General features: G+C 44.8%; 1 protein-coding gene across 2 annotated transcripts; it reads left to right on the forward strand.

Moving 5' to 3' along the window:
* The first annotated feature begins 7,601 nt into the window (after positions 1–7,601).
* On the forward strand, positions 7,602–53,279 carry TMEM154 (transmembrane protein 154). 2 transcript variants are annotated; one of them, XM_054717685.1, is made up of 7 exons: positions 7,602–7,781; positions 24,503–24,775; positions 24,866–24,907; positions 30,993–31,020; positions 32,238–32,320; positions 34,072–34,129; positions 53,036–53,279. In XM_054717685.1, the coding sequence occupies exons 1-7, from the start codon at positions 7,712–7,714 to the stop codon at positions 53,079–53,081; spliced, it is 600 nt and encodes a 199-aa protein (XP_054573660.1). In that variant the 5' UTR covers positions 7,602–7,711; the 3' UTR covers positions 53,082–53,279. The 2 variants fall into 2 exon arrangements, with proteins under 2 accessions (XP_054573660.1, XP_054573661.1); XM_054717686.1 differs by lacking the exon at positions 53,036–53,279 and adding an exon at positions 44,184–47,675.
* The last annotated feature ends 18,810 nt before the right edge of the window (positions 53,280–72,089 follow it).

Here is a 72,089-nt window from a genome sequence, read left to right on the forward strand (position 1 = left end):
AAGATCATGAGTACAGCTACAATGATGCAGATGCTACTGGATACTTCCTCCCCAATAAACACTGCCATGGACGTGGGTTCTAGCAACCATCCAGGGACTCAGAGGTCCAGGAATGCCAGGGGTCATTCCACAGCATGACTCAGACACATACCTCTGCTGGTTCTGGACTGAGCAGTGGTCCCTGCGGCAGGAGGGAAGAAGATGGCAGTAGTGAGTTAGGGGTGAACAGCCCTGTCTTTACAAGTCCTATCTTTATGTCTACAGAAAGGTGTGATCGCCATATTTCTCAGTGCCTCAACGCTTTGCCAAAAGCAGCTCTTATTTTCTTATCTGACTCCATTCAGGTTTACAACTTGTGAATGAAGAATCTTAAGAGATATATTAGTAACAAACAATCTTAAATCTCTGCATAGCTTACAATCATGGGTCCCTAGTGTAGATCTGTGTTAGGCTGGAATCAGGTTTGTGATCTCACTGAGGTTTGCTGAGGAGTTGGTGGGCCAGGATACCATCAACTATGAATCTGGAAAGTCAAATTAAACAGAAAAACAGGAAAAAGCATTGAGACCACTAATCTGCATTTATCACTCTGAAGTGAACTTTGGTATAGATAACTATATACTTATTAGTGACATATTTCCTACTTCAAAAATACTTGAAGAGACTTTGAAAAAAAAAGTTATAAAGACAGGATTTGATCAAAAATGAAACAGCAGTGGAAGGAAGTTTGGTTCCTTTGAACAGGAGTGGAAGGCCCACCGATGAGTAAGACTGGGGCAGTCAGTCCCGGGGGACGTAACCAGAGACCTGGTATATTCTGATGGGCACCTGGGGGTAAGGAGGAGGACGGACACTTAATCCAGCCCAAGGACAGGGAAGGCTCTGGAAAGGCCGGGGCTCCCTGGTGGAGATGGCTCCTGATCGAAGTCTTGAAGGATGAGTCAGAGTTTGCCAGGGAAAGAAATGTTCTTAGAAGTGGTAAGGAAACCTGGGCTTCCTGGCAAAAGGGAGAACTACTGTGTTATTTATGTCTTACTGTCTCTGAGAAAAGGGACATGCCTTTCTAAGTGCTAAAAATGAAACTCTAGAATAATGATTCTCAAGTATTTTTTTTGTGTAAAAAAATCCCCCAAACATCATGGGATCTCAGCTCTAGAGTGTCTAAGTCAATAGTTCTAGGGTGGGGTCCAGGATTTTGAATTTTAACAAGCTCCCCCAAATAATTCTGATGGAGGTGGCCCTCTCCAGCCCACTTAAGAATATACTACTGTAAAAGGAATTTTTAAAAATACATTTTTATTGATTTCAGAGAGGAAGAGAGAGGGAGAAAGAGATAGAAACATCAATGATGAGAGAGAATCATGGATCAGCTGCCTCCTTCCAACCACACACTGGGGATTGAGCCTGCAAGCCGGACATGTGCCCTGACTGGGAATAAAATGGTAACCTCCTGGTTCATAGGTCAACACTCAACCACTGAGCCACTCTAAAAGGAATATTTTAATTCAGTTATTCATTCAGCACTGTCCTAAATGTAGGGATAGACCAGAGAACAAGACAGAGAAACCCCTTGCACTCAGAGACACTCTGGTCAGTTAGGGGAGAACCACAGAATTGAAGGCTCTGCCCCTGCCCCTCAGGTGCCCCCCAAAAGGGCCTCCAAACCGGAGTGCTGCACCTTGTTCCACAGGATTTCAGCTCCTACCCACAATCCTTCTGTTTCACTTTCGGTCACCAGGCTATGTGCCTAGGCCCTGGGACTCTGTCCTGGAGGCGGTCCAGGCTGATGCCTAGGGTGGAAGCCCCCAGGAGTCTCCAAACCCTGTAGCAGCTGCTTCGAGTGACTAGCTGACGAGTGTGTGACCAGGGTCAGCAGTCAGAATGCAAGGACAGAGGCCACTGAGGGTTCTGACAAGTGCAGAGGGGCAGGTTCGGGGGAACGTGGGTGTGTAGGCTCCCAGCTTCAAAGGTGCTGTGCTATGGGCTGAGCTGTGTCCTCTCCACCCCTAAGAAATTCAGATGTTGAAGTCTCTAACCCCCAGTGTGATGATATTTGGAGATGGGGCCTGTGGGAAATAATTGGATTAGATGGGTCACTAGGGCCAGGCCCTCATGCTGAGATTGGTACCGTGTAAGAAGAGGCACCAGAGAGCTTGTGCTCCCTCTCTCTGCCGGTGGAGGATGCCGTGAGAAGGTGGCCAGGCAGGGAGAGGGCTCTCACTGAAACCTGACCGTGCTGGCTCCCCAGTCTCTGACTTCCAGCCTTCCCGATCGATGAGAAAATAAATGTCTGTTGTGTCAGCCGAGCTGACTAGGACACAGGAGAATTGCTACCAGCCTCTCTCCTAGCTGCAGCTTTTCTGCTCACTCTGGGGTTCCGTTTAATCCTTCTGCCCCAGCCCTGCCCATGGATCTCTCTGGCAACTCCTTCAGAGCCTGGAACCTTAAACCTGCCCCCTGTGCCCTCCTCACTGGCTTCAGAGTGAGCGACAGGCACACCTATCACTCTTACCATAGCCGAGTCCTGGCCACCTTGTGACGCAAACACTGCAGAGCCATCAGCTGCCACCGGTCAGCGTTCAGACAGAACAAGAAGCCCCAGAAAGCGTATGCCCGTGTGTCAGTGTGTGTGTGTGTGTGTGTGTGTGTGTGTGTGTGTGTGATGTGTGTATATTTCTGAGTGAATGTGCATGTGGTAGGTGTTGAGAGACTGAGTACAGTCGGACAATGACCACACCCACCATCTGCAACACACAACCCAGGAAGCCTGCCTGCTGTAAGCCAACGTGCAGGAAGTCAGACCCTACCTCTAGTAACCACAGTATCCGTAACTATTGGCCCCAATTTCCCCCTCCCACTTTCAATTCAGGAGGAGAAATATGTGCCTCCGAAGCAATAACTCAATCTCCCTTCTAGTTCCCCATGCCAACAGCATCCACCAGGGCACACCGAAGCCTCGCCTTTTCCCACTGTGAAGGGCTCCGCTCCTCTGCCTGCCTGGCAGGCTCAGCCGAAGCTCGAGGGGTGGTGGTGGGCTCCCTCGCAAGCCCGGAATAAACAGCCTTTGCTTCTTCTCATTTGGTTGATCTCCATGGATTTCCACAGTGTGCGTGCATGTGAGAGGGAGTGCTGTGTACATGCGTGAGCGTGTCTGAGTGTGTGTGTGTGTGTGTGGATGTGTGTATGAGTCTGTCTATGTCTATTTTTGGGGGTAAAATGGCAATGTTGGGGGTAAGAGGGAATGTAGGGGTAGCCTGCACTGACTACAAATCTTACCATTTCTGGGTTTGTTCCCTTAGCGTCTGTCCCTTCTGTTTTGGAGCTGCCGGGAGGGAGGGGAGATAAGGAGACAGGAGGGAAGGGAGGAGGGATTGGATGAGAGTCTCTTCTGTAACACAGAGAGGTGGTTGTAAAAGCCGGATTTGTTGGGGTAAAGTAATAAAGAGTCCCCAGAACCAGCAAGCGCTTTCTGTTCGTGCCCTCCTGCGTGTGAGGCGGTCTCAGGCGTCATTACCCCTGCTGTGTGCCCTCGGTCCCTGCAGAGGCTCCCTGTGCCTCCCCGTTGAGACTGGGGCCCTGACTTCCTGCCACGAGTGTATCAGGATTTAACCTGAGGCTGGACGGCCACTTGCCAAAATTAAAGGTTGGTAAAATTAGAACAAACAGGGGTAAATAGCCCATTACCTACCACACAGTCTCCCTGTGATTTTAACTGCAGTAAAGAGATCACCAGGTGCTGCCATTTTCTGATCAATGATGGTAATTTTCTTCCCCCTAAGATCAGTTTAATCACGGCAAGGGTCTCAGGGAGCACAGAGGTCAAAAGAAAATGATATGGTTGTGCAGGATGTCTCCGCGGCCTCAGTTTATTCTGCACACCATTCTAACTGATGGAGGGCTGCGCTTGCTCAGAAGTAACGCACGGCGCACTGGTAGCAGCTCTGAGGAACTGCCTGGCCAGGCCGCGGGCTCTGCAGAGGGCTGCAGAATAAGACCGCCTGTGGTCCAGCCACAGATACCCGACTCTGCAAAGCCTCCTGCCAGCTGTAGTTTTAAAATCAAAGAAACCAAGGCTGACACCTCGCCCTTGCCAAACACGTGCCTTGAGCCTGGGATCCAACAATGGTTTTAACAGGGGGGATGTGGCGAAGTGAAGAGAGCTCCAAGCCCTGGGCCTCCTCTGTTGCACGTGTGTGGCAGCTGGAGAAATGCATGCGAGTATAGGAATAACTGCCAACCAAACTCAGCGCTGGAGGGTCTCAGAGCCAGTGGCCTATTCACTTGCGCAGCAAGCGTTTGATGAATAGTTCTTTCCCTGTTGCTTTCCAATCAATCATCCAGTTTTGATCGCGTCTATTTTCTTCCACCATTTGTTCTGTGTTGTCACCTAAAGGGCAAAGGCATATTAAATCAGGAGTTGACTTAATTGCCAGTTTAAAACAATAAAATCCATACTGTAAGCCCATTAGCAAACTGCTCATTACACGAATCACCAACCTACTTCTTGTGCATATGAACTGAGACAAACAGTGACTAATGACATTAAAAAGCAGCAATGCACTGAACCAAAAACTAATGGCTGTGTCAGGGGCAGAGACATTCCAGTCACCTCGAGTGTTTACACCAACCAGATCACTGCAGATGAAACCTACTGGAAAGTGGTGACTCATGGTAACCTGCAGGAAAGGGTTAGAGATAGGTATCTGATGCCCCTCTCTGTCTGCCCAGTCTCTCTTAGCACCATAACAACCATGATTATGAAATTGCATTCTCTAGTGCTTAGGTCCTGACCCTAACCAATGGAAGTACTTCAGTTAGAACACAAAAACCTAACACTCTAATCTCCCTGCACACTAGCCTAAAGATACCTCCTTCCTGCATTGATTTAATTGGGTAGAATTTCCACCCCATTCTAATCCAACTCAGTCCTATTTTGCTTGTTGTTAACAACCTCGGAGGAATTTATTGTCATGCAAAGAGGAAGAAAGGTAAAATGCAACCCCCCCCCCCCGCCCCAACCCCCAACAGACTCTGCTTTAGAAATACACTCTTTAAAAGATCATTTCTCTCTTACCATATGGTCCAGCAATCAGGCCCCTTGGTAATTTTCCAAAGGATTTGAAAACTTACATACACACAAATATCTGCACAGGGATGTTTATAGCAGCTTATTTTTAACTAGAGGCCTAGTGCACAAAATTCATGCACTGGGGAAGGGGTGTCCTTCAGCTCAGCCTGCACCCTCTACAATCTGGGACCCCTTGGGTGAAGTCCGACTGCCAGTTTAGGCCCGATCCCACAGACATCCCTCTCACAATCCAGGACTGCTGGCTCCCAACCACTCTCCTGCCTGCCTGCCTGATCACCCCCTAACCACTCCCCTGCCAGCCTGATCGATGCCTAACTGCTCCCCTGCTGGCCCAATCGCCCCCAACTGCTCTCCCCTGCCGGCCCAGTCACGCCCAACTGCCCTCCCCTGCAGGCCTGGTCGCCCCTAACTGCCCTCCCCTGCAGGCCTGGTTGCCCCTAACTGCCCTCTCCTGCTGGCCTGATCACCCACAATTACCCTCCCCTGCCAGCCATCTTGTGGCAGCCATATTTGACCACATGCGGGCAGCCATCTTGTGCAATGGCATGAGTGTCAATTTGCATATTACCTCTTTATTATATAGGATTGACAAAATTTTGAAGCAACCAAGATGTTCTCAGTAGGTGAATGGATAAATCACTGTGGTACATGCAGAATATTATCCAGAGCTAAAAAGAAATGAGGTATCAAGGAGGAACCTTAAATGCATATTGCTAAGTGAAAGAAGCCAATCTGAAAAGGCTACATACTGTATGAGTCCAGCATATGACATTCTGGAAAAGGCAAAACTACAGAAACAGTAAAAAGATCAGTGGTTGTCATGATGGGGAAAATAAGACATTTTTGGGGGGCTAGCAATCTGAATCTGTGCCAGTAACCTAATGTACATTCTTGATAGCCTATAATTAAGTCACTGCCCCTTTCTCTACAATTTGGTCTTGTAAGACCTGTTACATAAATACTCCCATTTTACAGAGGCCATAAACCATGAACAATATACAACCCCCGGAGGGGGTTATCAGTGCTGGCACCAGGCCAGGCCTTTAGGTGTGGTCTCACGGCCTCCATCCCAACACACAGGGTTTTTGGCAAAGCCCGAGAAAGATCTGGAAGTCCCATCCATATTTGGGGGACAAAGAAACCAAAGGGGATAAAAGAAGAGCTTCCACCATATTAGTTTGCTCAGGATTTGGAGAGGAACAGTCTCCATTGAGTCACTGTACTAGTACATGTAAAACATCTGAAAAACAATGTTTTGTTTTTGTATCTCTGATACTCCTGCATATTTTTCGGTCTCCTGGTAAATTCTGTAACAGTCAGGGTTTGGGGGAGGGTGCTGAGTGGAACACTGAGGATTTTTAGGCCAGTAAATCTACTCCGTACGATACTGCAATGAAAATACATGTCATTATTACTACACATTTGTCCAAACCCATAGAACAGGCATCCTCAAACTACGGCCCGCAGGCCACATGCGGGTGTTTTTGCCATTTTGTTTTTTTACTTCAAAATAAGATATGTGCAGTGTGCATAGGAATTTGTTCATATTTTTTTTAAACTATAGTCCAGTCCTCCAACGGTCCGAGGGACAGTGAACTGGCCCCCTGTTTAAAAAGTTTGAGGACCCCTGCCATAGAAGGTACAACACCAAGAGTGAACTTTGGGTGATTATGACGTGTTCATCAGTTGTAACAAATGTACCAGCCTATAGGGGATGGTCACAATAGGGAAGATTATGCATGTGTGGGGGCAGGGGCTATAGGTGAAATCTCTGCACCTTCTTAATTTTTCTGTGAACCTAAAACTAAAGACTTAAAAAAAAAATAAAGTCTTTATAAAGAAAGAAAGGAAAAAACAAAATGAACAGAAAATAACTCCCCCAAACCAACATAAAAAGATCATTTCTCTCCAGGGAAGCAGAGCACACCTTCCAGGCTTGGGTGTGGCATGGTCCCCTCCCTCTCCCTGAGCCTTGAGGGCGGGGCATTCCTCCAGGGCCCAGGAAGGAGGCTGGGCCTGGCTGGAGAGAAGTGGCCTGGCCATGGTCTCACGGTGCTGATGCTCCTGCGCTGTCCACCGAGACAGGACTAGCTACACGGAGTTACTTAGACTTAAATGAATAAAGCAGGAAGCTAAATATGCAGTTCGCACTAGCCTCATTTCAAGTGCTAATGGCTACTGTCCTGGACAGCACCGGTCTGGAACAGTTCCATCATCTCAGGAAGTCCTACCGCTGGCTAACGCTGCTCTAGACTCAGCCACAGAGACTCACCTGCCGGTTGAGTAAAATCACAAATCAAGAAGGCATGTGGTTCAGGACCCCCACTCTCAGGTTCCGAATGACACCTGAGCAACGGACGTGGCTGGGCGGGGGCTGGAAAGGGCTTGGGAGGCGTGCTAACTGCATCAGCGATTGAAGAGCAACTTCTCTTTTGCAATCCTTGCTGGTCTGACAGGCTCCTGCAGAAATTACATCACTTCCTAAAAAAACAGGCAAACACTTCTCCTTCAAGTTAGCACCTACCCAAACAAGCAGGAAACAGGAAATGTTCACGTTTCAAGGAGGCTGGAGCCAGCGCAGCAGCATCGTGCGTGCGGGAGGCAGCGCCCAGGCCAGCTGACATGAAGGCTCCTCGCGCTGCCCTCCTCTGCGCCCTGACAATCGCGCTCTTCCTCACTGGCCGGGCTCAGGGTAAGCTACCTCCACTGCAGGGAGGAGGATAATGAAGCCTTGTTTGGTGCCCGAGGCTATAGAACTCTGCCGGGGAGGCTAACACCCAGAAAAATGTAATCCTTTTTTGTGGAAGAAGTGCAGGAAATTCGAACTGTCTTTTTAAGGTAGTGGGGTGGGAGGGTGAACTTGCCTTCCCCTGCAGCTATCAAATCGTGCTCTAGCTCGATCGCTTACTGTGACCTCCCTGCAATCCTTTTGTCTTCTAAGATATGTGGGTCCCTGTAATTTACCAGCTTTAATGGGCATATTAAGGAAACCATAAAGTCTTTGGCAGTTCATGGAAAAGAACGTTTCATTCAGCTGAAACAGAGAAATAATAATACATTTGATTTTAACCGTGTGGGTTGAGAAGTCTGCTGGTTTCAAAAACGCCTCGAGAAATTGTGGTATGGAGATTTACCACTGGAAAGTCTACGAAAGAAAAACATAAGTTTAGAAAAAATGCAAACAGGAAATTATCTGAGGCGTTCCCAGGCTTCCACTCTTAACTTTTCAAGAAAGGCCTTTCATTTGTTTTTATTTGATCTTGTTACTATGGGGGAGTAACAAAATTGACAATTGAAAGTTTCTTTGAGTTGATTGTTACTGATGCTTTGTTTAAAAAAAGTGATATGATAATAATTGCAAACAATGCTATTGAAAAGGGCAAAATGTTAAATCTAATTCTTTTGCGCTAAGAGCAGCTATTGGTTTATACCCTTGACAGTTGTTACAGCAAGCATGGTCACCCTCAAATGCCTCTAGGGTTGTGTTGACTCGCCTTTGGGTAAATAAACTTGCTGCCCATGGTTTCTCCAGGGCATGCTACCTGCTTCTGGTGTAGGGCAGAACTTCAAGCAACAGGAGAGTTCTCAAGCTGCAGATCTTTAAATAGGATGGGGCATTAGGCACTGATGATTTAACAGATGTCACAACTTCCTGGAGATTAGCAGTCAGCATCCAACCACCCCCACCCCTCCAATTTCTCTTTCCGTGTGAGTGCTCTCCACATGGTCCCTCCAGACTTTTGAGGTGGGAAATGAAAGGTGAAAGGCAAACCATTCCAACGGAAAAGGTGTTTGGTTGAAATTGAGGTTAGCGTTTAAAATAAGTTTGGGGGACAATGTTTTATGCACAAAGTTTTGGAGCTGGAAGGGAGCCTAAAGATTATGCAGCTCGAGCTGCACTGGGGGGTCCAGGGGAAGAAACTGAGGCAGAGGAAGTTGAGACACCTGAATCCCTGCTAGTCAGCTTTTCTGTCGTGGACTCCAGGGTTCTCTCCCCTCACCGAGGGGACCAACCACGCCCCCTGCCAAGACCACTGAACCAGACTCCTTTTTCCTCAGGCCACCCCTCAGCACACCCAAGGAAGTGGAGCCTAGCCATCCCATTTCCACCTCTTGTAACCCTTATGACTGCCACAAACACCCCTCCCCTCCCCCTAGAGCAATATTAACCTTGCCTGAGGATTTTCTTGAGCTTCTTAAAAATGAATAGAAGTATTTGCAATTGGGGAGATGCAGAAGGAAAATCTGAAGAGACTCAATCCTTAAAACTTCTCTTTCTGAGACCCTACCTGATCATGTGACTCTTCCACTTAAAGACCTCCAGTGGCTCCTCATTTATGCTCCTTGGACTCACACCTATCTCCTTCCCAGTGGCACCTCCTTCCATGTGTCCTCCCACTCCCTAGCCACACCCTTCTAGTCACACTGAGCTGTAGTGTTATAACAGGTAGTGTTAGCATGTCAGAAGTCAAAGACGAAAAGCTGCATTTAAATCACAGATGATAATCTGCATTGTAGTCAAGCACAGGGCTTATCTAGCTAATCCAACACATTTATTGGGCCCTTCCTGGATTCCCCAGGTCTGAAAATACAAAATTGCCACTTGCAAAATGCATGTATAATCAAAGGGTATTACTTTGAGATTAGTCGAGGAAAAGGCTATTCTAAATTAAAGACGGAATATATATTTTTTAAATTAATGTATATCCTTTTGATCTGATGGTGCCTAAGACTTGAGGATGTGAGTTGGTTTATAGGTGTCACACTTGTATTTCCTTGGAGCTGTCTGGAGGGAGAATCCAATCTCCTGAACAGCCCAATGTTCCCTTGTGAGCATATTAAGGGATATGTCTCAAATGAGGCCTTTAGTAACCACAATCAGGCAACATTATCTAATACCTGCAGTTCCTTGAGGCCTGCCTCGTTACCTCTGAGTCAGCATCTTTCTCTTTGTGTAGATTGAGAGCCTGATGAAGAATTGATTACTATCCCAAGTGAATAATCCACTTAGAAGTCACCAGGAGGCAAATGAGAAAACAGCTTTTCTGGGATTTGGATCAAACAGAAGAGCGTAGTTAAAGGAACGCTCTGGGCCCAGGTATCTTGGCCAGTGTCAGATGCTAAGAAAGTTCAGCTTCAAGGGGTGACATTCTGCCCCCGGAGTGAAAGGAGACATGCCTACCTCATGCCTTACCCTGGGCCCTGTCAATGTCAGCTGAACACTATCAGCAAGCTAAAAGCAACTTCTCAGATACCAAAGGCATGGGATTTATTAGCTGCTGCAGGCAGGATGGTTTGTAGAAAGAAAGTCAAGGGCAGAAGGCAGAAACAAGGTGGCTGCCCCTGTTTGGGTGGCCAGAGTCAAACACCGGATTTGACAGAGAGGACTGGGAGATAGTCTGGGCTGTTTCAGAAGAGTAAGAACCATGTAATTACTGATTAGTGAACCTTGAGAAGAAGATAAAGAACAGGAGAAAATGCCAGTTGCGTAAACCAAGTGGCACTTTCTGGCACTGTCCTCGTTTCAATGAGTGTGACTGCCACCTGCGATTTTCTAGGACAGTCCCAGTGAAGGAGTAATGATGACGATAGGGAACATACGCAGTGCTCATTACATGCCCGGCACTATTCTAAACACTTCCCATTAACTAATTCATTCAGTTCTCATCACAGCCTTATACAATGGGTCCTAGTATCCCTGTTTTACATATGAGAAAACTGAGGCACAGAGAGGTTAAATGATTGGCCCAAGGTCACACAGCTAAGCAGTAGATCTAAGTAAGATTCAGCTTCAGGAGTCTATGCTCTAACAGTTAGGGGTCGGCAAACTCATTAGTCAACAGAGCCAAATATCAACAGTACAACGATTGAAATTTCTTTTGAGAGCCAAATTTTTTAAACTTAAACTTCTTCTAACGCCACTTCTTCAAAATAGACTCGCCCCGGCCATGGTATTTTGTGGAAGAGCCACACTCAAGGGGCCAAAGAGCCACATGTGGCTTGCGAGCCGCCGTTTGCCGACCACAGTACTATACAGTACTATATTGCCTCTGGGTTTTCAGGCTATGTGTCTAGTTTCAGGTTTGGAAAAATATGTCTCTGGTGCCTTCCCAACTGTAGGTAGACACATAAACTCTTGGCTGGGCTCTAAGGTAACTTACCACATGTTAATAAAGAAGGTGTTTGTGGTGTGGTCAGAGACTGGCTGACAGGGAAAGGAGTGGTGAGAGTTGGGTTAAACTTTGGCCTGGAGAGGGGGAAGGGAGGGGCTGAAAGGTATAGAGTGAACAAAACAGAATCTGGGGATTAGCATAGTTAACACCAGAAGCAGGTAGACCAATGCTGAAGTCACTGGATAAGAGGCTTCAGGGTGTGGGAACCAGGGAGGAAAAGCCCAGCCTTGCTGTGGGAGAGAACTGACCCCAAGGACCACACACACACACACACACACACACACACACACACACACACACACACACACACACACACACACCACACACACACACACACACACACACACCACACACACACACACACACACACACACACACACACACACGCAGAGAGGGATTTACTGAGGCTTAAAGTCCCTCTGCGTCTAAAAGGATGACCCAGGAAATCAGAAGAGGGCAGGATCTTGGCTGGGATGAGCTCAATTCTGTAAAGAAACAATGCAGCCTGCAATTTGCCTACTTGTGCATAGTTTGTATAGTTTGCACCACCCTCAAATGTTGGCAAAGATGTGGAGAAACAGGAACTCCGAACCGCTGGTGAGAGGGTAGATGAGGGCCCTCACCTAGTCTATCTTGCTGCTTAACACATCCATTGGGCTTTTAATTTCAGCTATCATATTTTTTATTTCTAGAAAATCCTTCATCTACAATATATTATATATATTGTGTCTTGGTTTTATTATATTCTTGTGTTATTTATTTCTTCTTTTATGTCTTTATTTTAAACATATTATTATTCAATAACTTTTATCTGAAGATTTTGTAGACCTACTATTATTCTTGTTGCTTGTTGTATCTGTCAACTCCTATTTGTGATGGAAATCTTGGGGCCACTGAGGGCAGAACCTGGCACACAGAGAGTGACTCACCCTATGTAGCAGAACCCCAAATTTTCTGACCCTATCACCAAGCTACTGTAAATATTTAACCAATACAACCCCTGCCCTGTTACCACAAAATAGAATTTGAAAGAAACTCAGACAGGGATGTGCTGGGCTTGAGGAGGGCCGGTGCTTGGACCTCAGACTTAAACCTCAGCTTGGGATGGGGAGGGCAGGCCTCTGGGGTCATCCTTCAGGAGTCACAGAAGGAGGTGCCAAAACCTTATTAAAAGTGCAAACCAGAGTTAGCAGTGGAGCCAAGTCGCTAACCAGAAGCAGGTAATCAAGGAAACCAAAGTGATTGCCGAAGAGAAAGAAGTAGACAAAACCAAATTCAAAACCAGAGGAGGGGCCAGGCCCACAGTGTCAGGATGATGGATGACGGTGGATCATCCTGGGGTGGCACATCTGACTTGGACTTTGAACTTTACTGAAATCACTGCAGTTGCTTATTTTTTCTCCCTCTTTCCCTTTCACTCTCTCCCTCCCTCCATCCCCGCCCCTCTCTCTCTTGTTTTTTTAATCTTCAAGCCTCCATCTCAGGACAGTTCTGTGACAACCTTCCTCACAGCTCTTGCTGTCTCAACCAACTCCATAGTAACCTCAAAATAATAAAAAATAGTAACTGACCTTTGAGCTAAGAATGATTTAAAAAAAAATAATGATCTCTTAAGAACTTACATAATAGCCTGTATTTTGCCTCTTGGCCTCAAGATCTAAAATACTTGTTCTGTGATCCTTTAAGAAAAAGTTTGCCAACCACTCTAGTCAATGTGGAAATATTTAATATAATACCATGTTATCCGTTTCATTTTTCTTTGTTCTTTTTGAAAGGTATACATTCACAATGAAAAACAATGCGAGAGCCTGTTGCGTTCTTTCCCAGCACTCCCATGTCCCCATCTCGCTCTCCTCCATCGTTTAGAGATTTCCCCAATCTCCTTGAAAGACATTTTCATTTTCTCCCTTTCCATTCATTTCTCGGCCCACTGCAATCTGGCTACTATGTCAACCACAGCACTTGCTTTATCTGAGGTACCACTGCCTCTTAATAGCTTAATCCACAGGACCCATTTCCATCCTTAATTTATGTTTTTCTCTGTGCCATTTAGCTTAATTAACCAATTATTGAAACTCTCCTCTTCCATGGGTCTTACCACACCATGTTGCCAACTAATAAATGCTAGAAGAATATTTAGGCTGAGTCCTAGATCAGCCATTGAAATAACAAGAAACCATCTCTGGAAAAAAGAAAAGAAAAGAAAAGAAAAGAAAAGAAAAGAAAAGAAAAGAAAAGAAAAGAAAAGAAAAGAAAAGAAAAGAAAAGAAAAGAAAAGAAAAGAAACTATCAATGAGTAAGTAGAATAAGACCAGGAATCCAAGAATGGACCACCGTTAGAGAATTTATCCATGTGATTTATCCCATTAAAACTAAATGAGAACAGAATAATAGGATTACATTAATAACTATTGAAAAGAGGTTAATAAGAGAGTGAGAATAGCACAACATCAGTTACTCAAGCTGCAATACTAAAATTCTGACTACTTGAGGCCTGTTAGCTACCTGGGATGGAAAGGCAGGATTGATTCTCTTTCAAGATGAAATAGGATCAGCAGCAAGCCAGCTTTGGAGACCTGTTCAAGGTCATTGCCAATCCTAGAAAATCTCACCCATTATTTTGCTCCCCTCAGGCACCTCAGGCACTTGCTTCCTCCCTGACCCTCCAAGAAACCTTCACACAATAAACAGACTCTTGCTCTCTGCTCCACCATAGGTTGGCGACAGGGAACTTTTGGTTGCACCCGCTCCTCATTCTTCCTGTAGCTCATGGTGAAGGTACATCAGTAGCCACATCTCTTTTCCCTGCTTTCCTGATCTCTGATTTATCACAAACATACACCTACCACTTATTTTGTGGTTTGTCTCTGTCTTGCAGTTGCCTCTCTGGCAACGCTGAGCTTGTGCTGGTGCCATGCCAGGACGGAGGGCTGCGGTGACCCACACAAGAGCCCAGCCACTTCATCCCATGGGCTGCGTTTCTCCCTTCCCCACTCAGAGGGAGGCTGGCGTAGGCAGCAGGTAGAGGGTAGGGCATGGCGAGGAACATGGGTTATTAAGTTACTCTTTTAAATTGTAATTTTGAAATTGAGAGAGAGAGGGAAATATAATAAACAACAGAAACCTATTCAGGTTAGTAACGTTAATAATTTCCTTTCATAATCCTTGATCCTTTCATTTTTAAAGCACTTTGTGTCTACTATTCCACTGATGGTAGGAAGAAGTTTTAAATGTTAAAAGTGTGTCTGTATCCTGTCCCATAAAGATACATACATTCCTGCCCTAGCTGGTTTGGCTCAGTGGATAGAGTGTCTGCCTGCATACTGAAGGGTCCTGGGGTTAGATTCCAGGTCAAGGGCACATGCCTGGGTTGTGGGCTCGATCCCCCCTGGGGGCATGCAGGAGGCAGATGATCAATGATTCTCTCTCATCATTGATGTTTCTGTCTCTCTCCCTTCCTCTCTGAAATCAATTAAAATAACTATATGTATAAAAAGCCAGCATCTGTAACGACCGGAACCAACAATGACCAGTTGCTATGATGCCCACTGTGGCCAGTGAACTGGCCTGATCAGGGGGTGGGGCTGGCCAGCCAACCTCCTGTGGCCCCTTCCCCCGGCCAGCCCACCCCTGATCGAACACCCCCATCCCAATAAGGGGCGGGGCTGGCTGGCCAACTTCCCGCAGCCCTCTCCCTGGCTGTCCCCACACCCTATGTGCCCCCACCACCCTGATTGGCCTGCAGCCCCTCTCTCTGGCCAGCCCCACCCCTGATTGCACCCCCCACCCCAATAGGGGGTGGGGCCAGCCTGCCAACCTCCTGCAGCCTCACCCCCTGGCCAGCCCCACCCCTGATGGGCCCCTACCACCCTGATCAGCCCACAGCCCCTCCCCCCATCCAGCCCCAACCCAGATTGGCTCCCCCACCCCAATCAGAGGCAGGGCAGGCTGGCTGGCCAACCACCCATGACCCCTCCCCCCAGGCCACAGGCCCCAGTCAGCACCCCCACCATCCCATTCGGGGGTGGGGCCCGCCGGCCAATTGCCCGCAGCCCCTCCCCCAGCAGGCCAGGCCCTGATTGGGCCTTGATCAGGGTGGGCTGACTCGACAACCTCCCGTCATCTCCTCCTCCCAACAGGCCCAGTCTTATCTGTCCTGATTGGGGCCAGGCCAGCCAGACCCCACCCATGCATGAATTCATGCACCAGGCCTCTAGTGTGTGTGTGCACTTATACGTATATAATGCATACATTCCTGGCTCAGCTGGTGTGGCTCAGTGGTTGAGCGTCAGCTATGAACAAGGAGGTCACAGTCTGATTCCCTATCAGGGCACATGTCTGCCTTGCAGGCTCAATCCCCAGTAGAGGGCAACTGATCAGTGATTCCCTCTCATCATTGATGTTTCTCTCTCTCTCTCTCTCTCTCTCTCTCTCTCTTCCTTTCTGAAATCAATAAAAATATATTTTAAAAATACATACATTCCTTTAATCTTCTAGTCACTACAGGCTAGAATAGGATTGCAGTATACAAAAATGTAGTTGGACAGTGAAAAACCCAGCTTCCCCAGTGGTTAACTTCAAACTAGAGACAACCTGAGGGTCTTAGAAAGTCTGATTAGATATGAGCAAACTTTCTCTAAAAAAGACATCAAAATAAAATAGAAACAGACATCAGAGTTTCATGGGCTCCCATTGTCAGGTGTGTTTTAATCCTATATAATAAAAGCCCACCAACCATAATGGCAAAATGACCACAATGACCACTCAACCAGTCACTATGAGGTGCACTGACCACTTCTTGTTCCCTTTCCCTGGATGGTAGGCTCCGATCGCTGATAGCAAACGGTGACCCAGGGTGGGTGGCGGGGAATGCAGTGGTGCCAGGCCAAGGACCCTGCCCCACCGGTTTCCCCACACACAGAAGGCGACCAGCAGCGGAGTTGGGGCCGACAAGTGGGCGTGAACAGCTGGCCTCTCAGTCCCTCCCCCAGCCATCAGGCTCCCATCACTGGATGGCAAACAGGGACCTGGGGTGAGTGGCAGCAGGGGGTAGGGGCCAGCTGCCAGCACCTGGGAAAGATGGCCCTGATCGCAGGCTAGTCCTAGGGACCATGCCAGCATACGATTTAGTCTGATAATAAATTGAAAATGCAGGTGTGCATTTTTTAAGGCAATGAGGTAAAAAAAACCAATTTGGCTTCACAAGTCAATTCCCAGAGCAGATGATGGCATGAAAGCCTCTTACCAGATGACCCTCCTCAAAATAAGCAAAAGAAATATATTTTAAACAGTCTTTCAATATAAGGCATTTTCACTGCCGATGGCTGACATGAAAGGGTGTACAAAACGTCGGCACTGCTTTACCTAAACTACCCTTCAATATGTAAAATCTGCCATTAACGTTCCGTGCATGCTTTTCCTTGCATCTGTTAAACCAGCTGTTTATTCTGACCCTATATTCTTCAAGTGAGTGTGTCAGGAAAAGTATATCAAGCGAATGTTTCCACTTAAACACTGTCAACTACGCAGTACAACTGAGCTTCTAATGAAAACTACACTCTCTCCACATGAGCATCCAGCTCCCAGGAGAACAAAGTCCCTTGGCCTCTACATGTGGAAGCCATGGGGATCACTAAATCCCCTGCCAAAAACATAAATAAACAAAACTAAAAAATAGAAACATGAAGTTTCATCACTAGGGATTCACAACTTTGCATTAAGCAATTCCTCTCATACCCCAGTGTCTTTAAAAAATTCATGTAGTTTTTTTGAGAGAAAACCACCTTTGATTCCTATTTCTCTTCATGATAAAGCATACCCTGTGTGTTTTTCTAAATGGGGGTTGATAGATGGAGGAGGATGTCAGATATATATATATATATATATTGTCAGATATATATATATATATGTATTGTCAGATATATATATATATATATATATATATATATATATATATATATATAGATTGATTTCAGAGAGGAAGGGAAAGGGAGAGAGAGAACCATCAATGATGAGAGAATCATTGATCGGCTGTCTCCTGCACAGCCCACACTGGGGATTGAGCCTGCAGCCCAGGCATGTGCCCTGATCAGGAATCAAACTGTGACCTTCTGGTTCATAGGTGGATGCTCAACCACTGAGCCACACCGGCCAAGTGGATGTTAGACTCTTGATAACAAGGTGAGAGGTGTGACTTTTTACCTCAGACTAATATGGCCTATTTTTAATTTCCTAAACAACTATTTATGAACTAGAGGCCCAGTGCATGAAATTCATGCATGGGAGGGGGGGTCCCCCTCAGCCCAGCCTGCACCCTCTCCAATCCAGAATCCCTTGGGGGACGTCCCTCTTGTAATCCTGGACCGCTGGCTCCTAATCACTCACCTGCCTGCCTGCCTGGTCACCCCTAACTGCCCCTCACTGCCGGCCTGATCGCCCCTCACTGCCCCCCCCCCCGCTGGCCTGGTCGCCCCTAACTTTCCCCCCGTTGCTGGCCAGGTCACCCCCAACTGCCCCCTCCCTGCCAACCTGGTCGCTCCTAACTGCCCCTCCCCCGCTGGCCTGACCACCCCTAACTGTCCCCCCGCCAGCCTGGTCGCCCCTAACTGCCCCCCTCACTGGCCTGGTTGCCCCCAACTGCCCCCCCACTGGCCTAGTCACCCCTCACTATTCCCCCTGCCAGCCTAATCACCCCCAACTGATCCCCCCGCCAGCCTGGTTGCCCCCAACTGCCCCCTCTGCCAGCCTGGTTGCCTCTTACTGCCCCCCCCCCCACTGGCCTGGTCGCTCCCAACTGCCCCCCCCCTGCAAGCCTGGTCATCCCAACAGCCCCCCCTGCTTGCCTGGTCACCCCCAACTGCCCCCCCTGCCAGCCTGGTCGCCCCATGCAGCCTGCTTTTTCAGTTGTTTAGTCATACCTTGCTAACCCCCCTGCTGGCCTGGTCACCCCACACAGCCTGCTTGTTCAGTCATTTGGTCATCCCTCAGGCCAACCCTAGGTGGCTGGGCAGCCAACATCCGAGGCTTGCCTGCACCTGGGGCCGGCCCTGGGTGGCTGGGGGGCTGAGGGGACTGGGGGACTCCAGAGGCAGGCTGTGGAGCGGCCGGGCCCACCTGGGGGTGGGCCTGGCCGTGCTACGCGCCTGCCACCCCGGCGGGACGGAGAGGACTGGCGCCACCATCTTGTGGCTGTGGGCGCCGCCATCTTTGAGGGTGTGGCAGTCCATTAGCATATTCCCTCCTTATTGACTGTGGGTGCCACCATCTTTTGTGAGGGCATGACAGTCAATTAGCATATTCCCTCTTTATTAGATAGGATGCCCACTACACAGCAGACAGGTTCCAGGTGTTGTGATAGATGTAGTGTGAAACAGAGGAGGAGACAGACAATAAGCAGGGACAGTACATGAGTGATGATTTCAGACACTAAGCAATAAGTTAATACTGTTTTGAGACCAAGTAAACCAGAGAGAAGACAGAGCACTTCAGAGACAGTGTCCGTGCAGGAAGGGGTCCATGCAGGAAGGTGTTCCAATGGCTCAACACCAAGGTCCTCCACTTTCAAGAAAAGGGAAGTGAGTCGTTTGCTTCACCAGGAAGCAGAGTCATTTCCGCTTAGTGATGATGCTGCGAGCAGTGATAAAGGTGGCCACGTGCCCGCTCTGCTGCTAGAGCTGCCAGGCTCAACTCATGCATTTCCCCCATTTTCCCACCGATAAGGATTCCCCCAGGGTCCTCACCAGGTGTGTGAAATAGGAGTCCCAGATAGTTTGCATGGATATTGTCAATAATCATTTGTAACTGACTCTATACACGGTGCAGCTTATTATCTGGATTAAAAGTGAAATACTTCAGCTTAGTTTCGTCATTCACATGACCACTCCCACGATCTCTTCATAATGCTCCATTATCTGAGCAGAGAAAGAGAAATGGTAGGAGGGAGAATTCCTGGGAGAGTTTTTGTTGGGGTCTTTGAGATAGCCATGATGGGCCACCTGAAAGGAAGAGAGAGCTAGGGCTAGCCTGCTTCCTTGAGCCCCCCACTCCCGCCCCTGCCCCCCCACCCCCATCATTCCACAGGCAGGTCTCACATAGGGTACACAGCCACACCAGCTGACTGTCTCACAGCCCTTTTGCTCTTAATACACTGTCCTTGTTTTTTTTTCTTCTCCTCTGTACTTTTGCTGGCTGATGCCTCTCTCTTTATTCTCACATGTGATCCTCTTCATCTTTATCTATCCTCTGCAGCTTCTTCTGTGTTTACCCCCGGCCCCACCCCTTTTACTCTGAAATATGTTCAAATTTAGATAAGAAGATACAACACTAAAATGAAGAAGTTACATCAGGCAGATTAGTCTCCTGAGAAACAGATACATCTATAGATGAGGACAGAAATGGGTGGAGGACAGAGGAAATAGCAAATCTACGGACCCCTGGCATAGGTGTGGTACCTTGTGGGTTATACAGCATTTTCACGTTTGTGGTTTCCTTTGCTCTTCATTCAAACGCCCTGGGACAGCAGGCCTATCCAGAGCAGCAGGCCTCCTTTCCTGGCCTTTAGGGAAGGAAGGGCTGGAGAAGTGAGGGGCTCTTCCCAGGCCCCACTGCTAGAGAAGGCAGCACCGTCTCAAGCCCCACTCTTCTTCTTCTTTTAACTTATCTTTATTGTTGAAAGTATCACAGATGTTCCTTTTTATCCCTCCATTGACCCTCATCTACCCAACACCCTACTGTGTCCCTGGGTTATGCATATAACTTCTTTGGTTAATCTCTTCCCTTCCACCCCCTCCCCTCTACAGAGTCAAGCCTCCTCTTCTGAATCCAAATCCTTTTCTCCACGGTGCCATGGAGATGCCCAGGAAGTCCTCACACAATGCAGGAATTGCTCTACACCTTCTGCAGGGTTCATCCTGCAACTCGTTGCCTAAAAGAGTTCTGGGTTCCTCCATAGTGGTGTTGGGCTCCTAAGGTTGTACATGTCACTTTTATCTAAGAAGCATAGGATGGCTCCTACAGGAAATCACTGTTGACTGTAATGGGCCTTAGCAAGTGCTTCTTGGTGAAGGCCGGGTCCCTGGTGTCTTAGGCCGCACAGTGTCAGAGGGTCCCGTATCCACTGGGTTGAGAGTTGCTGTTAGCCCACAGGCCATGGGAGGAACTTGTAATGCTTCGGAAAAAGCCCCCCAGCTGCCCTCGGCCAGCTCCACTTCCATCCCTACTCTTGTGACTCTGGCTCCTCTCTTGTTTCCACCTTGATTTTGTCCACCTCTGGTTTTCTTCCTCTCACCTTTGTCCTCCTGATTACTGATGTGATTCTATGGCCCACCTGGTTTTCCTGTTCCCTTTGAAGATATTTGATGCTTCCGGCACAAATTCTTGGGGCTGATCCCCAATGTTTACAACTTCCCCCTCTTTCCCTTCATAGACTCCCTGCTTACCCAGCCCTTTCCTGACTTCATCTCTGCCAGTTCTCTTGTATGACGACTGAGCTAGAGTTGTCTTGGAGAAGTTGTGAGAGCGGACCACCAAGAGTAGTTTGATGCTGTTCCCCTTTCCATTACACCCAACACCCCCTTCTCTGCGGCCCCCCTCTTGAGATACACTGCAGAAAATACTTGCAAATGTGTAAACTGGAGGGTGTGCAGGGCTGTTTGTTGTAGCATCATTAAAAATACAAAGAAATAACCTAAATCTCTATTAATAGGCATAGGTTATGATACTTCCAAATAACAGAAGACAGCTTTCTATATGCAGACATGGAAGAATATTTGAGTCAAATTTTAAGTGAAATAAACAAGAGGCAGAACAGGATTTAACTTCTTTTGCTGTCATTTGTGTTCATAAAACAAGAAATGATACTTGTATAGGCACAGAGTTTCTTGGGAAGGCAGCAGAAACAGTGGTTATCTCTGGGGAGGGTAACAAACGGGGGAAAGGGTGGTAGAGAAATTTCCTTGCTGAGCTTAGTACCATGTGTACAGCACCTATTCAAAAATTCTAATGAAAAACAAGATCAAGGCTTTAGAATCAACATAAAGATGTGGCAATAGATGGGACCTTGGGGATCGATCACTCCTGTTGTACAGATTAGAACATTATCATTAAAGGGTAAATAATTTGTCCAAATTCCCACGCTTCCTAAGTGAAAAGTGATGACTAAGCCCCTCACTGTCACTGGGCACCTATGCTCGAGGGGATGCAGCTTCAAAAACCCTATGTATCAGTGGGACTTACAGCATAAATGACAGGGTTATACTCCAGCCCGACATTCAAGACTCAGTTTCTTCACACTGTAAAATGTGAACAAGAGCCCTAGCTGGTTTGGCTCAGTGGATAGAGCGCCGGCCTGCAGACTGAAGAATCCTGGGTTCAACTTTGATCAAGGGCACATGCCCAGGTTGCAGTCTCAATCCCCAGTAGGGGATGTGCAGAAGGCAGCCAGTGAATGATTCTCTCTCATTATTGATGTGTGTTTTTTTCTCTCTCTCTCTCCCCTCTCCCTTCCTCTCTGAAATTAATAAGAATATATTTTTTAAAATGTGAACAAGAAAGTTGTGAAGATTAAATTAGGTAGTGCATGTTTATCCTAGTACCTGGCACATACTAAGCACTCGATAAATGTCAGTGGCTGTTGTTTATTACTTTGAAGCTATTGTGGAGGGTTTGGGCAGGGAGAGCTGTGGGGAAGGTTGTCATAGGAGAGTCTGGAGATGAAGGCTTGCAGAGTAAAGAAAAGAGAGAGAGAGAGAGACTTGATTCTCATTTATTTAGCCACTAGAGAATCTTATTGAGTAAATTATGTTTAACATGGAAAACATATGTGTGAGAGGGATATTGTAGAGAGAAGTTCTGGCCCCTTTCATTCAAAAAGGCCACTAATGGCCACCAGTGAACCAGCAGTGTCTCTTATGCTGAAAAACAAATGTACACAATCCAGGGCCATCTGCTGCCCTTCTTTCCATTTCTCCTTCATTTCCTATCGTCGGAAAGCCCTCCTTTTCCCTGCTAGCTTATTTATTTTCCCGTTTTCTTTTCTTTGGGGCCACGGGTCAAGTGGTGACTCAGGGTGCTGAGTGTTCCCCTGGGAACTTGCTGGCCTTCCTTGGAGAGGCACTGAGACGACCCTGCATCCCGGCAGCTTTGTTCACAGCGGTCTGGGCTGAGAAGCTTAGCGAGAGCTCTGGCACGGCCGAGGCTTCTGGGAACCCTTCCTCTCCCTTGCCCTTTAAGCCAGGAAGCCACCTCCTTGGAAACTGATGGGCAAGAATATGAGGTCCCCTCTCTTGTTCACCACGTCAGGATTTGTAATCATTACATTCCAGCCAGGTTCTGCCATCAGCCCTCCTAGGTTCAAACCCTCAGTCCTCCATGATAGCTCTGTGATCGTGGGCAAGTCGTGGAACCTCTTGGCCCCAGTTTCTATCTGAAAAAGTGGTGAGGACAAAATGAATTCATCCAGCTAAAAGGCAGAGCACAGGACTGGGCTCTCAGTAAGTTCTTTACAAAGGTTCGCTTGGAATCGTAGCAGCAGCTACAGTGATAGCAGAAGACAGCAAAAGAAATAAAAGGGGAATCTGGATGTATGAGAAAGATCCATAAGCACTTACCTCAAGGAAAAGGGTCATTACCACCAACTCCACTTGTGTATGTACCTCTCCTCCATTTCCCCCCTCACCACCCCCACCCCCCAGTCAGGTCTTCAGTGGCCTGGATTTTCAGTAAAGAATGCATTTTGCTTCTAGCGGTCCTACAAGCGAATGAGTTTAATGAGGACGCTGCCCTGGTAGACAAGTATCTTTTCCTGACCCAGGATGATATGTGATATATCAAAGCTTGAGTGAATACAGCATTGACTTACTTTATTTCAAAGACATAAATATAGGGCAAAGTCACTTAATCCAGAAGGCAGAGGTCAATAAATGGTAGAGTTGTTTTGTTTTGTTTTTAATCCTGCTTTTGGTACATACAGGTGAGGAGCACCAGTTAGTTACATTCTGCAGTTTGTCATTGCATGGATCACTCATGTGATTATCAAGTGGATTCCCTGGTCTTGGGGAAAACGGAAATGTTTATATATATATAACCAAAATAATTAGACTGTGATCAAACAAAGGTTTTATAAATCAAGTCAGATGAATCCATTGTCATTCAGTCATGCATCTAGACAAGGTACTGGATTGCCTCTGCTGTGGCCAGCTAGGTCATTCTATGGAGCACTGGTCTAGCCTGTAGCAACAGGGCATAGTTTAAAACAGCCAACTTTTCCATTGGCATAACACCTTAGAAAGAGCTTTCACAAAAATTAACTCATTTGATAAGTGTTCTGTAGACTGAACTCATATTCTATTTTCCTCAACTGGGCCCCATCTGAATGCTAGGCAACGTTGTAACATGGTAGGTGAAAACCTTTAGCCCACCTATCACATAGCCCGGCAAGGAAAGATCTTTCAAATAATAGTCCTTTCCAGTGCTGTGATGAACCACAGGATGGTTTTCCAACACAATCTGAAGTTCAAACAGAATTAACTTGCTCAGAGTTTCTACATAGGGGAAGTTCTAAAGATTCATTTTACTAAATACTTTTAAATATTGGTACCATTTCTTTAGTCTCTGAATTCCCCTTGAGAATTTCACTTTACAAAGGAAGTACACATTGTATTTTTATTTAGAATCCAGGAGGATTTCTGTCAGATAATCTTGGAGGCAGACACGTTTCTCTGCAGAATGTGAGCCCTGATGCTGAAACTGAAGCAGTCACCGCAATTTCAAAAAATTCTTTTCCACTGATAGGTAGCCTTTTATTAAAAGTGTTATGTGGCAAGTACCTACCTTTCAGTGTTATGTGGCAAGTACCTACCTTTCAGTACATGTGGGCTTCGATTTATTCAGAAATGTTATTAAAATATGATACCCTATAGGAGATGTCTCAGAATATCATCCATGACAAGGGCAAAGGTTTTTAATGCCTTTGATTAAATGTATCTAAAGTATCGGTCAAGGCTAAACTGCCTGCATTTGTGGGAGGTTTATCTGGACTCTGATTCCATGTTCAAGGTACTCCCAGCTTGAGCTCCATTTATGTTACTTCAATACTCTGTAACACACTGAACTGGAAGGTCCAATTCAGGAAATCAAGTTTACCACTGGATGCATGTAGGAAAAATTTTAAAATATCATTGAAAATATAACTTACTAGCTTTGTCTCCATAGCAATCTCAATTTTGTGTGTGTGTTCTCACAGAGTATTCTGAGGCAGAAAATGAGTCAGAAGATGAGTCAACAGATGTCACCCAGAATGTGGAACCTACAGATGAAGATACTACTGTTATAAGTACAGTTGCTGCATTGACCACAGAAATAGAATTTGACTATACGAATTATACCCTCAATTATGAGGAGGATACTCAGCTAGAGCTTATACTGATGGTGTTGATCCCGTTGGTTTTCTTGGCACTCCTACTCATATCAGTGGTACTCATTGTAATCAACTGTAAAAGAGAAAAAGCTAAGCAAGGTAAATATTTTGTGTGTTCCCAATCTCAGACAATTGCTCCATGGGTCAATGGCCAAACACTAAAACAAAACACTTTTTGCTTCTACACAGAGCTGCCTTCTAGCCAAGGATCTCAGAGTGTTTTACAGACATGTGAGTATTATCCTAACACCTGCCTGGAGTTGGGGATAGGATAGGAGAAGGAAATGAGAGGTTTTAAGTTAAGCAACAAGGATTATATAAAACTAGAGCCCTGGTGCATGAAATTTGTGCACTGGGAGGGGGGAGCGGTGTTCCCTCAGCCAGGCCTGCGCCCTCTTGCAGTCTGGGACTCCTTGGGGGATGTGTGACTGCCGGCTTAGGCACGATTGGGCCTAAGCTGGCAGTCAGACATCCCTCTCGCAGTCCAGGGCTCTTGCAGTTCGGGACCCCTCACTCCTTACCTCCCACCTGCAGAGGAGGCAGGAGAGGCTCCTGCCACCACTGCTATGCTTGCCAGCCATGAACCCAGCTTCTGGCTGAGTGGCGCTCCCCCTGTGGGATGGCACTGACCACCGGTGGACAGCTCCTGCATTGAGTGTCTGGCCCCTGGTGGTCATTGTACATCATAGCAACCAGTCATTCTGTAAGTCTTTCCGCCGTTCTGTCGATTTGCATATTAGGGTTTTATTATATAGGATAATAATAAGTCATGAATGACATATTTCAATGAAATTTTCCAAAGTTTAAAAATGCCATATTTTGTTCTTTTTAAAAAAGAGAATGTTTTTAGCCTAAATTGAAAGTTAATATACACAGCTACCAGCTCTGTACCGAATCCAGATAATGCCCTCGTATAATCTTGGCCAATAGGTCAATGTAACATGTTCCTACGGTTGGAGGAAAAGGTAAGGATGGTGAAGGAGTGGGGTCAGGGTTGGGAAGGCAGAGACCATGGCATCATACTGCAAGAAGGGGATTTTTCCACCTATATTTCTGCCACAGATATTGTTTTCTCCCCCATGCCACATTCCAATTTGATTTTGAAAAGGCCTGGGTGACGCATTGGTCTTAGTCCCATGAAAGCTATAAGCAAAGTCCTACTTGGCTAAAGATTGCTATCATCAATCTCCTAGAAAACCAGTCTCATAGAAAATTCCCCAGGTCAGAGATTCATTCTGAAAGTATTCAGTTCCTATTCTAGGAGCATCACATACTAGATTTTAGGGTATCTAGGTCCAAAGGAGACTTGGATACTTTTGGCTTATGCTGGTAAAAAATGATTCCAATTAGATTTTTTTGTTGTTAATCCTCACCTGAGGATTTTTTCCATTGATTTTTAGAGAGAGTAGAAGGGAGGGAGAGAAGGGGAGAGAAAGGGTGTGAGAGAGAAACATCAATGTGAGAGAGAGATATCACCAGGGCCAGGGAGTGAAACCTTGACCGGTAATCAAACCTGTGACCCTCCAGTGTGCGAGCTGACACTCTAACCACTGAACCACACTGTCCAGGGTACCAATTAGATTTTTAAGTTGAAGACTTTAGTCACTCCAAAGATCACTCAAGGGATGAGAATTTCTCTAATAAGATACATATTCATATGTGCATACAAAACTCACTGTATGTCCCTCATGCCCATTAACAGGGCATCTCTGGCTTTGAGATCATGCCTTTGGCCTGCAGGCCTTGCTCATGTCCTAGCACCAGGAAAGCCTTCAAGCTCTCAGCAGGAACTGTAAATGGTCTTTTCCCATTATGCCCTCAGGTACAGCAAATGTGAGCTGGGGAAGAAGCACTGAAGTTCGTTACCTTTCACGATAGGGGCTGATATAATAGATTTCAAGGAAGTAGGAATTACACATGTTCCTCCATTGCTTGAAATTTTGGGGTGACCTACTAACCATGATCACATGGGAGCTCGTTTGTAAGCTAAAGAAAAAGCAAAGGCAAACAGAGCTGCATGGGCCTAATTTTTTTGTTTGTTTTTAGTAGGAAAGGTGAGAATTTCCTGCCTACACCAGATAGCCCCACAGCTGATTTTACCTAATGGGGTCATGGGGTTGGGAGGAATTTGGGGGTATCCAGTCAAATGGTCATACTCTTAGGCTCTAAATCCAGAAAGGGTTTTTCCATTGAACTTTATTGTGGAAATCTCCAAGTTCAGAAGCCATCATAAGTGAGAACCAGCCTCATCCTCAGACATGGCTCGTGCATCCTACAAGGCAGCCATACTTGAAGTGTTTGCTGTTCCCAGAGCAGGGCTTGTACTTTCAGGATGCCTTCATGCCTGGGTGATGCCATTTCTTCTGTCTGGATTGCCTTCTTGTCTGCTTGGCAAACTGCAGCCCCATTCTTCAATGCTCACTTCTAAAGTTTTCATGAAGGCTTGAGTAATCACTCCTCAGGCAAAATTAATCACCACCTCTACTGTGCTCGCATAGGCTGTGGTCACAATGTGCACATTATTTGCATTGGCATAAATTGGGGACTTGCCTTTTTTTGGTCTTTCTTAACTAGGTTACGTTCTCTTTAAGGTCCAAGAGAGGCAAGAACTTGTCTTATTTATCTGTTTAACAGTGTGGGCTGGAGGTGGAGAGGACAGACTCTGGAACCACACTGCCTAGTTGGCGTTTGCATTTCTTAGTTCTGTGACTTCTTTGTCAGCTTCCTCATCTGTAAAATGGACGAATTCAAAACCTACCTCACAGAGTTGTTGTGAGAATTAAATGGATTCATCTGTGAAAAGGGCTTAGAAAAAGCAATACCTGGCATATTGTATTAGCTTATTATTATTATCTCCTTTTACATAATATAGTGCCTGGCCCAACATATAGATTAGCTGCTCAGTAAATGTTTGTTGAGTAAATGGAACAATGTTATAACTTATTTTAAAGCACCTATTCTCAGAGATTAAAAAACAAAATTTTCACATATTCTTACTATAAATTGGCACATTCTGTTTAGTTTAAATATGCCCTACTTTAAGAAAACACAACATAGAGAGCTTAGCATTTTGAAGAAGTTGCTTATTACAAAATAAGTAAATAAATATATAGAGTTTGACTTGAATATTTTCTTTTACTATCCACTCCTTTAATATAGATACAGGTGGTTAACTGCTTAACACTTGCATATCTCCTCAGACAAACTGAATGCTAAAGGGTTAATGATGACTGCCCACTGAATTCTGCCCCTTCATATTTAACATCATAAGCAAGCCAATAAAAGGATAGTATTTAAATTCACAAAATCTGATTTAAATACATTTGTTTTCCAGGAAAAATAAAAGTTCCAGGGGACTTAAAAAGTTCCCGAAGGACTGTTATGTGGGAAGGCATGGATGATGTCCTCTCAGAGTTAGCGATAAACACACGGTTTCTTGCTTCACATATTCTTCTACACCAGAAAGTAAATCTTTAAATTTGACAACTGGCGATGACTTGGCCAACATGTTTAGGAACAACGCTTCATCCATTTGGGAATTGCCTTTTTTCTTTGGGCCCAGCAGGTTCCCGTCCAGGAAAAGGGAAATGCTGTGTAGTAACTCGATGTTCTATTGTCATTCTTCCTACACCTCCAGGCATTGCATTTGCAGTTGTTATTATTAAATGGCTCGGTGTGCTGTGTCTCTCTGAAAGAGCTGCAGGGGAAACAGCTGGCAGTAAACCATCACTTTAAACAGGCTGTGGCCACAGGACACCTGGCTCTGCTCAGTAAATCTCTAGAAAGAGGCTGTCTCCCTTGCTCACTGTTCAGCATGGAAACAAGATAAGCGAGCCAGCCCCCTGCTGGGCTCCTGCCCCCATCCTTGCACCCCAGCAAACGCACCATCCCGTGCAGAGGGTAGCTGCGGGAGAGGGGGCATTGTCAGGCCAAGCGGGTGCAATGTAGGAACTGAAAGAGGAGGACAAAGTGGGTGGAAGGATGTGAAACGGGAGGCGATGGGAGGGAAAATGGGAGCAAGTGAGGGTGAGGGGCTGTGTAAGAGCAACCTTTGCCTCCTGGATGCAGGGGAGTAGGTGGCTATTAATAAAGAGATTTAGGCCAGGTGGAGTGGAGCGGGCAGGGCCTGATTGCTGAGGACAAGTAATTGGTCTTCCTCCTGGTTTAATGCTCTGCTCTGGTGTTCTCTCCCAGATGTTTCTCTGTTGCCATGGCGGCTGGGGCAGGGGTAATGGTCCTGGAGCAGGGGAGATGAGGCTGCAGAAAGCTTTTTGCTCTGTTTGAATACTGATTATAGGAGCTTCCCATTTGGTGCCTCTGGAGCACTTTGGTAATGGGGTTTTAAACTTTTCCATCATCTGCAGCGAGGGCTAGCTTTTACTCACCACAAAGCCTGCGGGCGCTCAGATTATAGAGATAAATCCATGCCCTAGACAGTGGGGCTCCAGGGACACTTGCTCCCTGAGAAATTAGCAGGGGGGTGGGGGTATTAAACAGGGAAGAGGGAGAGGGAATGACAAAACAGGGGATTTTTATGGGTCACCTGTAGTGGCTTTATTTATAGTAAAAGCCCTTAAGGAAACAGCATGTAAATTTTAGATGAAAAAAATATATATTAGTATATATACATACATACACACATATACACACACACACACATATATATATGATGTATATAAATATAAAATATACGATGTACATCTCCCCTTCCTCCAAAGTTTTAAGGAGTCAGGCCTCTGCAGGAATCTTCAGATTCCTATTTGGGGGCAGCGGGTGGGAATCAGGAGGACATAACCTACAGCTCCTGCAAGGTAAGCAGTGATGGCATGAAACTTACATCTGTGCCCAGCTTTCCTGGATTAGCAATGCCATTCAAGCTTGCCAACCCACAGAAAACTACAGCCGCTCCCAGCTGCGGCCAGGAGCTCAGTGCCAAGTGCCTGCTGGTTATGTCCCCTCACTGGGGACCTGCATTTCTGCAGACCAGACAAAATGAGGCCTCTGACTGCCAAGGATTAGGAACATCCAACTATTTGGTGGACCTCTACAAAGTGGTTTGTTTCTTACTGGTGTTCACATCATAAAAGGGGCAGCAGGCCTATGCTATCCACTTGCTTGACATCGTAGCCTCATTTCTCTGGGTGCGTTGATCCTCTTGCCAAACAAAACACCACCTGCGCTGGGACACTGGGCTCTGGTTCCTGCCACATGTTCATTTGGAGTCTGATCTGCATGCATCAGAGCCATTTTGCAAACTGTTGTCTGACTCTTACCTCAACCAGTAGCAGGAAAAGCAGGGAAAGGCAGGGAAAGGCAGGGAAAACCTGGTTGTTGGAAGCAGGCATGCAGTACAGCTGTTTTGCAAACTCTGGTCTGACTCTTACCTCAACCAATAGCAAGGAACAGCAGACTTGTTGGAAGTTTCACTATTTGATAATGTTAAGTCCCAAACACCAGCCATGAATTTAACCCAGCGCTGGACAAAATCCAGATTAAGATCTGTTCATTTACTCAGTAAATGACTGCTGAGTGGTTCCCAGGTATTGTACTGGACGGATGGGAGGAGAGGGGCGCTATGACAAACACGACAGACCCAATCTCTGCCCTTTGGGAGCAATGGTGGATTGGAAAAAAACCGATGGAAAAGAATTAAACAGATGAATCCATCACTGACAAACTGGGGCCAATGCTATGAAGGAAGCGAGCAACGTGTTCAGCTGGGGAACAGGAGGGAAGATGGGCCCCACTTCAGGCAGAGGAGTTGGGGGAGGCCTCCCTGAGGAAAGTGTGTAAGTTGAGGATAGAAGTGAGGGTTCCAGCCATGCAAAGAGCAGGTGCCAGGACACTTCCGAGGGGAGCTCTGGGTGGAGTCCCCACATCTTACTTGGGTCAAAGGGACAGTCACAGTGTCGGGTTCCGTGGGTCACAAGTAGGTGAAAAGCAGAGCTTTGAACTGGGACATTTTGGAGCCGGGGGCCAAGGAGCAAGCCCGCTTGTGAGACCCTTTTCTTGCCCCCTTACCACCGTTGGTCCTCTTTGTGTGGAGAAAACAAAGAGGGATGGACATCTGTGCCGAAGTGAGTGCTCCCAGAGCACCTCCTAGATAAAGGAAAACAGGTTTCCAATGGATGGGACCTCATTTCAATATGGCAATCAGCACGTTTGATTTAGAGGTTAATTATGGCTCCTTTAAAAACACGCAACTTACTTAAGGCCGTTCTGTTCTGTTTGTGAAGCAGATTTCAGCTGTTGTTGAAATAAAAAGCTGTTCCAGACAAACAAAGCCAGCATGACCTTTCTGTGTATTCCCTTGTAGATGAACCGGGAGGCGACAACCTGAAAGTGTAAGTCTTCCCCGCTCCCTCCGGCCCAGCTCGGCGTGGACAAGGACGGTAGTGAGGGGAGCAGGTTAGAGGGCCATCGGTCCTCAGGAGTTTTTGTTCCTTGCGGGGACCTCTTGCTTCCTGACCCCCAGGAGACAGCCCACCGTGGTCTACAGCCTTTGAAGGATGTCCCTGTCTTCAAGCCTCAACCTGGAAGGGGACCTGGGCTGGGGACAGGGTCCTCTGTTCAGAAAAGAATCTTTTTCTGACTCCTGCTGCCAATTCCAAACGCATCGTAAATAGTCTGACGCTGGGTGGTTTTCAAAGACGTTGCTTCATCTATTTGGATTACAATTTTTATCACCAGGGAAGATACTTCAGCTGGTATTAAGGAAGGAGATCCCTGGTAGAAGGGGAATGGAGGGGAGAGGAAGAAAAATCGGCGGGAGGGGGGGAAGCAGAAGATTTACCACGGGAGGATGTTCTAGAGCGATGCCCACATCCTCCTCCAGCCCCCACCCCAACCACAGCAGCCTTACTCCGACACGTGGCTTGCTTCCTATTCAAGGTGTAACACCTTTGCAGCTGTTCAGAGTTGGTGACCCCCCTCCTCGTCCCCACCTCCATTAACCAGGGGCTTCTTTCTCCAAACTGGGTGCTCTAAACCTCCCCTGGCAAGCGAGGGCAGTGGATTTCTCAAAGAAACTACTCGCTTTCTCCAAGACAGAAAAGCAGGGGAACTGAAGGGAGAGGTGATGCAAGCAATTCGTTGACTGTAGCCTCTTGACTCGGGGGTACTGATCAAAAACACCAAAGAAAGGGAAGTGAAATTAAGCAAGGTGAAAATGCTAAATGTGGCAACTCCCTGGAGGAGCCGCACAGTGGAAGCCGTGTGTGCTCCCCTGTGTGCCTTCCGGGGAGCAGAGTCTCTGGTTCCCTTTCACCGCCCCCCCCCCCTCCCCACCCCCCCCCCCCCCCCCCCACACACACACACACACTGGGTTGTGCTGGGTTATGCGCCCTCCATTTTCGGACCAGTGGTAGGTCAAGATTGTTGTTCTTATTTTCTCTCTGTTAGAGTTTGGTACATTTGAACAGGGCACACGCTGAGTCTACCCTGGAGTGTAAGACACTGAATCAAGTTCATCTTCTTCACAGTCAACATGCTAGATGCCCCCACAGAAATTCAGCCCACCATACCTTTCTTTCTTTCAACAAGCTTTTTGTTCTCTTTCTAGCCCCATTTTTGAGGAAGACACGCCCTCTGTTATGGAAATAGAGATGGAAGAGCTTGATAAATGGATGAGCATGCATAGAAATGGTATGTGGTAACCTTGTTTTTTCTGTCCTCTCTACTCACCGAAGGCTGCAACAGCTTTGTAAATCCCCCATAAACCCTGGAGTGGAACCGTGTGAGCCCAGTCCACAAACACTCTGGTACACACAGATAACACACTCGGGTCTGACCATCCTTAAATATTCAGTTTAATAATCGCATCATTGCCGCTTGTTTTTATTTTTGTTCACGTTTTTCAAATGATCTTTTTCAAGAAGAAAATGGTCTTTTTTTCAAGCAAGGAAATCGGAGTCCAAATTATCTGGAAAAAGTTAGCTTTTGGCATCACCTTATATTTAGAGATTTATGATTTTAATCTGTATCCGGTTGTAAACTTTATCAAAAATAGTTGACAGATCGGTGCTGTCCAATATAATGCACACTAGCCATATGTGGCTATTGAGATTAAAATTTTAAAAATAAAATTTAAAATACTGTTCCTCAGTTACTCTAGCCACATTCTGAGTGCTCAGTAGCCACTGGTGGCTAGTGGCTACTATAGTGAAAATCTAGAACATTCCCATCACTGTAAAGAAGGCTACTGGACAGCACTAACATAAATAGTGATATAAATATTCCCATATAACCTAATTTCCAATTAATATCTGGCAGTAATTGCAATATATGTCTCTTAGTTTTCAATAAATATTTGGACTTAAAAATACTGACAGCTGTTTTTCTAATTTCTTTAAAAATCAATAAATTATTTTTAATGATCAGCTTAAATTAATAAAACCCACTATTTATACTGTCATATCATTTGTATTTTTAACACTTTTCATAAAAAATACCCCGGGGTCTGTCAGATTCAACAATCTACAATGGAGTTTATATAACTTAAAGATTTGTTATTAGAATTATTGTACCAGAGGCTTATCAAGACCAGTTTTCCAAAAGATTAGAACCACTTAACTAACTTGCACAATTTTGAAGTTTTTGGTAATCCAATATTGAGGACTGAATGGCTCTGGAAAGCATGTGAGGAAAGGAAACAATCCTTAAAGTAGATTCACTTTGTTGTTTTTAGTTTATAAAAGTAAAATACATACACCGTAGAATTTAGACAATTAAAAAAAAAAGTTGAATGGAAAAGAATTCCACCACTCAAAGACGACCTCTCTTAAAATTTTGGTGTATTCCCTTTTGTTCCTGAGATCATTTAAATGCAAAACCATGATCCTGGTACACTCACTAAAAGCATAAAATGGGGAAAAGGCATTTCTATTCGACACTAAAGCAGTTATTTTGACACACAGGTGATAGACCCAATAGTTCTTTGTTTCCCTTAAAAATGGCAGTTGTGTAACGGAAGTCTTTAAGGTTAGTTGCTCCCCACGTTACCTGCTTCTTTCTTATAGTGCATCCTGATTGGAGTCATTCTCCTGGCACATCAGGACCTCAGGTGAAGCCGTTTTATTCCAGTGAGCAGCCTGAGTCATGCAGATTCGGGCTTTTGGAGCCACAGTGGGGCTCTGCAGGGACCGAATGATCAAGCCACCATTATCTGTGCCCTTTCCAACAGGGCTAGACGCACACTGAAGTCTTGCCTCTGTGCTTTAGTGCTTTGTCCGTTTCAAGAGCCTTGCCACCATTAATCCCTGAACCTCTGCAACTCCCTGGCGAGGCCATTTCTGCACTTACAGACCGGGGAAATGTGACGTTTAACTGTGTGCGTTTTATGGATAGAAAATAGAATTTCAGTGACTAACAATGCGTTTGCTTTCATTCTGTCCTAGCCGACAGTGAATGTTTACCTACTTTAAAAGAAGAAAAGGAGTCAAACCACAGCCCAAGGTACTTCTCATTTCTGCCATAGATTCCATGTGCATACCGGGAGGGGACCGGGGACCCCCGCAGAGCACTGTTGCTCACCTTCTCTCTGCCTGTACATTTTATGTGACATTTCCCATGGCTGCATATGTGTGTGGTGTGGAGAAAAGGAAGTGTGAGTTTTGGAAAATAGAAAGGTACAAAGTAAATAGTTACTCTTTATCTTTAGAAATAATTTAGTATTGACATTTTCTTGCCCTTCTAAAGAGACACTGACTTTTAAGTCCGCTTCTGTTTCAGTTATAAAACTTTCTCATTATAACAAACTGTAGGTTTGTTTATCTTGGATGAGTAGATGTTCGGTAAGGAAAATAGAGGTGATAGTCTCAAAGCGGGTAGCTGAAAACAGGAGTGAGTAAAATGAACAGGAAAGAAGGGAGGGAGGAAGAGAGGGAGGGAGGAAGGAAGGGAGAGAGGAAGGGAGGGAGGGAAGGAGGGAGGGAGTGAGGGAACCCCATCTGGGAGGGAGGGAACCCCATCTGGATGGGATTATTATATGAGAGAAATTAAAGGAGAATTAAAAAAAAAACATTTCATTCTACCACTAGGTGGCTCTGCTTGATAGAAAATTTTAGTGCGTGGGGCTTGGGTGTCTTAGCATTCCACAATCTCATTTAAATTATATTATCTTTTGTGAGGATAGAAATTATCATGTCTGAGGTGTTTTGGTAAGAAAATTGTCTGGTCAGGACGTGGGAAGTGCTCGCAGGAAACAGGACTGACCGTTCCACAGGTAGGGACTGCTGCGCAGAGCACTGCTGTGATCTGGAAGGCACCGAACTGTTGACAGAGGTGACTTGAGATGACCAGCGAGCAGAGAACTTGACTGAGCCCATGACTGAGACATTGCACTCTGTCGGAATAAACAGAATAAACGTTCAGAGCAGGGTAAATAGCACCCACCTTCGCTCCCTCCAGGCTGACCGGAGGTCCTGTGCCAATCATCTTCAGTGCCTCCAGAGAGCAGCCACTTATCATTGGGGCCCTCGGTCAGAGCACTGCAGGAAAAGACTGATTATTGGAGCAATCAGATGTTTGTCTTTTGGACCCTTATTCTGCACCTTCCCTTAAACCTTACTGAAGAAGTCACTATTCTATAGCATCTGTCCCCACATCAAACCACCTCAATCTTACTGCGGCAAACCGCTGCTCTGATATAGAAGTCTATATATCTTTTCGCAGATGTTACCTGTTGTTACCTCACCAGGTATTTGCATGTTAAAATGTATTGCTGCTTCAGAAAAGATTCTGTCTTATCTAAATGAGACACCAGATATTAATAAACAGGTAAAAGAAAAAATGCTAGGGGGAGTCTCACAAAGGACATTATAAAGAAGTATTTCCCCTGCATTTTTATCTTACCTAAAAGTGAGCCACTAGGTATGTCCAATATAGGGCTTAAGTCATCAATAAAACCATCTATATATACGTGGTCGGCAAACTGCAGCTCTCGAGCCACATGCGGCTCTTTGGCCCCTTGAGTGTGGCTCTTCCACAAAATACCACGGCCTGGGCGAGTCTATTTTGAAGAAGTGGCGTTAGAAGAAGTTTAAGTTTAAAAAATTTGGCTCTCAAAAGAAATTTCAATCTTTGTACTGTTGATATTTGGCTCTGTTGACTAATGAGTTTGCCGACCACTGATCTATACTAATAAAAGGGTAATATGCTAATTAGACTGGGAGACCTTCCAGGAGACCTTTCAGACGTTCTTCTGGACAAAATCATGGTGGCGGGGCCGAGAATAGAGGTGGTTAGAGGCCAAGAGGGGAGGGCAGTTGTGGGTGATCAGGCCAGGATGGGACAGCAGTTGTGAGTGATCAGGCTGGTGGGGGGCGGGGCCGTTGGGGGTAAGCAGACCAGCAGGGGGGGCAGCTGGGGGCGAGCAGGATGTCAGTGGGGGTCAGTTGGAGGTGATCAGGACAGTGGGGGGGTTAGTTTGGAGTGAGCAGGCCAGCAGGGGGGCAGTTGGGGGTGAGCAGGCTGGCAGGGGGCGGAGTTGGGGGCAAGCACACTGGCACAGGGGGAAGTTGGGGGTGAGCAGGCTGGCAGGCAGAGTGCTTAGGGGCAATCAGGCAGGCAGGCAGACAGGTGAGCAATTAGAAGCCAGTAGTCCCGGATTGTGAGAGGGATGGCCGACTGCCAATTTAGGCCTGATCCCTGTAAACTGACAGTAGGACATCTTTCGAGGGGTCCCAGATTAGAGAGGGTGCAGGCTGGCCTGAGGGACACCCCCTCCCATGTACAAATTTTGTGCACCGGGCCACTAGTATAAATATCTAAGTACTGTATCTCTGATGGGTACTGTCAAATGGTGTAAAATGCCAGTGGTTTCATATGCCTGTCTCTTATGTGTTTTTTTTAATTAGTGACAGCATTGAAGAAGCTTAACATTAGAGCCTTCCTTGTATGATGGAGAAAATTTAGAAATCATATTTTCTAAATATTGAGAGTTTGTTCTTAGAAATAAGCTCTAGCCCATTTCTACTTGTAAGGCAAAACTCCCCAACTTATTTGGAGATCTGCTTTATGCTAAATTATTATCTTTTTAAAAATATACATTTTTATTGATTTCCGAGAGAAGGGAGAGGGAGAGAGACAGACAGAAACATCAATGATGAGAGAGAATCATTGATTGGCTGCCTCCTGCACACCCCACATGGGGGATTGAGCCCACAACCAGGCACTTGCCCTTGACTGGAGTCGAACCCCGGGCCCTTCAGTCCGAAGGCCGATACTCTATTCACTGAGCAAACTAGCTAGGGCTAAATTATTGTCTTTAAAGGGAACGATTACCTTCTTCTGATGGCTCAGAACCATCTGGCTGTAATTCACAGAATGATTATCAGGCCTTCACCTCATTCCTCTATATGAAGCCAGCACCAGAGTTATAAAACCAGAGTGGCAAGTCCCACGTCTGGTGCCATGGCACTTTCTGGTTACTTCAAAGGGTGTTACAATGTTGCAAAGCAAATGTATTTTTTATTCAGTAAAAACTAAGAAAAGACATAGTGCTTAGAACAAAGCCTGGCATAAAATAAGCTCTCAACAAGTATTAGTTATTATTATTAATAAATTAAAATTGAGGTACATAGACTCACTGTCTTTTGGGCTAATGTGGCTGTGTCCTAAGGCCCAGGCACATCTAGAGTGTCGGGTGGGTGTTATTTTTGCACCTGGTTTTCCAGGTGACTTCTTTGAATCTCACTGATCTGAGAAATCAGGAATTTGTTTGATCTTCCTGGAGACGTTTGATTCCTCTCCATTAATAGCATTGGCCCATTAATGTTGGTAATTTCAGAACAGTCCTCTTAGCAGTCTGGAGCTTTTAAAAGGATATGCATATAGTTTGGATACTTTCATAGTTTAGATAATTTTTACTTTTCATTGTGATTTCATTTACATTTATTTCTCCTACTACTGTCTTAATTACATTGATAACCGGTGAAACTTACTTTTACTGGATTTGGTCACCACCCTATACTTAATGCACACACTGTGTGCAAAGACTTCAACCTCCTCTTGTTAGGCTCCATTATCTCAGGTGTTTCAGAACTTTGAATATCTAATCTAGAGCAGAAATAAGATTTGTTCTTTTCTCTAGAAGCTGTGAATCCTAAGAGATACAGGTGGAGGGTCATTGGACTTAGAATCAGAAGACTAGTTTTAAGACCTGACTTGAATGGTCATTTGTTCCTTATGCGAAGACAAGTCACTTGAACTTGCTGAGCTTCAGTTTCCTCATCTTGAAATCATGACACCTGTTCTTCCATTTTCATGGGCTCATGAGAGAAAAAAACTGCTTTATAAGTCTTAAATTATCATGCAAATGAAAAGAATTCTTTTATGCTCTGGCAACTGCTCCCCCCTCCCCCAATTGCCTTTTTAAAAAAAATTTCTTTATTGATTAAGGTGTTACATGAGTCCTTATTCCCCCATTATCCTCCCCCCCCACTCATGCCCTCACCCCCCTGTTGTCTGTGTCCATTGGTTAGGCTTATATTCATGCATACAAGTCCTTTGGTTGATCTCTCCCCTTTACCCCCACCCTCACCTACCTTCCCTCTGAGGTTTGAGGGTCTGATCAATGTTTCTCTGCCTCTGGATCTGTTTTTGTTCATCAGTTTATGTTGTTCATTATATTCCATAAATGAGTGAGATCATGTGTTATTTATCTTTCTCTGACTGGCTTATTTCACTTAGCATAATGCTCTCCAGTTCCATCCATGCTGTTGCAAATGGTAAGAACTCCTTCCTTTTTACTGCAGCACAGTATTCCATTGCCAATTGGCTTTTTAAAAGACCATATTTTAGAGCAGTTGTAGGTTCACAGCAAAATGGAGTGGGAAGCACAGAGATTTCCCATATATTCCCTGCCCCCCACACAGGCACAGACTCCCCCACTAGTGAGATTCCCCCACCAGACAATCAGTTAACCTACTTTGACACATCATTACCCCCCCAAATTCCCCATTGGCTTTTACCAACACGAGTCACCTTTCCTCTACCATTTAAGCAGTTACAGGTGATTCTAATGCTAAATTTAATGAACCACAGCATTGCTTGAATAGTGACCCAGATTAAGTCTACACTATGAGCATGATCTATATGCTCTGGACTAATTCTAGGCCTGACTCTGATGTTAGCCAGATGCGTGACCTCTGTAATTTCACCCAGACCAGGCCTCTTTCGGGAAGGAGAAGGGACCTTATATTGATGCAGAGAAAGGGAGCGTGATCTAATTGTTACGTGACTCTGTGCTAAATTGAACTCCGCACTCTCCAAAAAGCAAGTTAGAGAGCATCATATCGCAGGAAAGGTTTAACGTAGGTTTATTGTCATCTTCGGAGAGAGGGGAACATTAACTGTGGTCATAAAGAGGGATTGTTACACGATAAACTGATCAGAACAAAGATGGCTTATCTGATCCTGACGGCAACAAAGGGTTAGTTATGAAACAAGGTGTCAGAGTTGCATCTGTCCTCATTTAACTGGTAGCGTTCCAATGAAGTGCTTTCTTAAAAATAATTAGATGATGCGTTTTAATCCATTCAATTTGTTTTTATAGTGTGCAGGCTTGTTACTACACAGGCTTTGGGGAAAGCTGTCCCATATTCTTAAAATATCTATATACACTCCTAGAAAAATTACTCACTAATGTTGCTGTCATAAATAAGTTACTAAGACGTAACGAATTAACATCAAGGCAAGCAATAGAGGTCTGAAGCATGATCACTTATTTTATTTGTTGCAATTCTGGGGCAGCTTGCCAAGATATTTTTAACAGGGAACTCTAGAATTTGCCAGAGTTTAAAACGTCTGGGCTTATTTGATTATTTCACAGAGATGATAAATAGCCACAAAGACAGCAGGAAGCACATCTAACTAAATAAAGGAATGCGTGAGAGAGAGAATGCCCCCAGGCTCAGATGGTAGGCCAGATCCCAGGTTGTTGACTTACTAACAGGCTGTGGAACCACTGCTGAAAGTTTGCATGCGAGAGTTGCGACACTGGGAATGGCACGATGCCCCACAGCTGAAGCAACTTGTACCCACATTGGGACTGTCCCATGTCGTGGGGTCTGTCACGTTGCTCAGGGTCTGCAGAGCTGTAGCAGGAAGCGCCATGCGTGAGCTCCTGAGCTCTTTGGTGCTTTAAGTGAGTTCTGGTTGGTGGGCAGTGTCACACAACCAGAGCCTTCAAAATGCTTGTAGAGTGTTCTAAAGAAACCACATTTACGCACATTCTGCTCAAAAATCGAAAGATTGTTCCAGAAGATGGGTTCTTAACCTTTTGCACTCGGATGTCGAGTGTGACTCGACACGGTTAGCATTAGAATAAAGGAATCGAGAAAAAAGCGAGTGCAAAGGGTTAAAGCCTTTGGAAATTTGGCAATGTTCCAGCTCCTGTTTCACAGACAAATATTTGCTAGTGTAGAATCTTTAAAATGAGAATAGCATGCAGTCTGTGGCCATGCCACCCCGAACACGCCCCATCTCGTTAGATCTCAGAAGCTAAGCAGGGTCAGGCCTGGTTACCACTTGGATAGGAGACTGCCTGGGAATACCAAGTGCTATCGGCTTAAAAACTAATAATAATAACATGCATTCAAGTGCCTGTATGTTGGGCCTGGGGCCGTGGTCGGCAAACTGCGGCTCGTGAGCCACATGCGGCTCTTTGGCCCCTTGAGTGTGGCTCTTCCACAAAATACCATGGCCTGGGCGAGTCTATGTTGAAGAATTGGCATTAGAAGAAGTTTAAGTTTTAAAAATTTGGCTCTCAAAAGAAATTTCAATCGTTGTACTGTTGATATTTGGCTCTGTTGGCTAATGAGAATGAGTTTGCAGACCACTGGCCTGGGGTATAGTACTTTACCTACATTTTCTCATTTATTCTTTTTTAAAAATTTTATCCTTATTGTTGAAAGTATCACAGATGTCCCTGTTTTTCCCCTTTGACCCCCTCCACCCCACACCCCTCTCCCTTCCACCAGGCCTTCACCACACTATTGCCTGTGTTCATAGATTATGCATATAATATATACATGTAAGTTCTTTGGTTAATCTCTTCCTGCCCCCCCCCCTTCCATCTGAGAGTCTCATTCTTTACAACAACCCTATAAGGTACATGGTATTATTAGGTATGTTTTGCAGATGAGATGAGAACAGAAAACTGAGGCTAAGAAAGGCTAACTTGCCCAAGGTCACACAACAAGGAAGTGGCTGAGCCATGGTTCAAGATCTGGCCATCGGACCCTGTGCTCTACCTACTAGGCTAAACAGCCACTGTTAGCACATCCAGCATTCACACTACCATAAAAGCAACACAAGATGTGAAATACCCAGGCATAAACATAACCAAAAAATGCATGGGATAACATAAAAAGAAATTGTTCAAATTTTAATTTAACTATTAAAAATTTAACTATTTTAAAATAGTTAAATAAATGGAGAGACATACTGTGTTCCTGAATGAAAGGATTTTCATTTTAAATCATTTTAAATTTTTATCATTTTAAAATCAACCCTGTCTCTTAAAGATCCCAATGAACATTTGATCTGGAAGAATCACTGTGTATAAATAGTCAGGACAATTCTAAAAGAAGGAAAAAGTAATTGTGAGATAGTGGGGAGGGGCCAGGATTTGCAGGGAACATGCTCCAATCATTACAGCTATGTACACACAGAACCAAATAAGAATTATTAATGGAATAGAATTTAATAACAATAAAATAGCCTCAAGTATATGTAAACCTCTAATATATTATAAATGTCATATTTCACAGCAAGTGGGTAATTTAATAAATAGTCTTCGGACAACTAACATTTTGCGGGGGGTGGGGGGACTTAAAACCCTACTTCACACTTTAAATAGACCCCAGGTAAATTTCAATATTAAAGATAAAGAAAAAATATAGAAAAATTATAGGCAAATATTATTATAACTTTAAGGTAGAGACAAGTTTCAAAGCATGAAACAAAGTCAGAAACCATATCAGGAAATGATAGCCTTAACTACATTAAAAACTCAAATTTTCTATACTTCAAAAACCACCGTATATAAAATTAGAAGGAAAATGAAAAACTGGAGAAAAGTGTTTGTTCATGATGAACAAAAAAATATTATTATTAATACACAAACTAATAAAAAAGAGATTGATCCATTTTAAATATGAGCAAAGTATCAATAAGCAATTCAGAAAAAGAAATTCAATTACCAATAGAGCTTTGAAAAATGTTTATTCTTTCTAGAAATAAATAATAATGAAAGAAAAAGTAAAGGTAAATACTGTACTATTTTCACCTATTAGATTTACCAAAACAGTAAAAATAATAAAATCCAGTATTGGAGAGGATGTGGGGAAAAGCATATTTCCCTAAAGGAAAGTGTTGAGAGAAGGTAAATTATACAAAATTTCTAGGGAAGAAGGTAATTTGACAGCAGGCTAGTCAAGCTTTAAAATTGAAAATATTTTAAACTAGCAATTCTTCTTCTAGATATTTACGCAAAGCTTAATAATTAGAAGTATGCAGCAATTTTATAATAAATAAAAACTAAAAATTAGAAATAGCCAAAATGTTTAACAGTAAACTTACGGGTTAAAACAACATATTTGGGGGGTCTAGTGATAATGGAATTCTCTGTAGCCACTAAAAAGGTATTTTATATTTATTAGCAAGAAAAGATGCCTATATGTGAATCAGAGTGAGTAAAGTAGATTATCACACACTATGCATAATATGATCCCATTTTTGTACAAAAAGAACATATATCATTATCACAGAAAAAATGTTTGGAAGAGTAAATAACAAAATGTTAAGTGTTCTGAGCTTGTTCATATTTTTGTTTTGCTTATTTGTATTTTCTATTTTTTTCAACAATGAATATGGATTGGTGTTATATAATTAATATCACTTCTATTATAACTGCTGGACACGGATCAGTGTTGTGGACAAAAAAGACATTGTGCTCATTCCTAGCCAGCTTTGTCATACACTCAGCTTGGAGCAGCAGAAATGTTAGGTAAACAAAAGGAAAACATGGAATTAAGAGACATGCTCTGTGGAGATGAACTCTGGATTTTAGAAATCTTATCTTGCTACCACCAATTTCCAAGAAATGAAACTTCTTGGCCCAGTTTAAGAGTTGCTCAGGGTGATTTAAGTGAAGTGCGTTGTTACATCTACTCTCCAGATTTAAAAAAATAAAAAGCCCTTGCCGGTTTGGCTCAGTGTCTAGAGCCTTGGCCCTTGGACTGAAGGGTCTCAGGTTAGATTCCTGGTCAAGGGCATGTACCTTGTTGCAGGTTTGATCCCCGGTCCGTGGCTCTCTCGCATTGATGTTTTCTCTCTCTGTCTCTCTCCTTCCTCCCCGCTCTTCCCTCTCTCCCACTCTCTCTCTAAAAATCAATGGAAAAAATATCCTCGGGTGAGGATTGGGGGGAAAAGGTCTTAATTTTCAATTAGGTTTCCATTTTAAATAAATTTTGATACAGAAGTTGTCCTTTTGACAATGTCTGCCTTCCCCCTTCTTTCCCATTGATCGCCCCTCCTTATCACAACCTCTTCCCCATCTTCATAACACAAACACACACACAACGTTTCCCTCCTTTTTCGTGGATCTGCCTGTCTATACCTACCAAGTTGCTTCAGAGTCCTTTTTGGAACACGGGGTGTTTCCCAGAGCAGGAGAGCACCGAAGCAGGAGTCAGAAGAACAATCTACTGCAGACTACATACGCCTATCAACTCAGGAGACACCAGGTGGTGTTGATTCTTCTCATTCAGGCACTTCCTTGGAGACAGAGGTCGCTTCAAGTTCAGATGTGCTGGGACTTGAGTGAAGGGACACCAAAGTAAAGAGAGATGCAGAGGAGAGGTAGAGTGGCCTGCCTTCCAGGAGACTTGAATAGTGGCTTGGTCCTACTGGGGGAAAGCCACAGAGCCAGGTATGTGGCAAAGATAGCCACGTTAGAAACAAAGCACAAGTTAGCCAGCCAGCATGGTCATGTCCAAATACCACGTCCATAATGTCAACTCACACCCCAGGATGCCTGATGATCGGATTCTAAAGGACACCGAGAGGGCACCTCCAGATCCTATGGATATGAACAAAATGGGCTTGGCGGGTTGGGGGAAATCATGCCCCGGCCACAAACTCTTCAGGGAAAACAACACATGGAAATTTTTTTAAAAAGAAAAAAAAAAAAGGCAATTGGCATTTATTCATAGAGAATGGGATTAGATTTAATTAAAAGGGGAACCCCCAACTCCATCTGGTTCCCTCCACGTCGGCACTAGGGAAGGATATTAGAGCAACAGTTAGGGATTATTTCTTGGCCTTCACAGATTTTCTTCTCAGGGATCAAATAAAATATCCTAATTGACCTTTGTTTTAGAAATTGTAAACTGAAGGCTGTTGGCTTGCTGACTGTTTATGCTCTTGTGAGTCACCTCCATGGTGGAGTGACCAGCTCTGGGTAGCTTCTTGGAAACACACTGACGGTTCTGTTTTTTTGCAGTGATAATGAATCCTAACACTGAATGGCGCTAATGTTCTCCAAGAGGAGCCGCCCGGGGGGAGCCCACTGGGCCTGCCAACAGAGGATGAAGAGGACACAGATTTAATTAATTTCAAATCAACATAGACACAAGAACCTTCTGCTGCTTCTCCCAACGCCCACTGTTCCTCGGGATGGCATCACCTGTACCTGGAAGAATGTGCTATTGAGAAGCCCAAGGAAAAGGCCTGGCTGACATCCATCGCCGAGGGTGGAGGAGCCATAGGATACAGTCACCTCTCATCAAAGGGTGCTCCCCCCTCTCAGCCGACCTCCCATTGACTGCGGTCACTCTGGCCATGCTCTCTGCGTCCTTGGTACCTTTCTGCTTCATTCCTCAGGGTTTAAACCAGGCAGCTGTTTTGTCTGTTTCCTTCTGGGTCACACTGTTACCTAATTAGCCTTGGATAATTTCCTCTGATTAGTCAAGTGATAGGTCCACTGCACTCAGCAGGAAGGTTTCTCAAAGCAGGTGTCTCACGGAGAAGACAGCAAACAAAGCAGGTGTTTTACTGTCTACACCATCCCAGGAGGTTGATAAACTGGCTTCTACCTGTCAGGAGGATGCAGCGAGAGTCCACAGTCCTGAGGAGATGTTGTTTGGTGACCTGTGGACCCACGTCAGCCAGATCGAGTCACTCTTGGGGACTTGTCAGAGGCATGGGAATCTTCGATGAAAGAGCAAACGTTTTCTTTCTCAGCTAAAATCCCCTACTTGTTCACAGGTCCTCAAAGCTCATTGTTGTTCTCACTACAGCTCCCTTGCATGTAGTGTATAGGGAGGGAGAGTGGGTAGTGGGGGTCAGCTGCCACCTTTGTATGTCTCTGAGATCGTTAAGGTCACTTGAAACAAGCCAAACGGGAATAGCAAATATCTGTGGCCGATGTCACTTAACTCACTCGGTGTTGGGACACGCTTCATGTCCTCCTCATCTCAGCTTTCCAGGAAGTCACTATCAGCCCGTCAGAGATGACATTCTGCGTGATTTCTACGTGGTATTTGTTGACATCCTCGCGCTAGAGGCAATGGCGCAAAATGCAGAAGGGCCTGTTTATCACTCCCACTCACGTACTATCAATCTCCAGTTAATCCTTAATTTTCAAATTCTGACCTTTAAAGCAATCTAGCAAATGGGGAGTCCTCAGGTCATCTATGCAACCTGATACTTTATTCCAGGAAAGAAACAAAGAATAAAAGCTTTATTTATTTTACTGCTTCCCATATACACTGAGGGGAGATAAGGTTCACCAAACATCTGCTGCTGAATTTGGGGCCTCGTGTTTGAAAGGCTGCGTTAACGCAGCCCCTCCTCCCTGTCAGAATCCCTTACCTAGTATGTGCCTTCTGAACTATGCCCTTAACTTTAAAGGCAGGCTTCCAAATCTGGGAGGTCTTGCCCCACAGTGAACGATAGAACTGTCTGCTGTGTTTAACCACCGCTATTATGCTCTCCTGGCACTGCATAGAGCTTTGGCAAAAGACGGTCTTCGTGGTATCTAACTTCAACAGATTTATCAGTCATATTCTCGTTGGGACGTCCTAATATGGCATTTTTTGTTTGTTTCCACTGCTGTTTTACATATTCATGTTGAACTTGTGGTCCACAACTTCTGACTGTCAGATAGTTATGCCAACATTGCCACTTTCTGAATCACCATTTCTGCCTATTTTGGTTATTTTAAGTTTGTTTCTCATCAATGTGTAACTCTCAGAAGAGTCTCAGTTCTTCCTCTAAGTAGCTAAGATTTTTGCTGAACACTTTGACCTGTAAATTTCACCCAACCCAATCAGATAATGGACTTTAGAACTTTTGAGAAGTATAAGGGTCTTGGAATCTTACTTTGATAGAGATTCAATGAAGCCATATTTTATGATCTTTTAAAAATATTCTTATTCACTATTTAAATTAACTTCAAATTCTAGAAGAAGCCAACTTCAGCTACATGTCATTGAGTTTATATCTGAAAAATGTACTAACCTCTATAATTGCACAGTATATATTTTTAAAAATATAGCTAATTCTGGCAAGATATGTGAAATTAGTATGAGTCAAAACAGTTAAGGGTCAGTTCCAGCATCCCGTGTCTTTTTTTATTACCATCCAATTAATAGGTATCATAGGTTTATGATAATGTCAAGAAATTTTAAACCCAAATTTAATTTTATATTTCAGAGTATTGTTTGTGAAAATCTAATCAATTTGCCCAAATTGGGTAGTCAATCAGAGCAAAATCTGACTAGAATATTTTAGAGATATAGATTTTATTGCATTTTTGTACATTTTAAGCACACTAGGTTAATAACATTGCCTCGTTGAACTCCTAAGGAAAATTGTTTTTTGCTTTTTTTTTTTTTAGAAAACTTGTTAGTTTTTTTTGTGTTTTTTTTTAATCCTCACTCAAGGATATTTTTTCATCGGTTTTTAGAGTGAGTAGAAGAGAGAGGAAAAGACAGAGAAACATCGATGTGAAAGAAACACATCGATTGGTTGCCTCCTGCATGAACCCCAACCAGGACCCGTAACTAATCGAACCTGGGACCCTTTGGTCCGCAGGCCGAAGCTCCATCCACTTAGCCAAACTGGCCAGGGCAGGAAAATTGTTTTAATAAGTATGTAAAAGTGTCTACCTTAACCCAGTGATGTGACTTCTCTAAGAAGGTCATTGTCATACCAAACACGAGCACACAACATTGGATCAACCTTGACATCCATGGAGTGACAGATACTTCCACTGACACCCTCACAGCTCTAGCAATGGAAATGGATGCTTTAAAAAATACTTTTACCTACTCATTTATTTTGGTTGTTTAAACTATCAGTTTGCACCAGCTCTGAAAGAAGGCCCGTTGTTGAGTAAACATAAAATGGAGACTCTGGTTTCAACTTCTGTCAGTATTAGTACAAATTCTGAATATAGCGAAGTGATAAGACATGGTTTTACACTGGGGATTCACTGCTAAAATTCTCAGTGTGGGTAAAAGATTGGATTTAAAATTTTTTTTAACTACACATAGCACTTTTTCACACTCAGAAGACACTCTGGGTGAATTCTGGGGTTTCCATTTAGTATCTATTGTAGACAGTCCAGAGTAGCTTCATCATAGATTACATTATTTGGATCTTATAATAACCAGAAGAGTCACTGTATATTAGTGAGCAATGGAACTAGTCAAATTGGTTATTAATAATGTCATAACCAAATGACTTATTATTATTATTATTATTATTATTATTATTATTATTTTGAGCAGTTCTTTGACTTTGCCTTTGTATTATCTAGCACCAAAATTTTATTTTCCTTTTAGTCCTTTTGAAGGTGGTTATTTGTAGATGACTGGTGGGCTTTTTTTGTTTTGTTTGTTTTTTGCCCTGTTACCTTTTATAAATAACATGCTCATGAGATAGCAATCCATACAATTATATAAAATAAAACTTTTTTTTACCAACTTTATAGATGCTTTCAGCTCTTTTTGAAATGATATTTTAAGAAGTTACATTCCTAAACCAACAAGCTTATATTAACATCAATACTTTAATTTCAGTTCTGTACAAGATTATAAATACAATGTTGAACTATTTAAGATAACCCATGGTGGACGGGTTCTTTTTACAATTGAACTTCAGGTACAGAGGGACCCGTTAATCACACCGCTGAGCTCACACCACATTATCATCATTGGCCTTTGGTGCTTTATAAGTAAGTAACTGGACATTTTACAAAAAGCATATACCTCACATTTTCCACTTCTTTTGTCAGCATGGATGGACTAAATGAATAATATATGGATACTACAAACTAAGCAATCAATGAAAGTAATCATGTATTACTCTAACTTAGGTGAAACCCCTGAAATTATAACTAACATCAGGAACATGGGAAATTTGTAAGTTTAATAAATGCCAGCTTTCAGAAAGAGCAGGGATTCTAATTATTCAACAAGTTAAAAACAATCTGGCAGATCATTAATAATTTAGTATGTGTGCATCCTGCTTTTAAAGTGTAGCGTGAGCCGATGTGGCTCAGTGGTTGAACATCACCCTATGAACCAGGAGGTCATGGTTCAATTCCTGGTCAGGGCATATGCCTGGGTTGCAGGCTCAGAAGGCAGCCAATTAATGATTCTCTCTCATCATTGATGTTTCTATCTCTCCCTCTCTCTTTCTCTCTGAAATCAATAAAAATAAGTAAAATTTAGTGAGAATAATATAAAAAACAAACTCCACTATATTAGACTTCCTCATTTTACAAGCATGTAAAGTATTTCCTCAGGAGATCAGTAAGATCATCAGATGTTGTGTTTATCACTTGGCTTTTGTCCCAGCAACATATAAATTCTACTTTCAAACCTCATCTAAGAAATGGTCCCATTGCTATGATTAGAACTGATTTGCAAAACTATCAAAGTTTAAAGACTGATTGAGGCTTAAGATTTTTTCCTCCTAACTTGCATGCTGAGAATAATATGTATAACAATATTTTTCCTCTATGACTTAGGGCTTTATTAATATCAGGTATTCATATATAAATATATAGTATATCCTATATAATAATCCTATATAATAAAGAAGTAATATGAAAATTGACCATCACTCCAACACACAAGTTGGCCGCCCCCATGTGGACACAAGATGGCCAGCAGGGGAGGGCAGTTGGGAAGGACCAGGCCTGCAAGGGAGGGCAGTTGGGGGCAATCAGGCCGGCAGGGGAGGACAGTTGGGGGGGACCCAGGCCTTCAGGGGAGGGCAGTTAGGGGCGACCAGGCCAGCAGGGGAGGGCAGGCAGGAGCAACCAGGCTGGCAAGGGAGGGCAGTTAGGGGTGACCAGGCCAGCAGGGGAGGGCAGTTGAGGTGGCCAGGACTGCAGGGGAGGACAGTTAGGGGTGACCAGGCCTGCAGGAGAGGGCAGTTGGGGTGACCAGGTCAGCAGGGGAGGGCAGTTAGGGGCAATTGGGCTGGCAGGGGAGCAGTTAGGCGTTGATCAGGCTGGCAGGGGAGTGGTTAGGGGGTGATCAGGCTGGCAGACAGAAGCAGTTAGGGGCAATCAGATAAGATATTTGTTTGCTAAAATGCTGATGACTGCCCGGCCAGTGTGACACAGCAGTTGAGTTTTGACCCAGGAACCAAGAGGTCACCTGTTTGATTCCTGGTCAGGGCACATGCCCTAGTTGCTGGCTCCATCCCCAGTAGGGGGTGTGCAGGAGGCAGCTGATGGATGATGTTTCTCTCTCATCCATGTTTCTATCTCTCTCTATCCCTCTCCCTTGCTCTCTAAAAAATCAATAAAAGCACTTAAATAAATAAATAAAAATAAAATGCTGATGACTAAGAGTAAAGGGATGAATTGTGCATCCTTCTAAAGGAAAATTATTTTAATGTAGTTCTATGACTATGAAAAGTAGGATTGTTAACTTCATAATTGCACTCTTTGATTCATATATGTCTTTACATAAGCAAGAAATATCAATTCAAAAAGTTCTTATAGCCCTGACTGTGTTTCTCAGTGATTAGAGCATTCGCCCACTCACCAAAGGGTCTTGGGTTTGATTTCCAGTCAAGGGCATGTATCTGGGTTGCAGGTTCAATCCCCAGCCTCGGTTGGGGTGGATGTGGGAGGCAACCAATCAATGTGTTTATCTCAAATCAAATCAATGTTTCTGTCTCTTTCTTGCTCGCTCTCTCTCTCTCTCTCTCTCCTCCCCTTCTACTCTCCAGGAAAAAAAAATATATATATGAAAAAATATGCTCAGGTAAGGATTAACAACAACAAAAAAGTTCTTATAGAATTGCACCTGTTTTATGCAAAATTGTCCAGACTAAAATTAATTAGATTTTCTGTATATTTAAAATGTATTATTACATATTCTTGTCTTTTTCCTTCCCTACAAAATATTTTTAAATTGAGAAATAAAATTTTAACTATCTATGGAGAGTGTAATTAAAAAATATTTTTGGAAAATCTTAGAGATAAAACCTTCTCTTTTTTCTGATTACTCACTTTTCTTCATGTATTTGATTCTTTTTTTTTTATGTTTTAAAAGTCGATTTGAGAGAGAGAGGAATGGAAAGAGAGAGAGAAACATCAATTTGTTGTTCCACTTACTTATTGGTTGATTCTCCTATGTACCCTGATTAGGGGTAGAACCTACAACCTTGGCAGATAGGGATGATGCTCTAACAAACTGAACTACCCAGCCAGGGCTTCATGTCTTTGATTCTAATTTCATTTTGTACATCTTGACATTATAACAGAGCAAAGCTGACTGGCAGGTTCACAACATGCAGATCATATGAAGATTTCCTTGACCAATGATGCGTTCTTACAGGTCATAAAAGTTGGTTAGCACATTGATAAACAATGGGTAAGAAAGATTGCTCCTCATGGTTCCAACTAAAGAAAAACCTGGTTAATTGTAGCACTAATATGCCTCTGAGTCTGCTGCAGTGTGTATTTCCCTTCCTATTTTAACTGGAACAACTAAGTGACCAATGCTGTGGGTCAGATCAGCCTGGAGATCATAGCAGACAGTCCCCCAGAGTTAGGGAATGATGCAAAGAGAGACCAATAACCTTGACCAGCATTTATTATGTATACCCATTAAGAATAAGTTCAGCCTCTAATACTAGAGACACAAAATAAAATTGTTTTCAATAAGGCTGGCTTTTTCTCACACATGAGAGTACAGAGGTAAACTGGTATGGCAAATCCCTGGTCATCTGGGACCTGGGCTTCTGCTAACTCTTCCCCACCTCCATTAGTGCAGAGCTGCCTTCTTCAGGGTAGCCACATGATCCAAGATGCTTGCTCTAGCTTCATAAGAAGGATAATATTTGTAAGAGCCTCCTAACTAGGTCAGCCATCCATCCAATGAAACAACTCAGCCCATTCATTGGCCAACCTATCTACATGGCAGCAGAGAACTGTGGTTTCCATGGCTGGCACATCATCACACTCAACAACAAAGGTTCTGTTTCTCAAAGCAGTGAAAGAGTATTGGGTACCCGATGAGGTAGCAATTCTGGCCATAAGGTGCTAAGCACTTAACATATGTCGTTTCATTTTAATCTCCAGAATATACTTTGAAGGTAAGTTTAGGGAACTTGTAAACTTGTCCCATGTCTCCCCAAGGCTCTTACATCACTCTGCTACACTGCCTCCCCAGTGATAAGCAATAGGGAAATATTTAAGAAGGTGTCTGTCATTGCCAAGGAGGCCTGAAAGTGGGCACGGCCTAAGGTAAGTAGCAGAAGCTGCAGGATGGCAGTGATGGCAGGACCCCAGGGCCAGTGGAAATGGTATATCATGTTGAAAAAAAGCCAGAGTTTGAATAGGGGTTGGTAAGGAAAGACCTCGTTTCTGGACGCAGGTGCTGGTAAAGGTTTGGTCACTGAGCAAAAATAAAATAAAATAAAATTCCCATTTACTGGAGCTAAAGTCAACAGGATAGTAGTTGTACTCTTTAAAGTGGCAATCAAGAGGCATGCCTAGATACTCTCAAGAACAGGAGTTTAGTGCTAGAATTTGAAAGAATGTAAAGTAGCCTGAAATATCGCCTCTTTCATAGCCATAGTCATGCTGCCTTTCAGAATAGCCATGCCTAGCATGTAGGTAGGACTTGTGTGGAAGAGAGAAAGCAGCACAGTTTAGGATTCAGTCTGAGTTCAAGAGCCCACCTCTGGATGCATTCATACTTCCCCCCAAAGAAAATTGGATTGGATTGGTGTTTTAGCTATCTATTGCTACCCAACAAACCACCTCAACACTTAGTAGCTTGATGCAGCAACAGTCATTTATGAGTCTCCAATGTGGATGGGGTTTAGTGGGGGCTGGGGGATTTTGACTTCCAGATGACTCACTCACATGGCTGGCAAGTTGGTGCCAGCTATTGGTTTGGAGCCCAGCAGGTCTGTGGGCCAGGGACCTTGGTTCCTATTACACAGGACTTCTTGGGCTTCTGCACAACATGGTAGCTAGGTTCCAAGAACAAGTATCCCAAGAGAACCAAGTGGAAGTACATGGCATTTTTATAAGTGAGACTCAGAAGTCATACTCTGTTGTTTAAAACAGTCACAAATCTCAAGGGGGAGAAGACATAAACCCCACCATTCAATGGGAGGGGTGTCTAGGTCACATTGTGAGAAAAGCAAGTGGATAGGAGATATGTTATAAGCATCTTTGGAAAATATAATCTGACAAAAAGTAGCATGAGCCCATGCAATTTGGAGGAAATATATTAGGCAATCTCACATCAAGTGTCCTTAGCAATATTTGACCTCCTCTGAGTACAGTGCCTGTGTGGCTATCTTGAGCCTGGACATACATCTCTGGTCCAATAATTTTTGGTAGGTGGTAGAATTGGTTTCACCCACTACATGAAGCATGATTCATGGCACAGAACAGGTGTGGGTGGGTCAGACACATATACATTTATGGATACTCAGTACATAAGGCTCTAATGGGACCTTATGCTCACACTCAAATAGAGTGTGAGCACCTTGAGAATAGAGATGAAAAAGACTTAGCATCTCTGTATCCTGAACAGTGTTTGGCACTAGTAGATGCTCAGTAATCATAGAAAAACCAATCACCTGCTAAGTTAAGAGTCACTGCATCACTCTTACTCAAGTATCTAATTAGTCTTCATTGTCAGTGAGAGCAGGACCCAAATAGAGAACTGTTCATTTTCCATCACCATTTTCTCCCCACGTTTCCCAGTTTAATTATGTTTTTCTCACCTTACATCTAACAGATTCTGATATAATTTTTTTATCCTTGTTTGAAATTGTCCTATTGTATGTGCATTCTATTTTTAGCCACCTTAAATCAACCTGGAAGGACACAGAGAACAATCATAATTGAACTAACAAGCACGTGGAGGTGCAGGAGATAAAGTGGTCCTGATTGGAAGGTGAAGGAACACCTGGGAAGGAGCCCAGCAGATCATTAAAACCCTCTCAGCAACTCTTTCTTCCTCAGCTCTGGGCTTCTCTTCTTTGTTCTTTGGAGGGTCACGGAGAAAAGAAATACAAGTTTTATCAATTAAAAGTATAAATAATCTATTCTGGGTGATGTTGCAAGCACAAGATACAAAATACTTCTTCTCTGGGCAGGAAATTTCTCCAACGTGTTACAAGTGGTGCTGCTGACTTTCTACCTCATGTGGCTGTGCCTCTCTGCTCATATCCCACCTTGTGCCTCCATCCTCCCTCTTTGCTCATACTGCACAGCTTTCTGCCTTCAGGAATATAGCTGGGAAGTTGCCAAAGGAATTAATGTCAAGATTTGTCTTCTGAGTGGGGCCAGGAGAGCTTAGTGGACTGGGAGGAGTGGCGAGAATGTGAGAAAAAGGACTTAGGGAGTTCTCTGGTAAAACAGGAGAAACCAAGGTTGGTTGTGAAGACCAAAGGTGCAGGAGAGGAGTCAAAATCTGAGATACTAAGTAGAGGTAAGGGTCAGACAGGAGCAGGCTAGAGAGGATTCTGGTGATTTCCACAACGGAGCTGAGCTATCCAAAGTCTACCTTTATTGGCCACCGGGTGCACAGAGAACGGTGGTCAACCTGGCCTACTGGTGGAAAGGACACTAGGTAACCACTACCTTCTCTTTGCCAGCATAGCCCATCCTTAATGTCAAGTTGGGAAATCCAGCTGCAGGAAGACAGCATGAGTAACAGACCTGGGCTGGGACCCATGCTCCCACAGCATCAGGGCGCACATCCTGACTCCTCCCAGAGCTGTGGGCGTGGTGGGGGCTAAGTGAGTCACCTGAGGGAGCGGGCAAGCACCTACATCTCTGGCCAGATCCACCGTAGGCAATATGAGATGTGGACACAGCAAGGTCCAACACTTTCCCTTAAGTAAGTAAAAAAAAAAAATTATCCTAAATAAATATGCTTCTCCTAGTTTTCTCTCCTTTAACACAATGTTGGTGTGTTTGTTTAAATAAGACACTTGGTTCCAGTAAGAAAATGTCCAACTCAAACTAACCCAGACCAAAAGGAACTGTGGGCTCATGCAGCCAAACTGGACAAGGGCAGGAATTTGCTGCCCTCGGGGACAGCCAGACCAGGGACTCAAGCACAATAAGGCTTCTTCCGTTTTTGTCTTTCCTTCACTCTGAGACCAACTTTCTCCAGAAGGCGGTAACTATTGCAGCGAGTAGCTCCAGGGAGTTCATCTTTCTATCTTTGCCATCAGAGCAGAAGGGAAATCTCTTTCCTTGAATCAAATTAAGAAATGTCTCCCAGAAAGAAATAGCTTAGACAGTCTGGATTTTATGTCTAACCCTGTGAAAATGGGTGTTGGGACTGACCGGGATTGACATTTGTTTCTATGGCCACAGGTGTGTGTAGGTGAATGTGGTTGGCTAGGTGGGTGGGTGGGTGTTTGATTAGTTGATTGCTTGTTGGTTGTGGGAAGAGGATGCAGGGGTGGGGGTGGGGGGTGGGGGGTGGAGCAGGGAGCAGTTTATAAAGGGAACCAGTGTTATGATCAGACGCAGGGCATTTGGGAGCAGCCAAGCCCACAGTTATCCATCACTATATACATTCCACTTACTTATCAACATCCAGAGCGTCAGGACTTCAGAATGAGCCCGGTTCTCAGGATGGTGAATTTACTAATGCTTTTCATTTCCTTCTTGTGCATTTTTTATATTTTCTAAATGTTCTATCGTTAATATGTATTACTTTTGCACTATATGTTAAATAATATAGTAAATTTCCATTAACCAAGGTAGGAATATTAAGAACCAAAACATAGAAAAATCCTACTTTATGGGGTAATTTTCTTGCGGCATAAATATCTTTTGAAACTTACTTGCAAAGCTTCCACTGGAGGATTTAAAAGGGTTAGTGAGCGAGGAAGCCAGTCAGAAATCTTGAATAGAGAAAATACTAGAGGGCTGGCTTCCCTGAAGATGCCGCTGGGATCCATCCATTCATTCAGCAAACATTTATTGAGTGCCCGCTATGCACCAGGTGTTAAAGATACAAAGGGGAGGTGGAGTAGCATAGAAAAGTTCATAGCCCGTCAGCCACACTGACTGAGTTTGGATGCTGGCTATGTGTCCATGGGCAAGGTACCTAACCTTCTGTGCCCTAGTTCCCTCACAAGATTTTTGGAAAAGCCACATGAGTTGATCTATGTGAATGCTCTGAGCAGTGTCTACTGTGTAATACGATTGTATAGAACTGTATGTTATGGTCTCTGCCCTTAAGAAGTTCCCAGTTCAGAGGCTGAAAGAGTACAAACTGGATATCTGTAGAACAAGATGAAGGACCTACCAGGTTTGTTTTGTTAAGACTAGTGACCCGGTGCACAAAATTCATGCACATTAAAAGGGGATTAATTAGAGGAAATAATTTAATATTGCTATTTGCCCTTTCTCTATAATAGAAGTGTCAGAGATGAAAGAAAATTAGTAAAATGTATATGAAAACCTTCCTCCTGTCAGAGTCTGGGGCTCACCACGGGACCCACAGTCAAGTCCCTGCCCACCCACATGCACCTCAAAATCGCGTGAGACCCAGACCCAGCTGGCCCCCCTACATTGGGCTAGATCCAGACCCGGCCAGTCCCACCCATGGCAAGCCCTGCAGGGCAGGGGGCATAGCCTCAGGTCCCCTGGCCTGGCGCCAGGATGGGGGGCACGGCCTGAGGTCCCCCAGCCCAGACCGGGGCAGGGGGCGTGCCTTGAGGTCCTCCGTCAAGCCCCGCCAGGCAGGGGGGGCGCAGCCTCAGGTCCCCTGGCCCAGTGCTGGGTCGGGGTGTGTGGCCTGAGGTCCCCTGTCAAGCCCCATGTGGGGGGAGGGCATAGCCTCAGGTCCTTGCTGATTGCTCGTTAAGGCTCCTTATGGGAACTTGGCCTCAGCTGTGGGTGCAGCCATCTTTGTGACAGAGTGATGGTCAATTAGCATATCCCCTCTTTATTAGATAGGCTATGGAGTTGTTGGGAGGCCCCCATTGCTGAACAGCTTGCAGGAAATTATCCTGCCCAGGACTTTGGCGCCGTTTTCTAGGTCATTAGGTCACAGTGGGCATACATGTGCCTTCTCACACAGTGAGAGTCCTAGGTAGAAATGAGAGGATGATGACAAATACTTTTATTGAGTACTTAGTATGCAACAGGTACTTGTCTAAGTGCTCCATCAGAATTAACTCTCTCGGTAGGTACAGTATCACCCCATTTTACAGATAAAGAAACGGAGGCATAGGGAGATGAGGCAACTTGCTCATTATGGTCAAACAGGTAGTATGCAGTGGAGCTGGGATTTGAACCCAAGTAATCTGTTTCCAAAACTAGCCTTCATGTTACCAGGGCCACCATGTCATATGCCATTTTCATTGCCCACAAAGAAATCGTACAAAGTGTGACCCTGGGTGCTATTTGCCCACATATTTGAGTATCATTTATTTGCTCCTTCAGTTGAGCCCCTTGCTCTAAGAAGGGCACAGTGGGACTTGTCAGCTGCAGAAAGGAGGCCAGGATCTTCCCATCAAGCTGTTTCGGGAGATAAGGCGTGTGCACAAATGCAGAGAGTAACAAGTTCCTGGTGGGAAGTAGTTACAGGGCTCAGAGACACAGAGGAGGAAAGATGAATAGGTTGGGGAGAACAGCAAAACCTCAGGGAGAGAGTTGACTTGGAGCAGAGTCTTAAAGAGCCCGAGGTTTTGACAAGCAGTCGATCCCAGAAGTTGACATTCCAGTTCCCAGGGAGAGCGTGAGGAAGGGCACAAAGACAGGGCAGTGCAGTACAGTACAACTTGGCTGGGGCACAGGTGTGTGAGGGAGAGTGGCAGGTGATGAAGGCTGCCCAGGAGGCCAGACGCCTTGAGCCCTGGCTTGGGAAGCTGGATTTCATGTAGCAGGAAACGAGGAGCTCTTGAAGACTTTCAAAAATGGGAGCAAAATAACCCTCACCCCTCACTCTCCCTTCTCTTGGCGACAGTAAGTCCCACTCATCCTTCAGGTTTCAGCTCAGTCAAAACCTTCCCCAGACCCCATTGTAACATTCTCAGTCTCTTTTCTTGCAGCACTTGCTGCTGTTGCAATTTTACATGTGTTTGTGTGATTATTCAGCTAATGCCTCTCTTGATTATAAACGTCACGAGAACAGATAATGCCTGCCCTTGATTGTTAAGCATCATGAGAGCAGAGAAATATCTGTTTGGCTTACCCTTGTAGCCTCAGCACCAATCATATCTTGAGATAAAATGCCCTCAAATGTTAGATCAATGAATGGAGAATCCATAGGATTTGGTAATTGATGGAATAAGAGGAATGAATGCTAACACCAGGCTTTGGAACACTAACAACAGGAAAAGTGGTGTTGCCATTTACTGCAACAGGGAACACTGGAGAAATGGTTTTCTAGGATGATTATAAATCTAGTATTGTCTGTATTGATTCAGAGGTGCCAGGAGATCATCAATTTGTACAGCAGTCTGTAGCAAATTTAACATTACAATCTAAGGAAAATATTACAGCTAAAGACAGGAAGAGGGAAGAGTTAGTAGGTATATCAGTGAAAATTGGTTTGCCTGCATGTAGCATAAAAAAAATCTAAAAAAAACAAACCCTGCAGAGGCTTTTACATTTGAGTTTTCCCCTCCCCCTCACACCTAAAAGAAGTTTGGAGGTAGGAAGCCCAGGGCTGGTAAGGTGGCTCCATTGTCATCAGAGAGCCACGTTCTTCTGCACTGCCCTTCTTAGCAAGTGGATGGCTGCTGGAGCTGGAGCCATCAAACCTGTCTTTGTGGAAGCAGGCCAGAAGAAGGGGAAGATGAAATGGACTCCCCTGGAAGACTGACCCACTTACATCTATCTCATTGGCCAAAATTTAGAAAGGGGTGCATCTTGCTTTAAGTAAAAGCCAAAAAAAAAAAATGTAGCTTTTTAGATAGGTACCTTGAAGAAAGCCAAAGAGTCTCCTACTAAGGATAACGTACATCAGGTCGGCAATAGCTGATTCTACCACAGGAAGCAACAGCCTAGATGAGGTCTAGAGAAATGTGAAGTTTCATAAATGTTCCCCCAAATGTGAGAAATGAGTACCCAGTAACAGATACGTGACATTTTAGAGCCACAAGGAATTTCAGTAATCACCTAGTCCAGTTTCTGCATTTTTCTGATGAAGAGACTTGACCCAAAAGAGACAGGGCAATGTCACACAGCAAATGGGGGGCAGAGCAGGGACAAGAAGCAGATTCCCTGGATGAAGGGCTAGAACAGCGAGGAAGAGGTTCCAGCAGCCCCATCTGAACATGCCTGAAGAAGGACTGACTTTATGCAACATGATGCCTGATTCAAAGGACAGGCTGGCATGGAACAGACTTGGATTTGGATCCTAGCTGTGTGACTTTGGGCAGTTACCCAGCTTCTCTGAGCCTCTGCTCCTCATCTGTGCATAATGTGGGAATGGCACAGAGCAGGCACTCCGTAAACGGTAGTAATCATTATTGTTGGTATGAGAAAACAACAAATATTTTTGGAACTACTGTTATATGAGTCAGTGAACAAATAAAACATGAATGAGTGAAACTAGAACAGACAGCTATCCATCTCAGATGGTTTAGCTGTTTGTTTGCTAAGAGATATGAAGTTGGATAGGTAGCTTCTTAATATGCCCTAGCTTTCAATTCTATCACTGTAGCTTTTTGCATTTGCCATCCTAACACATGTGCCTCCTTGGACTCATCACGGCCTACCTGCCAAACCCCGCCACTCTGCTCCGTGACACCTGACCCCCTTCCAAACACACCGGCCCTATAAAAGACTAGCCAGACACAGTCTTCCTCCAATTCTTGATTTCATTTCCTTTTTCTCACCCTCACATATCCCTTCTCTCACTAGTTCACTTTCTCCTCAACTTCCTCTCCTGTTCAGCAGGCGACATAGTTTGAGTGTTTGCATAAGACTGAGCTTAGTGAGGTGGGGGCATGTGTGGGGAGGGGTGTGGGATGGGAATGGGGGGATGAGGACAAATATGTGATACCTTAATCAATAAAGAAATTAAAATAAAATAAAAAAGACTGAGCTTAGTGTTGTAGGATAGTTTAAAAAGACAATAGTCAGATTCTGGCCTTGAATTACTTACAATATGATGACAAATGCATGAGCCATTAATGACATTTTCCAAGACATCATTACTTTGAGGAAAGACCCAGATATCTGTACTGCAATACTTTTCCTACCTTCCCCCTTTATTGCTGTCATTTTCCCAACTGTCATTATCTACTCGTTGCTACTTTACATAGTTTTGTGTTTAATTAGTAATTGTGATAGAATTTGAACGGCTGGGAAATAGTTGTGGTTATGGTTTCCCTATCTTTAAAAAAAAGGGTAAAATCTCACTAAAGTACCAAACGAAACATGTAAAATCCATGGGCACTATAAGTGAGATCCTCATTACAATTAATTTATTTTCATTGGGCATATACGGGATTCCGGTCTTATTTGGAAATGCAGAGTTGGTGTCTGTTGTGAAAGGCGGCGATAAGGCCAGAACTGTTCGCCAGCTGAAGAGCCAGCACTCGGTGCGCACCTGTTTGGGAAGGCCCGGCATCCACAGTGTCCACTCCTGCACTTCTCTCCTGGGGGTTCTGCTTCCGCCACTCACCAGCGGGATGACTTGGGGAAAGCTGCTTCGCTTCCCCAGGCCTCAGTTTCCCCACCTGCCCTGACTCATTTAAACCCCCAACAAACCTCCGAGAGAGGTGTTACGGTCCTATGGATTTCCCAGAAACTGAGGCACGAGATTAGGCACGTCGCTGAGGGTCGTGCATCTAGTGAGCAGTCGGACTCTGCAGCCCAGCCTCTCAACTGCGTGGCTCTGTTGCCTCTCGTATGTTTGGAGGAGTCTCAGCGCTCCCTCCGCTGGAACCTGCAACCCCCAAAAGCCATCCCTTTCCCAATTTGCATCTTTGTTCTGCGGAGGAGGAGGGCTGTGCAGAGGGAGGGCTCTGGGGTGAAATGGAGGACAGCTTCAAGGTAAACAGGCAGAAAAACCTAGGAAGAGCAGAGAGCCTGGTGGGCAGAGAAAACACAGGAACTGCTCAGCAGTGACAACTGGCCCGTTCCAGGCCCAGGCCCTGCTATAAACACGCACACCACCCCAACAGGAGCTGGAGCCACCACCAGCCCCACCCCCACCCCACCGTGCCCCACAACCTTTAAGATGAAGGTCTAGAGCATTTTCCTTTGGGGGTTGCATTTCCCCGCCCCCCTCTCCGCCCCCTCCCGCCCATGCTCCTCTTATTCTTCAAGTGATTAGATGAAAAAGATAAACGCCTCATGCATATAAAGTTTCCTCCTGCAGGAGGTGAGCGGATGGGAGAGAGCCACTATCATGTCATGATGAGTCACTGCCTGGATTTGGAACAAACACCTACGAAGATACACAGGGCGTAGACTCAGTCAGTAACCGGTTAACTGGCACTTCTGACGCCAATTCCTGCCCCTGATGCGTTTTCCTAATTTTGTTTCCTCTTCATTTTTCACGGCTGTGGAGCTGTCTGAAGTTAGCAGCCTGCTCATTCTCCCCATTAAAATGCAGCGCTCCACTTCCTCTTCTACCTTCAGAGTCTTGGGAGCCAGACTCAGTACAGAGGGGGGAAGTGAGGGCAGGGCTAAAGAGGATCATATAAAAAATAAATGAGCCCTTCATAAAAATGAATATTATTACCAAGGGGAGCCGCCTGCCAGCATCGCCACGTATATATTAACTCAGCTGCCGAGCTCTGTAACAACACGGAATTAAGCCCATGCGTCATCTTTTCAGTGGTTGCTCCCTTGATTTACTCTTAACTTTAAACAACCAATTGTGAAACGAGCGCTTCTCTTTGCCATAATGATGATGAGGCTTCACGCGGTACTATTTTTTATCATGTAAGCTGGGAAATAGGAAAAATAAATTTAGCGGTGCTTAGTACACTCCACGGCTCTCCAAAGAAACCAGACATTTGGGTGGGTGGAGGAGGTGGGGTGAACTGTTTAACTCAACCAGCTTCATGAAGTCATTTGCACAAATTCTAAAAACTGATTTCAGTCTCCTTTAACTTAGCATATCTTTCCCCGAGGATTCCAAATGCCAAAAAGCTGGGCCTTTTTGCTGTCTGCCTGAGCAACTGCAGATGGCCTCTTTTTCTTCACACTGAAAGGCATACGTATTGGATGCCCATTTTTCCCTCTGAGGCCCGCAGCCTATCGAGGGGACAGTCTGAAAGAAGCCCAAAGAGCCTTCCTGATGACAGCGCGGCCCCCGGAGACCACCCGAGCTCCTGCGGCTCATGCCTTGCTGGGCGTTTTGCTGGGTCGTCTGTGTCCTTTTGTTCTTTGCTTCTCGCAGTTGCTGCGCTCTGGCCCCTCGTGAGCTCTGAAGACAAGCGACTGACTCCCACACGCGGCTGGTGGCATCGGTGTCATTACTTCACAGCCACACCTTGTAAATCTCTCCAGGCTACAAGCTTGTGTCTGTCCCCCCGCGGTTCCGAGAACAATCTGCAGCCTGCGCTGACAGGAAGGGCCATTATGGTCGCGATGTTCTCACCATCTGGAATGGTTACAGTGTCAGGATCTGAGATGACTCACTGTGCTGAGCAATCATTTCTCTGATGGCAGCACTAATCAGGGGGGACGAGGCCGTTGCTAAGAGCCGCTGCGTGAAGAATACCCAGCCAGATGAGAGGAAGGGCGTTGATTTGCTCTGGCCCATTTGAAAAGAAAGTGGCCTGGAATGCCGTCTTTGGTTCCACAGGCCATCCTTTAGGACAGGAGCCAGCCCCTTTGGGCCAGCCGTGAGGAGTGTGGCTGTTTCTATGGGCAGAGGACCTGCCCCGGGCTCTCTGTCCTTCTCTGTGGCCAGCTGTGGTCTGAGGAGACTCGGCAATTCCCTGATTGAGGCGTAGCAGTTTGGTGTGGAAAGGGGCAGTACAAACATGTGAATGCAGTGTTTTATGCAGCCCCTCCCTCCCGCGTTTGCCCTGGTGCTATTCTGTGCAAACGCTCACCTGGCCACAGGCACCCCAGCCCACAGCCGGTCCCAGTGGAAATTCCCATTGGCAGCTGGAGGATCTGAGGAACCACCGAGCTCAGCCTGAACCCTAACTGTTGCCTCCAGAAGGAACCCTGAAGACACCTTGATTTTAGACTTCCAGCATCCAGAACGGGGAGATAATTAATTTCCTTTGTTTTGTGCCACTGAATTGGTGGTAATTTGTTATGGCAGCCCTAGGAAACTAAATTCATGGGAGACCAGCTGACCTTGCCCGTTACAAGAAGTAACACCAGACAAGAGCCAAACAGACTCCCCTTATGACTAAAAGTTTTCATCAGCTCCTCGGTGAGTTGCTGCACCCAACAGCCTTCGAGTCTGTGCTCCAGGTCACTGTATCATAAAACATAGAACGGTTACATTCCATGTGGGGTTGATTCATTTGATTCCACTCCTTTTGTTACCATCAAGGGGTCCCAAGTCCAAGCTGAACGCTTACCTCTGCCCTTCACCCTGTGGTGGCCACATCGTCCTTTTCTCTGATCCTCTTCCCAGCCTTCTTCTTCTCCTTGGCCTTGCCTTATGCAGCTGCTCACCCACTTCACCAGTGGTCCTAAGACTCTCGTAAGGACATCCAACAGCATTCTCCATCTTCAGATAAAAGCTAATGCTCATGTAGCATTGACATATTACCAAATGAACTCGTTTACTCCTCACAACCAACTTGCTAATATCCCCCTTTCATAGGCAATAACATTGAGGCCCCAAGAGGCTAACTTGCCCAAGATCAACACCCAATAAGTGACAGGACTGAGACAGAAAGCCACAAAGTCTGGCTCAAGACGAACTGCTTTGCATAACGACTATGCAAACGGCCTCTAACGTCGGCCACTGAGGGAAAAGCACCACCCGGGCTGGCAGCCGGCTGCCCTCCGCTTCCCAGTGTTCACCATCCCTTTGGGACGCTCCCACCTGAGACTGCAGCTCCCCGCAGAACACACTGGCCCAGACGAAGACTCTCATTCCTCTCAGCCCAGGCTGAAATCCGCAAAGCAATCCTGGGGGAAAACCAGAGAGTGGCCACGCCGCCACACCCGCCTTGCTCCCAGGCTGTCTCCATGACCGAGGCCATCTGATTCTCTCCCGCTCCGGCAGAGGGTCAGAAAACGTCTAAATGTTGGCCCAAGGACAGGAGGAGACCATGAGGAGAAGGGGTTGCCCTTCCTGTCTGCCTGCCTGGTCTTCCCACTTTCCTACTGATGTCCATCCTCCATCCTTGGGAGTGACCACACATAAACTCTCTCTCTCTCTCTCCCCCCTCTCCACCCCCCCCCCCCCCCCCCCGCCACTGGGAAAACTCCTTCCTCTGTCCACATGGATGTGGTCTTACCCTGTGATCTCAACAAGACCCCTTCATCCTAATACAACACAGTAAGCCTGGTATCACACCCTGAGACCTGCAGGTCCAGGAGCAGAAAGAGGGAGTGTCCCCCATATCCTCTCTACGAAGGAGTGGGGAGTTTCTGGCTCATTCTTATCTCTGTTAGCCATGTACTCACTGCTGTACTCCAGAAGACGTTTCATTAAAGAAGGGAGCGGGACCAAAGGAACTGAATTTACTGAGTAGTATGGGGAACATTTGTTTCTTGTTTTGCACACTCATTGCAGTGTGAAGATGTTGTGGCCCCAATGGTATCTAATTAGCCCACAGCACTTAGAAAATGAACCTGACAACGACACTGCTGTGAAAGTTAACACCTGGCTTCCAGGAAGCTGTCCTGAGCCCATTGCCATTTCAGTGCTGGTCAAAGGCTGTGCACACTGAAGAAGTGAAAGTATGGGTTTTGCTTAGGGACACTCCGCAGTACACTTTCTTAAACCACTGCCTGACGAAAGAGGTTAGTTTCCTCACCGCCACCCAGTTGAACCCTATTTCTGATTTTGAAGTAAACACAGTTTATGTTATGTGCTGAAAATGAAGTTATCTATTTTTTTTTAATTACTTCTGGTTCAAAACAGCAAGCTATTATAGTGATTATGGTAGTGTTTTAGGGTCAAGCTCTTCCAAAGACAAATACGATGTTCCCAAATGGTATTATGTTGAAATATTAAATATTAAAAGCTCAAATTTACCAAGAGTTCAAAGTCTGGGCTATTATGAAAGGCTGGGCTATTATAGGGCAGCCTCCAGCAGAATCTAGAAAGATGCTTAGAATATGAAGGTTATTGATTTTCTCAGTTAAGGAGCAGGAAGAAAACAGTGATTCAACTGATCTCAAAGGTGAGGGGGCAGAAGAGGTTGTGGGTAAGTCTGGAAAAATTCACCAGCTCCCAGAAGGGGTACTATTGAGCCCTGTGAAGCCTTCACATCTGGCATGTGAGCCGCCCAGGCTAAACGCAGAGCCACGGGGTGTTTCTGGTGGCTGACCTGACCCGAGAGCCACAGTGAGCCACACCAGGGCTTCATCACCTCTCTTGTACTTAGCTCCCACCCAGCTCATTTAAGGTTGGAGGCATTTCATATTTTTTGCAATTTTTTAAAAACCTTAGCGCTGACAGTTTGCACTAACCACAGGGCAACCACACTCCTGTTCAGTCACCAGTGATGGTGAAAGTCTAGTATTTACAGCATCCGTTCCTATTTGCTTGCCTTTTCTCTCTTTTTGTTTTTGTCTTGTTTCACTGCTAATTGAATTCCTCTTAGCCCTATGAATGGCTTCGTTTTGGTCTGTCTACTAAGCTAAGAACCAGTAGGCCTGGATTTGAACCTTAATCCCGCTATTAAATAGTGGTTTGAACGTAGAAGTGTCATTTAAACTCCTCTGCATTTCATTTTCTCACTTGTAATATGGAATTCATGGACCAAAGAATTTTTAATTTGACGAAATCTTAAATGCTTTCTAGCATAGCAAAACATTTTTTCTCTTTCTCTCTTTTATTTTTGCAGATGAAGAAGTTGAAGATCAGAGAAGTTAAATGAATTGCCAGAAACCACCACCGGACAGGATTGACAATAAAAATGAGGTAATAAGCAAAGGATATTATAAGAACTCATTTAATACTTGGAATGCATCGTTGCCTTTGGCAAAATACTGAGGTAGATAAAGCCTGTTTTCCTATCTTCCCTTTCAGCTCCCTACTTATCTCTGCGAACCATTTAAATTTGTAGCCATTGTTTGCCAGGAGGGACTGGTAATGCAATCATAGCCTGTCTGCTGTGACTCTTGACATCACACGGAAGGACAGCTGTATTTGTAGACCTCAGGAAGTAAACTATAAGAAGTATTGTTAATGAAGCAACTTTCACAAAGATGAAGCTTGCATGCTGGCAGCTTCTCAGCCTTGGCCTTTCATTACTTCTTACAGAATCTTGAACATAAAAGATTAGTGTGCAATAAGACAGTGCCTGGAGAGAAATGGACAATATACTGGCAGCTTAGAAGACAATTTCTGGGTAGGAAAACAATTCTCTGTTCTTCCTTCCCAAAAGTTTGCTGATTTGGGAGCCAACCCCATATGAAACTAAGTTAATTTAGAAAGTTCATGTGAATGAAATGGGATTAATTTTCAAATACCTTCACTTCAATGTACTTTGGCTATTTTAGTTCAAAAAGGTTGGCTTAATCTCTTAAAGCAGACTTAGAACTATACCTTGGTTCAAGGCTGCAGACAAGAGTTCCAGGGCCAGGGGTTCGTGCTGGACCTTGGACCTATAGCATTAAAACCCCCCAGGGGACGTCTTTACATTGAAAGCTTTCCAGGTCATCACACTAGATATTTTGAACCAATTGAAGTGGAATGGAGCCTGGGCACCGGTATTATTTTAAGTTTCCAGATGCTTGTCAGTATCTACTGACGTGACGCATGGGGTGCTGTGCCTGGGTACTCACTGAGAGGTGGTCCGTTGTTTCAAGCCTCAAGTGGAGACAGCTTACAGCAAAAGTTCAGTGAAAGTCAGAATCCCAGCAAGGAATAGATTGCACCCTCAAACTGGGGTAGTTTAAAGAAAGATAATAAAAAGAAGGACTACAAAGGCATGGGTAAGTTGTAGGGAAACCCATAAGAGATGGTACAATTCCCTAAGACTAGCAACAGTAGGGAGCTACTCACCCACTAAGCCTAACGGACCAAGGAAAGGGAGTGGTTATGGGAACAAAGCGAGGGTAGCAATATGAAGAGCGCCACCTGACAGGACTTATGGCCTTGAAAAAGGATGTAGTCATTGTACAGCAATGTTCATAGCAGCATAATTCACAATAACCAAAAGGTGGAAACAAGCCCAAAGCCTATTCCTTTTTAAGGAATGAAATTCTGATACATGCTACAACATGGATGAACCTTAAAAACATTTCTTTTTAATCCTCACCTGAGGATATGTTTTTATTGATTTTTAGAGAGAGAGGCAGGGAGAGAGAGAGAGAGAGAGAGAGAGAGAGAGAGAGAGAGAGAGAGAAACATAGATGCGAGAGAAAAACATCCATCAGTTGCCTCCCATATGTGCCTGGACTAGGAATGGAACCTGAAACCTAGGTGTGTGCCCTGACCAGGAATCAAGCCCAAAACCTTTTGGTGCATAGGATGATGCTCCAACTACTGAGCCACCCCTGCAGGCAACTTGAAAACATTTTGCTAAGTGAAATAAGCAGACAAATATTATATGATTCCTGTCATAAGAGGTACGTAGAGTGGGCATAATTCATAAACACAGAAAGTAGAATAGAGGTTCACCCGGGGGCTATCCGTGGAGAAACAAAGAGCTGTTGTTTAACAGGTATGGGGTTACTGTTAAGGATGATGAAGTTGTTGAAATAGATAGTAGTGGTGGCTGCACACTGTAAATGTACTTGACACTACTGAATTGTACACCTAAAACTGGTTGGAATAGTAAATGTTATATTACATATATATATATAATCACAATTTTTAAAAGGCAGATAAAAAAAGGAAAAGAAAAAAAAAAAAGGAAGAAGAAAAAGAATGCAGTCCACCCACAGCAGTTCTTCAGGGAGCAGCCTGGGGGATAAAGATCCAACTTCTTTGTCCTCCCTCCCTGTAATGGTGGCCAGAGTCTCTCATGGGTTGAACCTACAAGAATGCACAGAGTGGGGGAGCCCATGGATGTACTTCATGAGGATCGGCCTTGCAGGGCACAGAACAGGGCAGAGCAGAGAAGAAGATCTGAAGGGACAAAAGGAAGCTGGACAGCGTGGGTCCTGTCATTGAATCATCTGTTCTTTCAGGGAAGCATCAAACCCGCAGTCACAACCAACAACAAAGAAAGGAGTGGCGGAGAAAAGCTGGGGGCAGGTGTTTTTTCCTCAGCCAGAAACAGCCGTACACAACCAGTCACACACGGCAGTGTATTTTCCAGTCAACCTAGAAAACCCTTGTTGAAATGCCATGATGTTCATTTATATCTTTTGATCTAGAAACCCTGCTTCTAGGAATCTACCTTAAGGAAATAATGAGAAATGTAGACTAAAAATCGCATCCAAGGAGATTCACTGAAACATTCTTCATCATCATCACACACACACACACACACACACACACACACACACACACACAGCAACTAAATGTGCAGCATGCACATTACATTGAGTGAGCAGCAGGCTGCAAGCGACTGTACGTGTAATGCCACTTGTGTAAGAGGCTGCAGAGCACACTGGAACAGTAGAGTGGCTATCTTTGAATGATTGAATTACAAATGATTTCTTTTTCTTTTTCAGGCTTTGTTATTTTTCAACATGTCTGTATTGAGCATGATTTACTTTGAAAATCCAGAAAAAACAATTCAGGGTATTTTTTTAAAACCTCATGTCTGCCTCACATAATAAATACCCCCAACATAGAGGCCTGCAGAATCTCCTCTGCCGTCCTATAGAAAAGGCATTGATTGCCTGCTGGCTGCCATTAATTTGAAGGGAAGCAGCGGGGGGGAGGGGAGGGGCAGCCACCTCCTCTGAAATAGCGAGTGTGGCTGAGAGTGCAGCTTCCTTTGAAAGAATATTGCTAAACGCTGAAATTCTATCTCTTGCAAGAAATTATTTCTGCTGGCTGTGCAAACGTCAGGCTGGAGCCTGCCCTTGGAGAGGCGGCTGCATTACTATGCATTTGTAAAATCAGCAGAGCCTATGCATGAACAGTCACAGTGGTTGGTTTTACAAGCTACTCATGACAGGCATCTGCACAAGGGAAGCCGTAGCTCAGAGTAGATTTAACCTATTGTGATTCCTTCTAATTTCACATTTTGCCATTGTGAAAGGGTGTTGTTTTACCCACGAGAAAATGCTCTTTGTGTAAAATGAGTTCATAGGCATAAGAAATAACAATACATTAACCTAAACTTGGTACAATCTGGCCTACCTGCGACACCTTGTTTAACCACTCCTCACCCTTGCACCACTCACACTCTGGGCAGCCAGCGACCCGCTCATCAGGAATACCAGGTGTGTGCAGGAAGGTGTGTTTCCAGAAGGAACTGAGCGTTGCTTGGGAATGACAGCTTTGGACGGCCCGCTCCTTGGATGGTCAGCACAATTCTCCCCAGGGCTTCAGAAGTCTTCCCCAGGAGAAGGGGGCACCTGCACAGGCCAGAGGCCCTGCTGGGCTTGCTCAGTGCTGGGCCTCTATGCTGAAGACTGCCTATTAGTGACAAGGGCCACGCCAGTCTTGGAGGACACAGAAGCACCTGTCTGCTGCTGGCTTGACATCATGTCATTGCATAAAGTCAGCAGATGGTAGGAGTTTTTAACCCACACAGACTGTGCTTCCTTCAAACTGAAACTTGGTATCATTTACTCTTCAGATCATCAGCTGGAGTCGTGATGTTTTTACCAGGGAAATTAATTTTGCCGTTAGTGAAATCAATATGATGTTACCCAAAAAATGATGAGAATGCTTTAAATTCCTAAAAAGTCAACTACAGCCCTGGTCAGGGTGGCTCAGTTGGTTGGGCATTGTCCCGTGTACCAAAAGCTTGCCGTTTCAGTTCCCAGTCAGGGCACGTGTCTGGGTCCGATGTCACGCTCACATCCATGTTTCTCTCTATCTCCCTCTTCCTTCTTCTCTTAAAAAAAATAAAAAAAATTCTTTTTTAAAATTAGGATACAAATATGAACCACGGAGAGAAGCCATTCTTCACCAATTAGGTTAGGCACAACAACAACAAACTTGTGAAGCCTTTGAACACATTGCTAGGATCACATCCCAAACAATTCTGACCTAGTAGGTCTTGGGTGGAGACTGCACATCTCTATATTGAAAATGTTCCACTTAAGAGCAATTGCATCAGAAAAATTACTGGATAAAATGAGACAATTCTAATGCCACTTACTGTTAATAAGTATATTTTTTCTTTTATACTTGGTTGCATTCAGACAAGGAGATATGTACCCATTGTGTATTCTTTTTTTGTGTGTGTGTGGTTTCAGTTTCATTCTTTATTTTTAAATTTTATTTTATTGCTTAAAGTATTACAAAGAGCAGTATATAACCCATTGTGTGTTCTTGTCCCAGACTACTGACTTAAGATTTGAGTGAGATCAAAGAAGATAGCCACCTTAACATAAAGCAGAAGGATTATGCTCCTGTCTTTCACAACTGAGTGGCTCACTTCCCCACAAGTTTCCAAGTTATACCTGAGAGCTCCCTGGTCTGAAGCCAGACTGAGAGGGAATGCATATTTCCTAATGACTAATAAGACATTATTTCTAGAGAGAAATTAAGTGAGAGGATATGTAACTTGGCCAAGTGTGCAAAAGATGAAGGCAGGCATATCTGAAGATGCTCAAAGATTCAGAATGTAATACTGTGGTTGCATTTGACTCAAAATTTCCATAGAGGAAGATGGATTTTTTCCCCATCAGTATTGGGCAAAAAAACTTCATTCTTTTTTCTTATTTTTACCCTGCATAAATGTATCACACTATTGAAATCATCAAAACAAGCATCAGACAAGTCCAGAAAGAGAGGCAAAGCGGCCTAGGTTTTTTTATGCATGTGACCTGAGTTCTTAAAAAGCTGTTAAACTGCCATGCCAGGTAGTCAGCATTCAGTGAACACAAAGGAAAGTGTTGCAATCAAAGAATCATTTCTTTATTAGCTTAAAAATACAGAGTGGTAATTGTATGTTACTATTACTTCATGGCCAATTATGCCATGGGTCTGGTTCGAGCCTTCAGAATAGGCCTTGATAGCGCCCGCCGCGAAGGAAAGGACACAGATTCACTTTCAAGGGAAGGACACAGATTCGTTTTCAAGTGGCAATGCTTTCAAAAACAATGATGCTTTGTGGGCTCTCTGCAAATACAAAGTGATTCATGCAGAAGGAGTCGGGGATTGATTTATACTCTCAGAAAAAGAGATATTACCACCTTGAATGAATCCTTCAAAATGTCTCAGGTGGTTTAGGATCTCTGTCCCCTAGCTTATGAGGGGTCAGTTAGAAAGACGAACTTCCAAGCACTATCTGGAATGAAATAATAGTAATAGCTAGACAAGAAAGATTCTTGGAGATGAGACTAATTGAGAGGAATTGGTGAGCAGAGCCCCCCTGCAGCCCTGGTTTGGAGGACGCCCCTGTAGGCATGCCACTGTTATCTGGGAGTCTGTGCTTGAAGCTCTGCACATCTGCCCCAGATCTTTCCGGAGAAAGGATTGCTAAGCAGGAGCTGAATGATCACATCATTCACACTTGAACTGAATGCGATGAGCACATTTGTTTGTCCTCATTAAGGGCAGCGTAGCAGGCACTAACCGACATGCAGAGGCAGCGCGCTGGGGCAGGGCCAGGGAGCCAGGCACTGGTCAGGAGAGCTGGGCTCTCTCTGCCCACAGTCTGGCCAGGACAAACTCTGCAGCCTGGGGAAATTAGCTGCTTCTCCGAGGTCTCGTCAATAAGAAGAAGCATTTAGGTAGAGGTTTCCCAGAAGCCCCTGGAATCCCAGGAAATGCCCTAGGGCCACCTCAGGGGTCCAGAGGAAGGCCAAGCAGGCACAACGCCTGCAGGGCCTTGCCCCCATTTCAAACAGGGCATCTCTGAGTGGATCCTTATATATAGGAGTTCTAAGTAGGACTGATTTTAAAGGTGTGAAAATCACAGGACTAGCTAACCTTCACATATCAGGCAACCTGAGAGTCTGATACCTTTCTTCATGGTTGAGCATAATGGTGCTCAGAATCATGGACCGTGGAGCCAGCTTGCCTGTTGTTCAGCCCTCTGTCTAGAGCTGCGTGACCGTGGGCAGGGTTCTTAACTTCTCTCTGCCTCCGTTTCCTCACCTGTAACATGAGTGTAATAACAGTATTTGCCTCCCCGTGAGGATTAGATGAGGTAGTATCGGTTAAGCCCACAGAACAGTGCCTGGCACATGAACAAGTGTTTCTTCTTATTATTATTGGCGCCAGCGAGTAGTGAGCTTCTGGGCCAGCGTGGTTAATAAGGCCTCAAAAGGAAATGTAGAAGAGCTCACTCATTCCATATAAAGGTGCTTGGGGAGCATAATTGGATTGATTGAAAGTGCCTTTTGAAACGGTACTGTTGGTTTCTGATTCACACTTGGGAAGAAAAGCAGAACAGAAGGTGATAAATTCCTTTATGGGAGAGCTTGGCAGGAAAGGCAGATGCAACTGTAAAGTTAATTAGAGAACGGGAGGTGGGACTCCTGGGCCAAGGCAGGCCGAAGGCCTGAGCATGTTCTCCCTCTCCGCTCGGGTTTATGGTGATTAATTCATTAGGGATTCTGAAAGGCCATTCTTGGGTGGCTGCTGGTCCTGTTTTCGCCCAGACAGGGATGATGTCAGCATATAGTTTATGGAGTTCTGCAATCCTCGGGAGGATTCCAGGAGCTTATAGGGCGTCTCCAGGCTGCTGG

Source organism: Eptesicus fuscus, chromosome 6 (genome assembly GCF_027574615.1).
Source record: "Eptesicus fuscus isolate TK198812 chromosome 6, DD_ASM_mEF_20220401, whole genome shotgun sequence".
In the NCBI taxonomy this organism is placed as follows: Eukaryota; Metazoa; Chordata; class Mammalia; order Chiroptera; family Vespertilionidae; genus Eptesicus; species Eptesicus fuscus.

Bases quoted from the DNA above. Each gene is read 5' to 3' on its own strand.
- TMEM154 (XM_054717685.1), top strand. From the start codon at position 7,712: ATGAAGGCTCCTCGCGCTGCCCTCCTCTGCGCCCTGACAATCGCGCTC. The intron at 24,908-30,992 runs GTGAGTATTATC...ATTCCCTTGTAG, and splicing joins TCAGAGTGTTTTACAGACAT to ATGAACCGGGAGGCGACAAC. The intron at 31,021-32,237 runs GTAAGTCTTCCC...TTCTCTTTCTAG, and splicing joins GGAGGCGACAACCTGAAAGT to CCCCATTTTTGAGGAAGACA.